Consider the following 72089-nt stretch of genomic DNA (forward strand, 5'->3'; position numbering starts at 1 on the left):
AACAAATCAAAACCCTAGCTTCCAATTTCATACCAATACCAATGGTTTGCAACTCTTCGGCCACTATAGTTCTCCTGGCCCTCCGTCGCCTCTCCAACCTTTGTCAGATTCTACAACAAAGTCCCTAAATATGGCAAAGGAAAAATCAAAGGAGTCCCTAAATCACCACCGGACCAATCAAAGGAAAAATATGGTAATTATGCTTCAGCGTCTTGGTTGTTTTCGAGAATTACTTCATATAACCTGATTTTGCAACGATTGCAGTGTGTATAATTACTTTGTTAAATTGAATATATATTATATTGTCGATTCAGAGGGTTTCTAGAAACTACGGTCAGGAGAAGGCTGTTGAATGTATGTCAGAGCTTTTAATGTTGCAAAATTAGATAAGGTCATAGCTTATTTGATATTTAATTGATTCGCGTTTAAATCTTGTGTTGTAGTTTGAATGTTAACTATTTTCTTTTTTTGTATATTGATGTTCGTGGTTGCAAGCTAGAGTTGAATGTATGTCAGAGCTCTCAAGTCTTTAAGTTTAATGTTAGTTCTTGCTGCAACTAGATAATTAGAATATTCAAGGTTATGCTTTTATGTGTTGAATCATCTCAAACATGTTATTTACTATATAAAAGTTCTATTTATTGCCTTATGATGGGTGTTAATGCTTATATACTTTATGTACTATTGAAGCAAGTTTATTTAATATTATATACATAATCTAACTGGAATATTATGGGTTAAAAAAATTAGTCTTGTCTTGTTAAGAACAGGGTTTGTGTGTGGACGGCTTTTCTACTGATCTTGCTGTCTATTTTGGGTGCTTGCTCAATCATCAATAGATTCACACGAGTAGCTGGTGAACTATTTGGACATTTAGTTACAATTCTCTTCATGCAGCAAGCTATTAAAATGAGTTAGATTGTCTCTAAATTCAGCTTAGTTTAAATTCACTAAACAAATAGTGATTTAACACAATGTTGAATCCATAGGAAGTTGTGGAGGAATTTGGTATACCGAAAAGTGAAAATCCAAATCAACTTGAGTTGCAATCTTCATGGCATTTTGCAAACTAAATGTTTTCACTGGTCTTATCCTTGTATGTGTAGCTCGTTTAGACTTGACGAACCTTATCGTGCTTAGTATACTTTAGGGTTTAAACTATGTATTACTTTTTGAATGATCTAGATGTTCTTTATTAATTGAGTTCTCAAACTATTGAATCGAGCTCGAGCCAAGCCTTGGCTCATTAACAGCCAAAAACGAGCTCGAGTCAAGCTTTAGCTTGTTTTAACTCGCGCCATAGACGCTTAGATCGAGCTTTCGAGCCGAGCTCGAGTTTTAAGTTTTACTAACGAGCTGAGCTCGAGCCCAAAATCCAAGGCTCGAATCGTGTATATGCAATGTATGTTTTCTTTTATTTTGTTTATAAATGTCCACATAACAATTTTTTTTTTTAAAACTCTTTATAAATAGAAAGCTAAGACCCCTTTTACCAATAGTCAACTTTTGATACTTATGAGATATAAAATGACATCTTTTTTTTAATCAATATTGATTTATTTACTATTCTTATAGTCTTTACACAACAAGTCATAATTTTTTCAAACAGTCCATGTTTGTAATATGAAATTGAAAGTTTTGTCTTTCTTTAAACAGCCTCTGAGAGTAAACTTGTATCTACAGCTCGAAGAAGTATACGCCAAAACTCTAACTTGGGTATGTAAGTTCTAATCCTATAAAAATATATATTAAAATTAGTATTTGTTTACATGGAGATCTGGATGTTGATAAACGTATATCAAACTGCCACAAGTCTAAGATATAGCGTGTGATCAATTTAACTCTGTGATGTATCACCTGCTTTAGTAACTACCAATGAACCCAATCGATAGTTGTTATATAGTTGTTTTTTACCCTTTTAAGTGTGTTTTCTAAATACCATTACATGCCAAGTGCTGGAGATAATTTTTGAGCCCACACCTAATTGCATTCATAGTTTTTATGTAATGATTTTGATTACATGTTTTATTGTTAATCAGAAGCACATGCAAGAGATATATGCGCCACAACAAGCTTCAGGGATTTCAGGTTTAATTGAGACCCAAGGAAACATTTGAAGAACATGGTTCTTGGTCTCCCTCAACTCCCAGCTAATGTGACACGAGAAAGCACACGGCTGCGCCCAACAATGTTGTGGAGCGGTGTTAGGCCTTTTAGATCTGGTCTTGTATTTGCAACAGAACCTTGGAGTGGTGTTACGTCTGCAATGGTTTAAACAGTTCCAAAGACGTCACCACAGGTACACTGATTCTTAGCATGCTTACAATTCTTTTATTAGTTTTATATTCATCTCTACGTGATGGTTCTTTGACAACATTCCTATCCTCTCCATCTTCTCCGAGAGAAAGTAATACTTGTACTTTGATCATATAAATTACACTTTTTTTCTTTCCAAATTAGATTCATGAAACTAACATTTTAGTTTGCCTTTCACAACAAGGGAGCTATCACCAGTTCTAGAATCGGGGGAACTAGAATCAGGCAAAGGCAAGAAAGAAATGGAAGCAAAACATGTGAGTTATTCATACACGTTTTTCCATCTGATATTTGCATTGGCGAGCAGATAATCGGACATGCTTTTATTGCGATGGAGCAGTTCAGATAGCTCGGATCTCATTGATGTCGGGTGGTTGGTCAATGATTAAACTGTCCACAACATGAATCTGGTGGCTGGTTATTGATTTTGCTATCAAATATTGGAGCAGTTCACAATGGCAAAACAACTAGATATAAATTTCCAGCACTTTCAAGTCTAAAAGCAGTGAGTATATGGATTTGAAGACAACAACCTAGAATTAGTTCTTAGTTTATGTGTAGAGGCATTCCATGTGCACCTTATGTAGATAGATTTTGAATAGAAGTTTATGTCTTTAATTAGTATTTAAATTGAAAATTTATGTATGGATATCGGTTTATTATTGTTAATATCATTTCGTTTTTAGGTTTTCTCATGTTTATTGTTGTTTTAACTTCATAAAAGTTTGAAAATAAATTGCCTAATGATACAAAAATTTCATGTGGCTATAAATAACTATTAGCCACACCATAGTTACTTTGTTTTTTGTTTGTGTGACGCAATGATAGCAAATGTCATAGGGAAAAAATGTGTGTGACCAAAGGTTAAACAATAACCACACTTAAAATTACAAAATTTCATGTGACTATAGATAACCATTAGCCACACCATAATCATTTTTTTTTGTTTGTGTGACGCAATGATATCAAATGCCATAGGAAAAAAATATTATGCGTGACCAAAGGTTAGACAATAGCCACACTTAAAATTACAAAATTTCATATGGCTATAGATAACCATTAGCTACATCATAGTCACTTTGTTTTTGTTTGTGTGACGAAATGATAACAAACGTGATGGTGAAAAAAAGTTATGTGTGATAGGGGTGTTCAAAAAACTCGTGGCTCGCAGCTCGTTCGAAACTCGCTCGAAAAAAGCTCGTAGAAAGCTCGGCTCGAAATTGGCTCGGTTCTAAACGAGCCAGCTCGGCTCGGCTCGATTTCTAAACGAGCCGAGCTCGAGCTTGGCCTGGCTCGGCTCGTGAGCTGGCTCGATAAGGTTTACATCCTTCATTTTTTGTCCCACATCGCTTAGAAAACAAAAAGTAAGGGAGTATCTCCCCTATAAAAGTAGGTAAAAACAATGGAGAAAGTGAACTAACTATTTATAATTGCATATTTAGCCATATGGTTAAATTAAATGGCAATTATGGCTTTTAGGATATGAAGAAATTCATTTTTAAGGGCTTTTTAAGTAATAAATTTTGCGGTTCTTTGTTAGTTCGAGCTAGATCGAGCCGAGCCGAGCAAGCTCGAATTCTAATCGAGCCAAGCTCGAGCCTCAAATCTCAGCTCGATTTGAAATTCGAGCTGGAGCCAAGCCAGCTCGAATCGAATTCGAGCCGAGCTCGAGCTGGATATAGCTCGGCTCGACTCGGCTCGTTTACAGCCCTAATGTGTGACCAAATGCTACACAATAGTCACACTTAAAATTACAAAATTTCGTGTGGCTATAAATAACCAATAGCTATACCATAGTCACTCTGTTTTTTGTTTGTGTGACAGAATGATAACAAATGTCATAGAAATAACAAATATGTGTGACTAAATGTTAGACATAAGCCACACTTAAAATTGCAATTTTTTTTGTGTCTAGTAGAAGTTTTTAGCCACTCATAAAAAAAATTATGTGACTGTATATTAGAAACGACCACACTTACAATAAATATATGTGGCCGTTGCTATCCTTTAGCCACACGTAATGGACACAATGTTTGATTAGAATGACCCTTTTCGTCACACTTTTCTATAATTGGTATGGCTAAAACAAACATTTTAGTAAATTCATGTGACTATATAATAGAAATGGTCACACTTAGAGTAAATTCATGTGGCTGTTGCAACCCGTTAGCCACACTTAATAGAGGCAATGCTTGATTTCAGCATAAAAACGTTGATACCATTTAGCCACACTTTTATGATGCGGCAGTCACTAAAAAGTGTGTGTGGCCATATGATACATATGATGACTCGACCTTTGGTCACACTTGACCTGAAAAAAATAGGTGTGGCGAAAGGCCTATGGCCACACTTTTCTTGTGTGGCCATAGGCATATTTTGACGTAGTGAACACAGAAATGTATTTGCCTAGTTTTGGTCCTTCAGCTAGTTCTAGTTCTGTTCAGCAACCGAAGCTTGAAATGGCATTTGTATCCAATACAAGCTCTTCTCCGTTTCCACAGTTCAATCAAGCCCAACCACAGTGGGATCAAAGTGCTTATCTTTCACAATCCGTACCTCCACCTCAAGTTACCACTACTCAACCACAGTTCGATGAAAGTGCCTATCTTTCACAATCAATACCCACACCACAAGCCCACGTTTCCACAACACAACCTCAATATGATCCAAGTGTAGATTGTGGTCGCCGATACAGTTGGGAAACGGTGATCAAACAGGAACTGCGTTTCTTGCTGAAATTGTCAAGAATGTCAATGATGGTGAATCTTCAGGAAAAGATGATAGTTCGGGATACAGTGGCAGTACTGATGAAGATGGTTCAGGTGTGAGTGATTGCAGTTCAGAATCGGACGTGAAGGAGGGAATGGATTCTGAAGCTGATAATTTGTCGGATGATGCCAAGGAGACAAAAAGTCAAAAATCTGACTTAATCAAGAAAGCTGATACTACATCGAACGAAATGGAGAAGATTCTCACTGAAGATGGATCTTTCTCTTCTCAGACTGCCTTCATGGCTAATGTCACAGCTTCTACAAGTCAGGTAAAATCTGCAACTCCTAGCATATGTAGTGATTGTGCTGATATCAAACATAAATGTGCTGAATTGAAACGTGAATCGGAAACGGTTCATAGTCACAATCAAAGTTTGGTTATTGAATTGTCTAAGTGCAAAGAGGCAAACATGGCGTTAACTCGAAACGAAAAGGATTTTCAATCTGTAATTGAAACCCTAAAAAAAAGTGTTTCCGAATTGAACAAAGTTGTTTATCATAAACAAGTTAGCATTAACGATTACATTAACATTGTTGAGGAAACCAAAAAGGAGTTAGCCATTGCCAAATGCGAGCATGATGCTGTAAAGCAAAAGTTGGAGAGTTATTCTAACTCCCGATTTGTGCTTGATCACATCATCGATGTTCAACAACTGAAAGGAAACAAGAAAGGTGTAGGGTATGAGAAATGTCTGCCCCCTTTGAGGCATAATTACACCAAAATGCCCGATGAAGAGGATATGACTCGGTATGAACCCAGTGTGCCTCTTGATTATGAGGAAGTTACTACTGGCCTAGGGTTCAAACCGGACAATTCATCGGAGGGCTCATCTGATAACAAAGAAAAGTCATCATGTGCTTCAAATCAAAGTCCTCCAACCATTGAGGACTATGATTCTTCAGATGATGAATCAGATGTAAGTGACCAGGATGAATCACTTGATGAGACGAAAGGAGTAGAAATTCCAATAGAGAATCATATTCTTTGTGATCCTCCTACTCCTGCCGTGCAACCTGTTGCCAAGCAAGTGATAGATCCTGTCAAAGATGTCAAGAATGACAAGGAAAGTGTGTCTGATGTTAAGAGCAATACCTTGTTGTACACTTTAGTTGGTGATAGTAAAATTTATTCGGACAATGATTTTCCAATTAAAATTATCAATCCATCTTTGATTGATAAAGTTTTTGAGGACAACACGAATAAATTTTTGGGAAAGACCATTCCCGGAGTTGTGGTAACACAATGTGATCCTGTTCCAAAATCAGAAATTAGAAAACAATTTGGAAACCAAAAATCACCGACAAAGCAACAACCAATTGCTTTTAAGGGTAAACAACAACAATGAGCTCCAAAGCCAAAGGCTAAGGTTGAATCAAAAGGAGCTCGTTACAAGAAGAAAGCAAAAGATGTTAAATTTGTAGCATCTAATGGTACGGATAAAATTGAGACTTTTGAAAACAAATCAAACACCGATTTTGTACAACAAGTCAAGATTTTGAAACGTAATAGCTATAACAATTACACCCAACACACAAACGGGTGTGATGAAAGAGCAAGTACCTCAGGTTCTACAGGTTCGACATCTGCTAGTCGATCAAATTCTCCTAAGTTTGTTGAAAGGAGAACGTGTTTTAAATGTAGGAAGTTTGGGCACATCATTAAAGACTGCACAAACTCACCCATACCAAATTTTATTGAAAGAGCACCACCTGAAAAGGCTCACCCTCAACGTCGTCTCGTTTCACCAAAACATGATAAAAGAACTGTTAAGGAACAAGAAACGAAACAACGACGTCAAAACATCAAAGCTGTTGAAAAGGCTTTAAAATCTAAAGTCAAATCTGTAAATAGTGTAGGATCGGATTTCGACCTAAACGAGTCGTTCAGAGGCTTTCTCCTTGGTTTCAGGTGCGGAGTAACAAGAAAACAAGGTAGAAACAGCAGGCAAATCACTTTAACTACTTGTTTATTGATTTGACACTGATTACACTTCAAATCTCGCACTGGCAGCACTTCGGCACGATTTCTACTCTCCGTTACATTTGGGGACCTCTCCAAGGGTATTTATAGGATTTCTGGTCCACTTATACGTCACGTCCGTAAAAGCGGTCCAGGTCTGGTCCACTTATTCGTCATGTCCGAATAAGCGGTCCAGGTCTATAATACGCCTAAACTCTCCTGTTTTCTCGTAAAACACGCCCTAATCTATACAATACAATGTAAGACCTGATCCTAGACATCTAGACATAATCAACAGATGTAGTGCACCAACAGACTCCCCCTCAGATGTTGATGGAGTCGCTAACACACCTTGACTTCAAAGTTATATCTTCACATCTTTAATCTAGATCAGTCTCAGGGCTTTCTCTCTCTTTATCATTCTATCATTTTAAGACTCGAACGAAGATGTAGTTGACAGACAACTGCACCAACAGACTCCCCCTTGAATGTTGACAGAATCTTCAGTGAGAGTCTTCAACAAGACATTCTCGAATATAGTTCGGTCTTCTTCAATAATTCTGCCTGGATCTATCTTTCGTTGGCTATAACCTTCATCAGACTCCCCCTATCACCTTGCTAGGATAGTCGTCTGGGATTTTGTTACCACCATAGAAATTATCTCCTGGCTTCCTCTGTTTAAGCTCTTTTCCGGTTCTGATATGTCTCCTGGCTATCCATAGCGACAGGATCAGAAACCTGCACAACTCAAACACACTATCACAAACCAATACAACTTGTAATTTCAACTTAATGAATTAACTAATTGTATAAGAAAAATTATGAATATCAAATTGTAGGTTACCATTCAACTTAGTCCTCAAGTTAATGAACCAATTTTGCATTTCAAATCTTCACAATTAAACACTCTCTCCCAAACCACAAGTTCAACATGTTTCACTCTCGGAATGTCAAATATCAGTTCTTCACACTCTGTTGTCGAAAATCTTTTTGAAGTTTTCAAATATCAATCAAAAATACAATATTTTTGGATTTTTGAATTTAATGAAATACAAAAAGAACACTATTTTTGAGAGATTGTGCAAGAGGATCATATCGGTTTTTTTGAGACATATCACCAACACCGTTGATCTTGATTAATCAGCAAATGTTAAAAACAAATTTACTTCTGATTGTCAGTATTGTTGTCCACTTAAACCTCTACACAAATTTTCAATTGATTCAAGATACGTATTTAATGTTTTAGAACTTAGACTTATTTGAGTGTCCCACCTCTTGAATATACTCCCGTATCCAGATCTCAATATTTTGATCTACAGGTAAATGTACTACAAATGATATCTGTATATAAATTAGGGGAAATATGCGAAGACTAAGGGATCTCAGGTCAGAACTTCCGTTCAGCAGAGAGATATCAGTTTCGACTTAGCAGTGTGTCCCCTTTAGAGGATCTTTTCAGCTACAACAACTGATCATCAATTTTATTGTCTAATCAGCTGAGGGCTTTATGCTATGTTTCAAGCATATGAATAAAGTATTAGCCAGGGACTAGGTCAGAACTACCGTTCAGCAGAAGTCCCGGAATAATACCTCAGACATCATTAGAGTATAAGAACCTAGTATTTCAAAATAAGAAACCTTTCAAACGAGATTTCAGGGGTTACCTATATATCCAAGTAGTGTTCCCCACAAAATAAGTAAGTTTGATTTTAGGTTTATATCTCGAATACAATTTACTAACTGTGCGAAGTCTACTGACACATCATTAGTAATACTTGTTTAAAATATTTTTGAATTTACAAATCTCTAGCATGCTGTGATAGTCCACCAATGTACTATCATCTCCTCTTTTTGCAACAAAACTCATTTTCATTTTTCAATTTTTTTAAATTTTTCAAAATTTTCTTACTCCCCCTAAAATCAAAATATGTTTCAATTTTGATTTTCTGAGGAAAAATTGAAAACAAACTATACAAGAAATTTGACAACATTATGTGAATTACCTCAATTCACCATTCTTGTGCAAAAACAATCAGAACTCCCCCTCACAACAAACTATTTTCCCATAATGATTTCAAAACACTCAAGTTTGTTTTAATCAAAATGGTTTTTCCGGAAAAATTAGTTTGTGTTCCAACCACTTGTAGATTTGGGGTTATCTCATCATCTTGTTTTCTTCAAACATTTTAAAATTTATCATTTCCAGTTTTAACATAAACCATTTGTAGAAAATCAAGTACAACTTAATGTCCCTGATTTACCACATTTTAGGCGAAAAATCACCAAAGTGAAATTTCTCAAGAAATGTGCCGATTCCTGATCCACGATACCATCTTGGGATCTCCGGCAAGTCAGGTTTTTCATTTAAACAGATTCACCCAAGCCTGACGGTCCTTGGGTGATTTCGAATTCTTGTTTAACAATGGTGGAAAATTTGCATCATCCATTGCTAAACCTGAATTCTCCTTTTTTACCTCAACCAAAGGCTCTTCTGGTTTTAACGAACCAGAATCATTGCCTGAAGGTGGCTTGTCCGACTTTGATCTGTCAGATTCATTGCCGACCTTCCCCTTTTTCTTCTTTTCCTCTTTAGTCCTCAGATTTGTATCTGATGAATCTGTCTTGCTAGACTTTGCAATCGAGGAAATTGATTCATCAGAACTTTTACTCTTTCTATTTTGTGAATCCGAGGACAAAATCTTCTCGAGATACTCTCTCGCTTTCTTCCTCTTTTTCCTCAGTCTGTCTTTCTGCCCCTGTGAAAGTTTTACTTTCTTTTCTAGAGTTGACTGTTTTGGAACTTTAGGTTTCAGAACCTTCTGCTCCTGGGGCTTGACTTTGACTGGAATCTTTGCCGTTTTCTGAGAATTAACCCTCAATCTTTCACTAGATTTCCTTGGGCAATCTCTGGCAATGTGACCTTTGATGTTGCAATTAAAGCATCTCCTGGTCTCATAACTCCAGTACTGGCAATTAACAGCAATGTGTCCGTGATAGCCGCAGCTGTAGCACATTCTGTTAGTATACCAGTTACCACCGTTGTTCCAAACATTCAAGTCGTAACACTGTTTGGCCTGATGGTATTCTTTCCTCATATTTGCTGGATTTGACGCTTTAGCACTGTGGTCTGACCTGCACCACTTATTACCAACAAATTTTGAATTTTCATTTTTTATTTGTTGTAATATTTGTTTTTGATTGGATGATCGACTCGATGAACTTTTATTATCTTTTTGTTTCTGTTCTGCTTTCTTCTTCAAAGACTTTTGCTTAGAGCATTCACCTTCTTCAGTTGATTGCAGAACAGTTTTCTGAAATTTTTCTTTCAACTTTACAAACAATTTTTCTTTTTCTTTTTTAACATTTTCATCATCAGGTGTCTCATCACAATCTTCAACTTTGACAGAGTCAAAGTTTGTGACATTGTCACTTATTGGAACTGAATTGATCGGTTTTGGACAAGGAATATTCAACTTGTCAGATTTCATCGCAAAACTGATCAATTTCTTCTCAAGTTCATCTATCTTGGTCCTGGAATTCTTAGCTTCTTCCTCAAGATGAGATATTCTCTCAAGATGAGACTTGATGGAATTTTCATTCTCAATTTTCAAATTTTCAAGAACAGATGTTTTATCTTCCAGAACTTTTATCTGTTCTTGAAATTTTGATTCATTCGCTTTCAAGTTCTTGTTTTCCAACTCGATCCAGAAATCTTCATCTTCTGATGATTTCTGTTTACTTTCAATCTCTTTTTCCAACTCTTTAATTTTCTTTTGAGCGTGTTCACCTTCTTTTTCAAGTTCGATAATTTTCTGAAGATGTGAATTGATCAGTTTTTGCTTCTCAATGTTGTTTTGACTAAAAACATTTCTCCCATCTTCAAGAATTTTCAGTTGATTTTGAAATTCTTTTTCATTTTTTGTTTTTTCAATTTCAAAATCTTTAATCTTCTTTTCAAAACACTTTTCTTTATCTTTTAACTTCGTGTTTTCAAAAGTCAAACTGTTCAAACCAACCAACAGTTTGTCATTTTCAGCTTTTAACTTTTCACAAATTTTCTGAACCATAAGAATCTGTTTTTCATCAGCCTGCTTCTCTTCTTTCAACTTTTTGATTTCCAATGCCAAACTTTCTGCATTTTTGATGAGTTTGTCATTATCAGTCTTGAAGCTGTCACATTTTGAGCATGCTGATGCAGAACTTGAATATCCAACTTCTACAGATTCTTCATTCTTTGGAGTATCCTTTGTTTCCTTCTTGTATGTACCTGCACAAACAATTTTTACAAAATCAAGAGGTTTTAAATTTTCATCAATATAACATCCTCTTTTATAATCATATCTCATGTTATGTTTTGCACCATAACATATACAGATTCTCTTATCAATTTCAGTAATCACATCCAAATTGATTTTATCTAAATTTCCCAAATTCAGGTTTTCTAGATTCTCTTGTACTCTATTCATCAATATCTTCTTTTTATCGAGATTTTTATAATAACGTTTTTGAAGTTTATTGATGAAATCAGATGGATGTAATTTCGAGAATTTAGGTTTTTGTTTTAACTCCTTTAAAACATCATCCCATTCAGCAGATAAAGCAGCCTCCAACTTCAATGTCTGCTCAGTATCTGTCAAATTTATATCAAATGATTTCAACTTCTCTATCATGTAATCGAATCTTTTTTTCATCTCTTTCAAACTCTCATTCTGTTGACAAGCAAAATTTTCAAGTCGAAGTGTCCAAACATGTTTATCATCTTGATTGAACATCCTTGTACGATATCTCCCAAAATCATTTATCTTTCCAACAAAATCATTTTCCTTTTCGTCAAATACCATTGTCATTTTTCACAAATTCAAACACGTGCTAATTGACTAAAAGGCGGATCAACGGTTTTGTCAAATAAGCGGCCTAGATGAAGAATGTCCAAATAAGCGATTCAAATGGATGTTGATTTGGAGCGGACCAGGTTGTTTGATCAATAAGCGATTCAAGATTGTCCGGATAAGCGAATCTACTCAACGTCCGAATAAGCTGACCTACTCAACGTCCGAATAAGCTGACCTGCTAATGTTCAAATAAGCGGACCAGAATTTGTTCGAAAAAGCGGACCAGAATTTGTCACAAAAGCGGACCAGACTTGTCACAAAAGCGGACCAGACTTGTCACAAAAGCGGACCAGACATCAATTTCAATTTTGACCCACTAAAACTTCGAATTTTGATCTGAAACTTTCCAGGGTTTGTCACAATACTATTGTGCACAATCTGTAAGAATTTGAGCGAATTCCGACCGTGAAATCTTCCCGAATCAGAAAAAGAAGGTGTAGAAGTAAGAAAAAGTGACGAAATCCGGCTAATTTCTGCAGAGAACCTCCTGAGCTCTGATACCAAATGTAGGATCGGATTTCGACCTAAACGAGTCGTTCAGAGGCTTTCTCCTTGGTTTCAGGTGCGGAATAACAAGAAAACAAGGTAGAAACAGCAGGCAAATCACTTTAACTACTTGTTTATTGATTTGACACTGATTACACTTCAAATCTCGCACCGGCAGCACTTCGGCACGATTTCTACTCTGCGTTACATTTGGGGACCTCTCCAAGGGTATTTATAGGATTTCTGGTCCACTTATACGTCACGTCCGTAAAAGCGGTCCAGGTCTGGTCCACTTATTCGGCATGTCCGAATAAGCGGTCCAGGTCTGGTCCACTTATTCGGCATGTCCGAATAAGCGGTCCAGAACTATAATACGCCTAAACTCTCCTGTTTTCTCGTAAAACACGCCCTAATCTATACAATACAATGTAAGACCTGATCCTAGACATCTAGACGTAATCAACAGATGTAGTGCACCAACAAATAGGGAACCAAGTTCTTCACAATTTTCAAAACCAGAAGTTTCAAAATTTGTTTACAAAACTCAATCTGGTAAACAAGAACAAACTTGGAAACCTAAATCGGGTGAAAGTTCAGGGGGAGGTGCGGTGTTTGAAAATCTTCAAGAAATTGAAATTACATTTCTTGATTCTCAGGGGCAACCCAAGTCTATGAAGGCTTGGGTCCCCCTCTCCAACTAATCTCTGAGCGAGTGTGCAGGAAGTTCCAGGAGGAACTATCGATAGTCATAGGATTATTGATAGTGGAATGTCCTTGCACAAGATTGGCGACAGAAGAAATTGTTGCCTTTGATGGAGAGAAATGAAAAGGAAAACAGAGTTGTCTGTTGAAAGAGATTGAAAAACTTTGACAAAATGAAAATTCATTCCAAAAGTGTGATTGTTAATGGCTTTGATCGGGTCCCCAGGATAGATTCAATCAAAATGTCCGCACCTGCAGCACGTCTGAAGTTCAAAATCAACAAGATGAACGTGCAGTGTACATTTCTTCGTGGTGTGATTGGAGAAAATGTGTTTGGTGAACAAACCAACCGGGTGTGCGGATGCCTTGGCATGGATTGAACAACCGCACACTACTTTTGAAGGAGAAAGACAAAGACCTTCGCTGGTGCAATGTAGAAGACCAGCCGGACCCAAAGGTTTCTAATCTTGTTGCTGTGAAGAGTTCTCTCGGGTTAATTGAAGTAGCTACAAAATTGACTTTGAAATCCACACCGGGTGGATGTCCAGTTTGGGAGAGCGCTCAGATTTCTGGCAATGCATGAAGCAGTTGCAGAATACGGTTTTAAATTTCTAATCTCTCCTATAACTTGTCGATTTTTAAGCTGCTTTATGAATTGTTATCATCTCGTACAGCAATCTTTGACCAGACACGTTGATCTCGAATATCACCTCACATGTGATTGTTTCACTATGAAACTCGTCAATGTTGTCATGGTCCGCACCGCTTACCGACGTACCAAATGATTTTCCCAAAATTTGATAAATCAATTCTGATTAAAATTAATTTTGGTAAATGGCATTAAGGTAAAACATGAGTTAACCGACATCGGGAAATCGTTTTTGTAAATACTTGTGTTTTTAAAATTTATCTTAGTTTGTTGATTTTAGGGGGAGTAAATCCAAATTTAAAAATCCAAAAACATCGAAAAATTTCAAAAAAAAAAACACAAAAACAATAGAAAATCAAAAATGAGTTTCCTGGCGAGCAAAAGATAATATGATAGTACATCAGTGGTTTGTCGAAATCTCTTTAAACCTTAAATGAAAAACGATAAGCAGCTCTATATAAGATGTATCGGTAGGCTCACAATCATTTTAAAGTGTGCAGGGTGATATTAACCTTAATCGACTGAAGACCAGGTGGGAACCATTCATTGGCATATGGTCTTGGTACCGAAATTTCGTTTGATAGATTGCCGAGGTTCTGAGATATTCGGTCTTTATGCTGCTTATCATCTGGGTATCATGGTTGTATCTTTTACCGAAAAAAAAAGACGGGGACGCAAGTCTAGATCTTCCATGATACCATACATACGTGTACATATTGCATCCGACCTCAATAAGTGATAAACAATCACATGTCCATACAAAATAAGTGATAATATATCACATTTATCCGGGAGTCAAGTTCGTTTCTCTGCTGTACGAAAGTACTGACCTGTTCGCGGACTTGCTCCTGTGTCCTCATGCATATGAAAATCAAGTTCCTCATCAATAAGTGATTCTATCACATAGGGCTTGTTTTCAATCAAAATAAGTGAGAATCTCACATCATATACGGTCAAACAGATGAGAATCGGTATACTCACCGGTAAGATGAACTCTCGTGCATACCTTGATACGGGAATGTGTCATGTGTGGATGAACACCGGTCGGTTAGTATAAATCATACACTAATTGTATCCCCTCGCCATGATTACATATGATAAGTTGAGCTTATGTGGACAACAATACCGATAATTGTTATAGGATGCTTATCTAAATGTTAACTAATTGAACAACAAGAGCGTTTTGACATGACCGTACACTGATATGATTCTCTTACCCTCGAAACTCACAAAAAGAATGTCTGTAAATATTTATTTACTGCTTTTCAGTTTCTGCATCTTTGTATATATTTATTTATTGTTTTCCGTCTTTACATTTGAAAAATGAAAAATACCAAAAAGATTTTAGGTGTGTTTTAATATAAACATTATAAAATCCAAAAAGATTTTGCTTAAGTTTATGTTTGATTGACCGATGTTGGAACTCGAGTCTATCCTACCCCAAAATCCTGATCGAAAGCCGGAAAACAATTGCATCTTCATAATCTGTCGAAGTTAACAAGTTTTGAAAGTTAAAGGATTAAATCTGAACATTTTTAGACTTTCAAACTGTTGTCAGTCGGTAGTTGATTGTAGAATGGTCACATATGTGTCATTAAATGTAAACTATATTCCAAGCAGTTGTTCTCATTATGCGTTTAGATTTCTTGCATGTGCAGATGCTAAAGGCGAGGAGAACATGTTCGATAACAAGCTTCGGAATGAAGACACGACGTGAAGGCACTCAAAGGATAAAGATAATCGAGTTGCCGCTGACCCTTCATCAACACCACAAGGATCTGAAGAATTAAAGATCAAAAGATTCACGAGCATGACTCAATGGAGAGTTCATTCCAAGGGGGAGTTTTTTAACACACTTCCTACATGAAAAGGGGAGTTTGTTGATACACTTTCTTCTTATGACGCGTGAAGACTTTGAAGATCCTCCGACATGAAAGACACAGAAGACGAACCATCACGAGTAGCGTCCAAGGGGGAGTTTGTTGATACACTTTGGTGGACGCGACTCGGCTCGATTCGACTTGGCTCGATACGACTTGGTTTCGACTCGGTTAGGTCCGGCTCAAGCCCGGCGTCACTACATTCCTCCGTCGTGCGCCCCAGAGTTCGACACGCGAAGCACGGATCGCTGCAAGCCTTTCCCGCAAACACATCACCATGACATCACCTTTGTGATGTCATGATGATGTCACATAGTCTTGTCTCATATATTAAATTGATAAAAGTTGTAAGCAGAAAGCATATCCGGCCGTAATTCTCACATGGGCCGAAGACTTGAAGTGGGCTTTTGACTTGGATTGGGCTTCAACTTCAATCGACGAAACATAAATTAGAATATATGTATGTCGACGAAACAGAATGTGTTTCGTCGACTTTAGTGTTTCGTCGAGTGCCTTTATGTGTTTCGTCAAGGTCTGTGTCTGTTTTACTATAAATAGCTCTCATAGTTTCTGTGTGAAACTGGGACTAGTATGAGAGACCTGTGAGACTTAGTGAAACTGTGTAAACATTGTTTGTATATGTTTCGGGTTGTACTCATCCCTAATCAATAGATATTGAATCTTTGGTTACGCGTGTTGTTATTTTACACTTTGTTTGGTTTGCACCGTCACGAGGATTCCGCACCCGTTACCGTGTTTGTGATAAACAAGGATTGATTTTCGTTATCGGTCCACCGGAAAACGGGACCTACAAAAGCTCTAGCTCGAGCTCGAGCTCGATTCGAGCTTTATTTCTGAAGCTCGAGCTCGGCTCGAAGGTAATTTTTCAAGCTCGAGCTCGGCTCGGGCTCGACTCGTTTAGTATTTTTTTAATTAATTTATATTAATTATAATTATTATTATATATAATTTAGTTATTTTTTATATTTGTATTAATGGTAATTATTATTATATAAATATATGTTTAATATATTAATAAAAAAATATATAAATAGAAAGCTCGATTAGGCTCGCAAGCCGGCTCGAGCTCGATAAGCGAAGCTCGGGCTCGAGCTCGTTTACTAAATGAGCTTGTTTTTAGGCTTGGGCTCGAGCTCGAGCTCGTTTAAGCTCGGCTCGTTTGAGCTTTTTTTCGAGCCGAGCTCGAGTAGCTCGCGAGTAGCTCTGCTCGTTTGCACCCTGAAGGGGTATGGTCACAGATCTCGCGTCAGCATAACCGCGAGTGACCATTACCCTTATAAAAAACCCCCACCAGCAAGAACTTATGTGTGTCCGTGCGGGCACGCGCGAACACAACGGTCGAATCCAATCGGCCAAGTGATGAAAGAGGACTTACCTTGTGTATGAAAACGGGTGTACGCATAGCGATGCGGCCTAGCACCGCATCCTATGAACGTTCTCGTCACGGTAAGGGATCTGGACAACAGCAACAGTCACCATAAGCGGCGATGCGGCCTAGCACCGCATCCCTCAGTCTTCGCCAGAATGGGAACGAAGAAACAACAATGGTTACCGCAAGCAGCGATGCAACGCGCCACTGCATCCTCCCCACGAGGCAAGTGGGACTGACACCACAGAGCAAGTGGCACCAATGACAGTCGCCTGTCAGCCCTCACGTAAGCAACAAACTGACACTACAGTAGGACGTGGCTTCACCTCCACAACCGGCAAGCCTGACACACTTACATAAGGGCGACATGTCGTCAGTCTGTCTCAGCAACCACCTCCTTCACTCCTCGGCTATAAATACCCTTCCCAAACCAGGTTTGAGGTATTGCTTCTGAACTCTTTCACTACTACTACTATCACACACTTTGTTTCTCAAGCAAATTACTGATTCTCACGCCGGAGAGTGGTAACAAGAAGCACCCCACCTCTTCCTCCTTGTTACGAGTCACGGTATGTTTTTCTTGTGCAGGATACAACCCAGCTGACGGTCCAGCCACCGATCCTCGGAAAGAAGGGATTAACCCTACTTGACGAGACCAGTGATTAACCTCTCTTGGTTAACCACTGTTTCATCACACCCCTAACACCAATGACGTTTTCTCTTTATAAAACTGATTTATATAAAGAAGCTGTAAATTAATTTCTGTCTTAATTTATAAAATTTGAAACATCTTTCACCTTAACAGAAAAAATAAACTGAGCTGGTGATTTGGATGAAAATTTATAAAAATTATGTGACAAAACTATTAATTTTTTTTTTCTAAAAACTCCATGTATATTCTTTTTTATTATATATCTAACAAAAATAATTAAGTAAAAGAAACTAAAAAAGGTTTGAGTAAAGTGCCAAAATCGTCCCTGTGGTTTTATATTTGCCAGTTTTATCCAAATATCTTTAGCTTAACAGAAAAAATAAACTAAGTTAGTGGTTTGGATGAAAATGGCAAAAAGTTACAAACGTTGGGGGTAATTTGGTACAAAAGTGTCATTTTGGACAAAAATGACAAATGTGCCCAAACCTCAGGGGCGATTTTGGCAATTAACTCCTTATATGATATTATACTATATAACATTTTGGGTAGGTTGTTAACTACAGTGCCAGTATCCAGGTTCTTATAACCTACATCTGCCAGTCGTTACCACCATACAGATAGCCAACCATAAGGTACAAGTCATTTGAGCCCTCTCTCAATCAAAGGTCGCCGGAAACAGGACAACGCAGCTGTCCTCCATCACCACCGCTAGATCTGGCTGTCAGAAACCCGTTGCTGGTCTATGATTGGCGCCAGATTAGTGGTTGTCGCCCCACATTTAAATCTTCTCTTTAATTTAAATTCCGGTACAAAAGAAGCAACATAGGAGTTGAGTGAAACGACCACTATCTTGAAAGAAAAAAATGAGAGGGAGAGAGAGAGGTAGGTTGTAGAGAATGGGGTTGTCGACCGCCGCATCGGGCGGCGACGCGACTGAGCTCCGGCGGCGAAACTAAACACCGGAGTTGAGTGAAACCGGAAACCCTCAACCTGTCGCAACCCTTTACTGAACTGGTCGGAACTGAGACCTGCAACAACTGGTGACCTTTTTAGTTTGAAACTGATCACTAAAAACATTAAAATTGGCTGGATACTGGACTTGCTTTTACCGATTGAACTCATCGCTCTCCACGGCTACCTACTCCTCTTCCGTTTTTTAATCCTTTTGCGTCTTCTTCAATTTCTCTCTCACACACTCACATACAGTAGCCATGGATTTGGGGAATAGTTTATTGAATCTTGCAGCATCTCTTCACCATGTTGCTCTTCCTCCCTCCAAGGATCTTCTTCAAATTCTGCCTTTGAACATAAAAAAGAATCAGATGTGTCTCTCTATCCAGATTTATTTTGTGTGTTTAATGTGAAGAGGAAGAGTGGTTTTAATTTTGATGGTTTTGAATTGGTGTCGGCAGATGGTTTGAGAAAACAAATGGATAGTTAATTTACATAGTTAAAATAATATTGAATTTTAATTTTTGATGGTTTTGAATTGGTATCATGACCTTTTTTATACATTTTTATATTCATTTGTCCATAATTTATTTGGGGTAACTATACCTTTTTATGAAGAGATCTAATCTATTTATTTAAGTAATGCATAACTATGAAAATAATATTATAAGTTCATAAATTCATAAAAGAAAAGCATAGTTGTAGATTAAAAACATGGAATATAAAACCTTTACTTCTTGGTTTGGGTTCGTTTTTTCTATAGATATCCCGTCGTCATGGTTAAATCGTCGTAAGTATGAGGTGCCAACGGTGATATAGTCGTTACCCTGTTGAATACCAACAGAAAATGGTGGTAATTCATCAAACTGGTTGTATTCTTCCTCGTAATGTAACAATTCACGTCGATGCTTGGCTACAGTGCCAAAGGGCAATTTAGGTAATTTCTCCCTGGTCAACGTTGTCTCATCCAGGCAGAGAGGGTTTTTGAGGTTTGAGTTTAGCTACGGTGGGACAAAGCGGAGGGAGTGACGAAGATGGTTTTCTGGAGCAGCGGTTGTGGCGGTCCGACGTGGGGAAGATGAGTTAACAACCAGGGTGTATTTCGGAATCTATGGAGTGTAGGTTTTCCGGTCAATAAAAAGTGAGAGAGAGGTAATAATTTACATCATTTGTATGTGGTTGTGGTGGCGGTGGTCGTGGTGGTTAGGTGGTTGTTCCATAGTGGCGGTATGGTGCTGGAGGCGTTGGTAGTCGGTCGGAGGCGGTGGAGGAGAGTGATGGCGAGGTAGTCCAGTGCGGCGGTAGGGTAGGGGGTGGCAATTGTGTTTGCTGGTAATGATAACGATTTTTGAAAGTTTAGCTTCCAAAATGGATTTTAAGAGGGATCGGAACAATCTTCCTTAATGAATTTAAACAAGCATTCATTTGAAGAACACGATAGGAAAAAAGGTAAACTTATTTTTATCTAAACTGAAGTAATCAAAATTCAAAAAATTGATATACTTGAGACTTGTATATTATTCGGACTTTGTATACTTGAGTGATATCTAGAGGTTTGGTACTGAGTGTTGTTAAATATAGAAATGCATTTAATTATTAACTGAAAAAGCATAACTATAGGTATCTATATTTTTTTCTTTATATATTTATATAGTTATATATATTAGTTCATGTACATTTATATGTTTGCTTTTTTTGGAACTTTTTATGTTACTTTAAACGTTTTGCACACTACATTCTGATAATTGGTCGTGAAAATTATTTTTTCGGAATGAAAAATTATATTTTTTTGATCGGAACGTATTTTAACGTTTTTTTACCTATGTATATGTTTTCACTTAAAACTTAAAATTTATCCGTGACCGCCGCGAAGCGGTGGGTTTATTCCTAGTTACTATCTATTACTAATAGAAGTTGGTGAATAGTAACGGTGGACAGTCCACCATTAGGCTTTTTTTTAAATACTTTCTACACCTTTTATTCATGTTTATAAGCTATTCAATATGACGGGTTTAGAGTAATAATTATGTTGGTCCAGTGGTTGGTTGAGGTTCTAATTGATTAATTTGATGATGCCCCAGTTCGAGTCTGTAAAATGTGTTTTTTTCCTCACTTGCCCCCACCCACCCTCCCTCTCCACGTATCTCCTCAATTTGACGGTGGGTTTTGTTACACCCCACATATCATCTCTTTTCACTCACAGTCACAGAGAGGAGAAACAAAATCATAATCATTTCGTTGAACATGACCTCCGTATTGATTCTATCTTGCTCTTTACCATGTTGTAGTTTTCTAAATTGACTTTTGTGATTTTGGAAGATTATAAACTTTCTTTGCAAGAAACTGAGTTTAGTTGTTACAGCCTTTTGCAGGAACCATTTAGGTCTCAACCCACTAAACCGACACTAAGGAATCCAATGGTGGTGAGGATCGTTTAACAAAAGGGTGCGAGTTGCTTTTTGTATATATACAGATAATAATAGGTAAGTTAATGTATAAGACCACTCGTAGTGGGGTTATTGAGCGTTTTTCCCTCAAAAAACGCCCCCTCTCCCCTAGACCGCCCTCTGGGCGTTTGTTTTGAAAAAAAAACTCTGGAGCGTTCTTTTTTCCACGCCTTTCGTTCAATTCTTTGTCCAATGACATGTATTCTTGTTTTTGTTTGACCAATATCATTTATTTTATGGTTTTTTTATTTAATTCTATTACACCCATTTTAACATAATGCCCCACAATATCCACATCCCCACTACACCCATTTTAGAAAAACGCCTCATAATGCCTCATTGCTGATTGGACTAGCACATGATGCAAAACGCCAAAGGTGGGGGGCATTATTTGTGTCTTCCACTACACATAGTCTAATAATAAAAAAAAGAAACATGTCAAACAAGAGAAATCATAATGAACCCATTAATCAATTATGATTCTTTTTACAATACAAAATTGCGATCCTACTTTTCACTACCTATATATGTTAAGAGGAAAAGGTCGGTAACTCAGTAATAAAATCCTTAGTAATAAAATCCTCCGTGACAAAGGAATCTGTGAAAACGGATTGAGTACTCGTCGAGGCGCCGGTTTCCGTATCGTTTCGTTTATAGTCTGGCCATAATAAGGAAATGTCTATAGGTTGGTCTAAAGGCGGACGCATGCTTCTTCGAAAATCGTTAATGTTTAATTTTCCTTCTAGCATGTTACATGTTTGAGACATGGTTGGTCTAATGGCAGACACCTCTAAGCATAAAACGGCCACATTTAGTACTGTTAATGCTTTTTCTGAAGAATAGTCGGAACCTAAGTCTTTATCAACCATTTTAAGTAGATCTCTTCCTTTCAGCATAAGTGCCTATAGAACAACCAACCAACCAAACGAACAAACAAATGTTATGGTTTGACCTTTTCCGTCAAAGATGTTGGGTTCGAATCAATACAATCGTGTAGTTGTTAATGCAATGCGATTGCTTCTATCATATGTAAAAAAACAACTCGTTCATGGTACCTAAAACTCAAAGTATACTAAGGTGATGTTTGGATATTCTTTAAAAAGTGATATATAGTTGTGGTAAACTCTGATTTATCAAGAAAGCAATAGATAAAAAGACTAAATGTTGCGAACAAACCCACAATAATCAAATCCAAACATCCATAAAAGTTGATGAACCAGAATGATTTATGCAGATTTTGCTCACCTTATCTATAATGCAATAGCCTTTCACGTCACTCATCAACTCCGTGTAGACGCTTATTCCACTAACAATTTCTAGTGCCACAATTCCAAAACCATAAACATCGGCCTTAGGAGTCAAGTAACCACGAGTGGCATACTCTGGAGCCATATAAAACCTTGAGAACGAAAAAAAAAGAAAAAAGATAAACATGAAAGCAAAGCATAGATATCGATGTGGACCCATTTACTTATAAATAAGTCGATTTGGGTCGTGTTTTTATCTAGAACAGGTAAAACTAAGGCCTGCTAAATTGTTTTTTGTTCGATAGTTATCAGGAAAAAAATTGTAATCATAATTGTAGGTCCGGCTAGGAGGATCTAGTCGCCTAGTCCTTGTATACTAACCAACCCGGTTGTGCGGAATCCAACCGGAAAGGCAAACCGAGATAGAACACGCAAATACACGACACGCAATATTCACCAATTAACACCACTGTATTAATACGTATGAAAGGTTCGGTTACAAGCTCAATGTTTACAGATGTATTCTATAAACTCTCTCAAACTCTCGTGTGTGTGTGTTTGCTCTCTGTGTGCTCTGTTTTGTTTTCAGACTAATGACAGTCTATTTATACACACAGACACAACGAAACTGATCTTGGCTTGGCGAATCACAACCTCAGTCGACGAATCACAAGAACATTTGACGAAATGGAGAACATGCTCGACGAAATGGAACATGTCGACGAAACAGGACTTGTTTCGTCGACCACTTCACTTGTTTCGCCAATTTGGGTTAAAGCCCAACAGTTGAGGCCCAACATGCATTCTGTGTTGAAGTTGATTGGCCCGGGAAACATTCTACACGTACAAGAATTCTCAACATCAAATTGAAATGATTAGTCAAACTTGGTGACATCATCATGACATCATCATGATGATGTCATGGTGATGTGGCGCCTCGGGAATGCTCGCGGCTCTCCGTGCTTCGCGTGCCGAACTCTGGGACGCACGACGAAGGAATGTCGTGACATCGGGCTTGAGCCGAACCTAACCGTGTCAAAACCAAGTTGAACCGAACCGAGTCGCGACCACATAATATGTATCAACAAACTCCCCCTTGGACGCTACTCGTGAGGTTCATCTTCCATGTCTTCCATGTCGGAGGATCTTCAAAGTCTTCATGTCTTGAAAGCAGAGAGTGTATCAACCAACTCCCCGTTTCATGTAGGAAGTGGGTTGACAAACTCCCCCTTAACATAAGCTCCCCCTTGAGTTATGCTGGTGAAAGACTTGATCTTTATGAATTGAGATACTTGTGGTGTTGATGATGGTCAGCGGCAACTCGATCATCTTCATCATTTGAGTGCCTTCACGTCGTGTCTTCATTCCGAAGCTTTTCATCGACCATGTTCTCCTTGCCTTTAGAATCTGCACATGCAAGAAATCTAAACGCGTAATGAGAACAACTGCTTGGAATATAGTTAATATAAACAAATGACACACGAATGACCGTGTCACAATTAAACACCGTCCGACAGTTTGAAAGTTTAACAAATTTATCAATTTTAGTTTCCAACTTTCAAAACGTGCAAATTTCGACCGTTTATGAAGATTTAGTCAATTCGGTTTTCGTTCAGGTTTCAGGTAACGAAGACTCGAGATCCAATATCGTACGATCAAAGATAAATTAGAAACAAAATCTTTTTGGCTTTCATAAAGTTTATATTAAAACACACCTAAAATCTTTTTGGAATTTTTGAATTTTTCAAAAGTAAAGACTGAAAGCAGTAAATAAATATATACAAACATTCTTTTTGCGAGTTTCGAGGGTAAGAGAATCATATCAGTGTAGTGTACGGTCATGCCATAACGCTCTTGTTGTTCAGTTAGTTAACATTAAGATAAGCATCCTATAACAATTATCGGTATTGTTGTCCACTTAAGCTCAACTTATTAGATGTACTCATGGCGAGGGGATACGTTAAGGTATGATTAATACTTACCGACCGGTGTTCATCCACATCACGACACATTCCCGTATCAAGGTATGCACGAGGGTTCATCTTACCGGTGAGTATACCGATTATCATCTGTTTGACCGTATATGATGTGAGATTCTCACTTATTTTGATTTGAAAACAAGCCCTATGTGATATAATCACTTATTGATGAGGAACTTGATTTTCATATGCATGAGGGCACAGGAGCAAGTCCGTGAATAGGTCAGTACTTTCGTACAGTAGAGAGACGAACTTGACTCCCGGATAAATGTGATATATTATCACTTATTTGAGGGACATGTGATTGTTGATCACTTATTGAGGTCGTATGCAGTATGTACACGTATGTATAGTATCATGGAAGATCTAGACTTGCGTCCCCGTTATTTTTCGGTAAAAGATACAACCATAAAACCCAGATGATAAGCAGCATAAAGACCGAATATCTCAGAACCTCGGCAATCTATCAAACGAAATTTCGGTACTAAGACCATATGCCAATGAATGGTTCCCACCTGGTCTTCAGTCGGTTTAAGATTTATATCACCCTGCACACTTTAAAATGATTGTGAGCCTACCGATACATCTTATATAGTGCTGCTTATCGTTTTTCATTTAAGGTTTAAAGAGGTTTGGATAGACCACTGATGTACTATCATATTCTCTTTTGCTCGCCAGGAAACTCATTTTTGTTTTTCTATTGTTTTTGTGTTTTTGAAATTTTTCGATGTTTTTGGATTTTTCAAATTTTGGATTTACTCCCCCTAAAATCAATAAACTAAGACAAATTTAAAACACAAAGGTATTTACAAAAATGATTTTCCGATGTTGGTTTTACTCTTGCTTGACCTTAATGCCGTTTACCAATAATAAAAAGTCAAATCTTGATTTGTCAAATGCTTTGGTAAAAAGGTCGGCACGTTGGTCATCGGTGTGGACCTTAACAACGTCGATTAGTCTTTTCTCAAAGCAATCACGTATGAAGTGATATTTGATTTCGATGTGTTTGGGTTTTGAGTGCTGCACAGGATTTCTAGTGATCTGTAATGCAGCAGAATTATCAATGTAAATAGGAGTAGTTAGGAATTCAAAACCGTAGTCGCGCAATTGTTGTTGGATCTAAAGAACTTGGGAGCAACAACTTGAGGCAGCAATGTATTCAGCTTTGCATGTTGAAGTAGCGACACAGGTCTGCTTCTTGCACTGCCATGTGACTAGGCGATTTCCCCAAAACTGACATCCAGCCGTTGTGGATTTGCCGTCGATTTTGCATCCGCCAAAATCAGAATCACTGAAAGCGATCAACTCAAAGTTATTATCCCTAGGGTACCATAGACCGGTGTCAGGGCAACCCTTCAAATAGCGAAAAATCCTTTTTACAGCTGCAAGATGTGAGGCCTTCGGATTGACTTGATATCTGGCAAGCAGGCACGTTGGGTACATTATATCTGGCCTTGATGCTGTGAGGTACATAAGAGATCCGATCATCGCGCGGTAATATGAGGGGCTAACAGCTTCACCCTTTAAGTCCGGAGTAATTCCGTGATTTTGTTGCAATGGGGTACCAATGGGCGTTGCATCGGACATCTGGAACCGGCTCAAGATGTCACCAACATATTTAGTCTGATGGATGAATATCCCAGACTCAGTTTGTTGCACTTGTAGGCCCAAAAAGAAGGTCATTTCTCCCATAGCACTCATCTCGAATTTATCCTGCATAATGCGCTCGAAATTCCTACACAAGACATCATTAGTAGAACCAAAAATAATATCATCAACGTATACCTGTACCAGAAGAAGATCTCCATCTTGTTCTTTGATGAAAAGAGTACAGTCGATAAGACCTCTACGAAAACCATTCTCCAGCAGATAATTAGATAAGGTTGCGTACCAAGCTCGCGGTGCTTGATGAAGACCATAGAGGGCTTTGTTGAGCAACCAAACCCGATCGGGATGGATAGGATCTTCAAAACCTGGAGGCTGTTCGACATACACCTCTTCTTCAACCACACCATGTAAGAATGCACTTTTCACGTCCATCTGGTAAACCTTGAATCCTTTGAATGAGGCATAAGCCAGAAAGATCTGAATTGCTTCCAGACGTGCAACAGGTGCATACACTTCGTTGTAGTCGATCCCTTCTATCTGACGAAAACCTTGAACGACTAAACGTGCTTTGTTCCGGATAACAATACCACGGTCATCCTTTTTGCATTTAAACACCCAACGGGTACCAATCTTCTTGTAACCAGCAGGTTTCTCTACGAGTTTCCAGACACCAAGCTTCTGGAATTGTTGCAATTCTTCCTGCATTGCTTCCACCCAAGAGTTATCTTTCATGGCTTCTTTCCAAGTTCTTGGTTCTTCCTGTGAAACATAACACGCGAAAGACCAATCATTTTGTTGCCCGGATTCTCGAATCGCTGCATACAAGCCTGCATTGTTGTTGTTCCGCAACATGTTTCTCGTTTGAATGCCACTTTGCACATTTCCGATGATGTTTTGTTGAGGATGGGTATTATGAATCCTTGTTTCAGGATTATCTCGAACTGGAATGTTTGTACCCAGATTGTTGAGATTGAGATCAACAACCAAATCAATGCCCGGAATTGACGAAGAGGATGATGCAGTAGCTTCAGCTGTTCTATGGGCATCCACTAGAGGAGTACCCTCTGAAGTACCATGAACTGCTGTTGTAGGGACTTCTTGATCTGCATCTAGAAATTCATCATCCTCTTAAGATTCGTTCAATTCGGCAGCATCGTGAAAATCCTCATTGTCGAGAGCATTGTTGTTCACCAAAGATGGTTCTTGATTGACAAGAATTGGACGAACCACCGGTGAAACTGTTGCATTGTCACTCTCGAAAAACATCCTTGCCGCAGCATTTTCTTCAACGGCTTCAACATTGATCGAATTGAAAAAGTCATCGTACTCGAACATCCATGGCTGACCAGGACATTTGACTGGCAAAGTGTGCCTTTGTACTCTGACCTCAGACCATTCCTCGACCCTTTTAGTCTATAGATTCCAGACTCGTAAGTTCGGGGTGGCATACCCAAGAAAGTATCCCTCAATTGCTTTTGCCCCAAACTTTCCATCAGGATCGATCATTGTGCATGGAGCTCCAAACGGTTCAAGATAAGACAGATCTGGTTTCCGTTTGTGAAGAAGCTCAAAGCAGGTCTTGTTGTGCCTTTTGACTGTAAGGACTCGGTTCAACGTATAACATGCAGAGGCCACAGCTTCACTCCAGAATGGAATGGGCAACTGCGACTCTACCAACATAGTCCTAGCAGTCTCGATCAATGTGCGGTTCTTACGTTCAGCGACGCCATTCTGTTGAGGAGTATAAGCTGCACTAAATTCATGAAGAATACCTTTTGAAGTGCAAAACTCCGCCATGGCATGATTTTTAAATTCAGTACCATTGTCGCTACGTATCCGCCTAACCTTCAACTTATACAAATTCTCAATCTGAATGATCAAGTTTTTGATAATACCAAAGGTTTCACTCTTGTGTGCCATGAACGCAACCCAAGAAAATCTTGAATAATCATCAGTAATCACAAGGCAGTATTGATCATTCCGAATACTTTTGTGCTTGACAGGACCGAACAAATCCATGTGCAAACGTTCAAGAGGAACTGCCACCGTGTTGATCTTCTTTGTAGGGTGTTTCTTCTTTGTTTGTTTTCCTTTCTGGCACGAAACACAGACGTCTTGAAGATGGAAGTTTTTAAGAGGAACACCATTCACTAATTCATTTGACACCAAATGATTCATTTTGCGTAAGTGAATGTGACCCATTCGTCTGCGCCAAGAGATTGAGTCTTTTTCTGTGGCTTTGGAAACGAAACATGTTGCTTGTGCAGACGTAGTGATAGCCTGGCTCATATCAAGGACATACAAACCATTTATCCTTGGAGCAGACAAGAGAATCCATTCTTTTGGAATCTTGAAGCCGGGTTTCAGCACATAACATCCATTAGCATCAAAGTGTACTGAGAACTGCTTGTCACAGATTTGAGAAACGCTAAGAAGATTGTGATCAAGTTGTTGCACGAAATTGATCTTGTCAAAGCTGACAATCCCGTTGGATATCATTCCTTCACCCGTAATATATCCTCCCTTATCTCCAGCAAAAGCAACATAACCTCCTCTAATAGATTTGACGTCGTAGAGAAGCTTCATGTCGCCTGTCATGTGCCTGGATGCCCCATTATCAACAATCCAATGACTACTGATAGTTCCTCCTGGAACACCCTGCACATGAACTCAATTGATTAGTTGGAGATGGGACCCAAGCCATTGTGGTCTTGGGTCTTCCATTTTCATCAACAACAATTACTTCTTTCCTCTGATGATTTGTAAATTGTGATGCCCCCCCTGATTCAGTAACCGTTTTTGGTTTCCAGGTCTGTTTTGTTTTACCAGTATTATTCTTTGAAATTTTAACTTCATGGTTGTCTGAAGTTTTTGAATTGTCTGGTTTTACAGAAACAGATGTTTTGTTAACCGCATTGGTTTTAATCGCCTTTTCAATTTTCTTGACCTGTTGGCGTCTCTGTTTCATTTCCCTTTCTTTTACAAGTCGGGGATCTTGTTTTACAGAAACAGATCGCTTACGGTCAGTTTGGTCACGGGGAACATCAACCTTCTCTTTTTGTTTATGAAGATATGGATAATTTCGAATTATATGTCCAATTGTACCACACTCAAAACATGATCTTCGTTCAACAAACCCCGAAGTATCATGTGATCGTCTTGCCGATGATGATGAACTTTGTGATCCCGAGGTACTAAGTTTTGAACTACTTGGTTCATTTCTTTTCTGAACAGTTGCTTTCTTAACAAAATCTAAGTTAGATTTGTTTTCAAACGTTTCGATTTTGTCCGTTCCCATCGATTTCACAAAGTTCACATTCTTGTTCTTCTTTTGATTCGGCTTCTTTTGTGCTTGAGCCGGTGATTTTCCTTTTGGCTTGGTGTGATTTTGCTGTTTTTGCACTGTTGGTAGTTTCTTATTGCCAAATTGTTTTCGAACTTCGGCCTTTGGAATAGGAGGACATTGTGTTACTGTAACACGTGATCCTGTCTTTCCCAAAAACTTACTTGTCGAATTTTCAAAGACTTTACTTATTAAAGATTGATTAACATTCTTAATAGGAAAATCTTTATCTGAGTAGATTTTATCATCACCAACAAGAGTGTACAGCAAGTTCACACTCTCCGACTCTTGTGCAGACGAAGACTCTACTACAATAGTCTTAGTGGGTTTTGCAGGAGGATCACATAGAATGTAATTCTCAAGAGGTATGTCCTCATCTTTGATTATCCGCATCAGACTTTGCTTGGACAGTATCATCGGATTCATCATCAGAAGAAACAACATCCTCAATAATGACTGGAGGATCCTGATTCAGTTCAGCAGAAGACACACACACATCTGCTGATACATCTGAATCTGATGATACTTCTTTCTTATAACCGAGTCCTGTTGCAAATTCTTTAACATTTAGAGGAACAGATGGTTCAAAGAACGTTCTATCCTCCTCGTCAGGCATTGCATCATAATTGTGTCTCACAGGTGGTGGACATTTCTTGTATCCTATGCATGTGACATCCCGTTTTTCTTTCTGAACGTCAATGATGTGATCCAACACATAGCTAGAGCTCAAATAACTGTCTAGCTTAAGTTGGCTCGCCTCACTTTCTGTTTTGACACAAGCCATCTCCTTTTGCATTATCTCAAGGCGAGATATATACAAATTAATGTCAGTTTGTTTTCTGGAAACCATTTTAGTTAGCTCGGTTTTATCTTTCTTTAACTTTTCAATTACCGATTTAAACTCTTTTTCATGGTTTTCTTAAAACATATTGGCTTCAGTGCATTTTGAAAGATCCACGGTCAACTTTTGATTGTGGATGAATGTCACATCATACTTCTCTTGCAAAGCCTCGTGTTTGCTTTGCAATTCACACCACTTATCCTTCAATGAAACATGTTTGTCTTGCAAGTCAAACAAACTAGCTTGTAAAGCATCATGTTTGCCTTGCAACTCAGACATGTTTGCTTCTAACTCAGCACATTTAACAGTCAAACTATCACAATTATCACAAACAACAGCAGTGGGTTCATCGACACATACCTGACTTGATGAACTGTCGACATTAGCCATAAAGGCTGAATGGAGAGAAGACGAAGAATAAGCAGCTTGATCCACCAAAATTGATCTTCTATCAGTTCCTGTTGCAGCTTCCTCCAAAAGCTCATCAATATCTGCATCGACTGACGCACTTGATGTCTCACCCACATGATCATCGCCTGAACTCGAGGGTTCTTCATCTGAACTCCTGCTGTAACCCGAAGAGTCTTCATCCTCAGAGGATTCACCACCATTGGCGGAAGATTCTCCACCACTGGTGTGAACTAAATCTCTCACAACCTCGGCAAAACACGCTGTTCCATCTGGAGCATCACCACTCAACTGGATTGACCAATCACAACCTTCATCAACTTGAACCACAAGTGCCTGGTTGGCATTTGATGGTCCCGCTTGGCTCTGGTTGTTAACAGGTACAAATGTGCACTCGTTGTTCCTCACTTGATTCTGATTTGTCCTGTTGCCTTGACCTCTGAAAGGATTCTGGTTCCCATGTTGAGATGGCCTCGTACATTCACGTTTGAAATGACCACGTTCACCACAATTAAAGCACTTAACAGCCTGCTTATCGAACCCATACTTGGTTTCTTTCTTGCTTTCCAAGCTGGTTCTGCCCGTTCTCTCCATGAAATCCTTTGCTCGCCTAACAGCACTGGCGAAGGCCCACTTGATGTCCATCATCTCCATCTCCTTCTTATCGATCTGCTGATAGTGTTCTTGTGTCAGATTAATGTTGCCAATCTAACCTTCCACTAACCCACAGTACCTGCTCACTAAAGTGTTAAGCAGCTCCATGTGTTCCTTTGCTACTTCCACACTGACCTTTGAAAAGCTTGAAGTGTCGAGCCGTACTGTATTTGGCTTTGATTGCTGACCAGCTGATGATGTACTTCCATAACACGCTTGTTGTTGAGCAGGAGGAGGTGGTTGTAGTGGATTTCCATACAAGTCTGTGGTGGGAGCTGGCTTAACAGGGACTTGTATCTGATTGCCATACAAATCGGTGCTTGTGACAAACGCCGTTTGAAGTGGAGCATGTGAACCGGGTCTTGCAGACGAAGTACCAGAAGTTCCATAGTACATATTAGGATTGCTTGGCACGATGGATCTTGTAGAAGAAGTACTGGAAGTTCCATAATACATTTCAAGATTTTGCGGCACTGGAACTCTTTTTGCCTTTAAGGTTTCCTCCTGATCTTTGTTTTCCAAGAGCTGAACAAAGTCATTGATGTGTGTCGTAGCCAAAACCCCGTTGTATTTCAGAATTTCCAGGAAGCTATTCCATTGAGGTGGCAACGCATCTGCAAACTTTTTCACTACCTCTGCTGGAGTTGTCACTACTCCAAAATTGCCCAATTCGGTAAGCAAATGATAAAACCGACTTGTCATATCTCCCAAAGACTCCTTATCCATACACGTGAAGCCGTCGAATTCTTTCTTGAGAAGATCATGACGCAATTGACATGTTGCTTCATTCCCTACCCCTCTGGTCTTCAACGCGTCCCACAGCTTTTTCGTTGTCTTGAAACTGACAAACTGATGGTAAATATCTTTGCTTAACGCCTGAGTGAGAATGGCGTATGCTTTCTTTTCCAAATCATACGTCTTCTTTTGATCTTCAGGAAGATCGGCAAACGTAGCAGTAGATGAAGCTGCAACCTCTATAGCTTGATCGAAATCTGTGGTGAAACGTATCCACAATTCTGTATTTTGACCAAGAACGTATGTACGAAATCTATCAACCCAACCCGGATATTCGTTCAAGTGCATCAACTTTGGAGGTTGATTCAAACTTCCGGTTTCGCTTTCGCTTAATAGAATACTTTGAATACTCGGAGTTTGATTCGATACGAATGCCCATTGACCGGTTGATACAACATTTGCTTGAGAAGATGTCGACACGGGAGATTCGGCCCATGAGGGAGATAAACTTGTATTTGTATACTTTCCCCCATCCGGAGCCGGAGTACCCCACCAACTCGGATTCATTGTTGATATAGAAAAAAAATGATTACCTGAAAATCACAACTCAAACAAACAGTTAAGTCACACTAGTAAACCTTCTGTTTAAAATCAAAGTGTTTCGACGAAAATGTTTCATGGAACATAATATTTTAATTTTTGACGGAACAGGAATTTGTTATGTGTGTGTGTTGGCCTTTTAAAAGACGAAAAAGAATTTTTTTTTTTGTTTGGGCTTGACCTACGAATCACAATGAGACTCAATACTTATCCACGAAACACAATCACAAAAAAAAGTTGTTTACGAAACGGAAGTCACAACTAATGTTTGACGAAACTGGATTGTATTTTATTTTGTTTGGTTTTTTTTTTTGGACTGCGAGTCAACGAACAAAGAAACAAGTTCCTTTATGGGCTTTTAAAATAAGCCCACTTCACCACTATTATGTGAAATAAAATGACAAGCCCACAAGTTGACCAAACATGTAACACCCCAACCCGGAAGGGCTGACGTGTCACAATAACGGTAACATAAACAAAAGTCATAATTCCATTTATTTATTTCATAAGGATACAACCACACGACTATTAAAATTAAGATTAATATACAAGCGGAGACATTCATCTTAATTAACTAATATCTTCAGATTTATTCCTAGGCTTTATTCTTCTCTCTTTTCCCCTCCCAAAGTAACCTGTGGACCTGTAGATACAAAAAGTTTACGGAATGAGCCGAATGCTCAGTACGGAATTTTAGGCTCAAATAACAAATAAGTGCTTCATATGAAATCTTATCCGGATGGAACTTTAGGCGAAAATGATACGATGCAAGAACAAAATTTCATAATCATATCTTACGGATGTACCCATGAGCAAACTTAAAACGTGACAATACACAGGTAGCTACTCCTGCATAATGATCACATGAGATGGCGAATTGGCATACCCGTTATCCACCTCCTTATACTTAAATCCTAGGATCGATCCATACGCCTCCTAATAGCCTTATGTACCACACTTGTATTTAAGAGACGCCGTGAACTGATCTCTCCGTCACGGATGGAGCACATGATGTTGATGCCACAACAACATGCTCGTGGGACACTCCACGAGAAGCGATACTCAGGGTATCAAATGGTCTTATTCACATAACTTGTAAAACTTATTTTCATAACAAAACGAAACATATATTGGAACATGCGATAATGAGTATAACAACATAATACTATCGCATGACGTGAAAGTTAAATCAAATGACAGGAATTGAACGGACTGTCAAATGAATCGATAATCAAAGACGTGAGGAGTTTTTAACCGATATAGTAATTTAGTGGTTTTATAACAATTTGAATATGAAGCAATAAAGAGTGGGGTAAGGATCCGTACCTTAATAACTTCAAAGTGAAGCTACCTTGTGCTAATATTTTAGATTTATATGGGCAGAATTTAGATTAATGATTAATCTTTTAACCTAATTTAAATAACATGCACACAAGCTAGGTTAGTAACTTAATACAACATTTACGATAACTCACGAGATCAAATTCTCACAACGAATGACAAAGTGCGATACTTAAACTCATTTATCGAATTAACGACAAACGACAAAGTATAATACTTAAACTCATTCATCGATTTAACGACAAACGACAAAGTATAACCCTAATGTGGGCGGCACTTAAACATCCATTGGATATATTGATCAGTCGGAAAATGAATCGTAATAGCGATCGAGCTATTACCCTGATTGCGGCGGCGTTTCGAGGTATGTGTGTGTTAATTGTGGTATTATAGCTATAACTCGACGTACAGGCAGAGTTTGTGCGTCGTTTTAAGTTCCCAAATTCAGTCCCAATGTTCTGCTATTTATACTCGATTTTGCTCTTGCTTACGGACCGTAAGCCTGGTCCCTTACGGTCCGTAAGGGACACCGAAAATTCTTTTGCTTGCTCCTCACGGGACAAGCCTTGATTGGTCAGAATTTTGGTCCAATTATATTTAGACAACGTTTTAAGTAGATAATCGTCAACTAGGGTTTAACCCCCCTTGAGTTTTAGGGGTCCTGATCCTGATTCTGATTACTCTGAAATTTTCAGGGGTTGTGCAGAATTACTTGGGTGTCTTAATTAGGGTTTTCTAGTGGTCTATTATTCTTTTTATTTCTAAAATAATGATTTTAAATTTATGGGCATTACAACTATTACCCCCTTATAAGAAATTTCGTCCTCGAAATTTTTAAATAAGAATATGACCTATCGTATAAGTAACAGAAACGAAATTTTATAGCAGAGTTACTAACTTATATAACCAGAATCTCCTAACCACACATGTGTATCTGAAATTCATAACTAAAGTCATGACTATACTTGTCAATTTCCTTATATATGTGCCCTAATGGTCTTTCTATAACGTATTTTCATAAAATATCTTACCGTACGAAAAGTGAATAGAGACTTACAGATATTTAGAGTGGCTATTAGTACTGATATTTTCTACATAAACATGCTTAGTCATAGCTAAAATATATTCACATAAGGTAAAGCATAAATGACCGAAAACAGAAACAAATGAACATATACCAAAGAGCAAGATTTACCGTTACTTGACTAAAATTCTATTGTGAGAATAGATTAGGGTATAGAGAACGAATTGATTCTTCTGATTCCCATGTTGCTTCGTGTTCAGAGTGATTTTTCCAAAGGACTTTAACAAACGGAATTACTTTCCTACGCAAAACCCTTTCTTGTCGATCTAAGATGGCTTCTGGTTCTTCTTCGCAGGACAAATCTTCGTGAATTGTAACTAATGACATGGAGTGGATGATAATTATATCCTCTTAAAGAGGATACATGAAAAACGTTATGAACGTGAGAGAGTTGAGGCGGCAAAGCTAGTCGATATGACACTTCTCCAACTCTTTCAAGGATTTCAAACGGACCGATGAAACGGGGACTAAGTTTCCCTTTAATTCCAAATCTACGAACGCCACGCCAAGGTGATACTTTTAAGAATACGTGATCACCAATTTTAAATTCGAGGGGTCGTCTATCTTGATCTGCATAGCTCTTTTGTCTACTCTTAGCTTCTTTCAGTTTTTCTCGGGCTATAGTGACTTTTTCATTTGTAATCTGAACTAATTCTGGCCCTTCAATAATCTTTTCTCTGACTTCATCCCAGCATAATGGTGCGCGACATTTCCTACCGTACAAAAGTTCAAAAGGTGCCATGCCAATACTTGCTTGCCAACTATTGTTGTAAGCGAACTCGACAAGACATAGATATTCATCCCAGTTTCCAGACCATTCAAGTGCGCATGCTCGGAGCATGTCTTCCAAGGTCTGAATCGTGCGTTCTGACTGCCCATCTGTTTGTGGATGGAAAGCTGTACTAAATTTTAGTCGTGTCCCCCAAGCTGCCTGAAAACCTTTCCAAAATCGTGAGGTGAAACGTGGGTCTCTATCGGAAACAATGGAAGATGGTGTGCCATGGAGTCGAATAATTTCTTGAAGAAATATTTCGGATAACTTATTAACCGAAAATCCTTGCTGAATTGGTAGAAAATGTGCTGACTTTGATAATCTATCAACAATAACCCATACAACATCATTCTTCTTGAATGTCTTAGGTAAACCAGTAACAAAATCCATTGTGATCTCATCCCACTTCCATATGGGAATATCCAATGGCTGCAATAGACCGCTTGCTCGTTTGTGTTCAATTTTCACTTGTTGGCAAGTGAGGCATTTACTTACGTATCGAGCAACGTCTTCCTTCATGCCATTCCACCAGAAGTTCTGTCGTAAATCTCTATACATCTTGGTAGACCCTGGGTGAATTGAAAATGGTGAGCTGTGAGCTTCGGCTAACAATGACTCACGAAGGGTGGAGTCATCAGGTACACAAAGTCTTTTGCCGCACCAAATCACCCCCTGATGGTCTATACTAAATTCAGATTGCTTACCCACCTCGAGATTTTGCACAATTGCCCAAAGTTCTCCATCTTGCTTTTGTGCATCTTTGATCCGGGATATGAGGTCGGGTTCAATCTGTATTCTTGCTAGATATCCATCAGATTTACTAACCTGAAGCCAAATGTCCATCCTTTCGAGATCCATCTTAATATGAGGTTGAATTTGTAGGCAAGATATAGTCCCGGAATTCTTTCGGCTTAATGCGTCAGCTGCAACATTGGCTTTGCCTGGATGGTATTGAATATTTGCGTCATAATCTTTTAAAAGTTCTAACCACCTTCTTTGCCTCATATTTAGCTCCTTCTACGTAGATATATACTTGAGGCTCTTGTGGTCGGTAAAGATGTCACAACTTTCACCGTACAGATAATGTCGCCAAATCTTAAGTGCAAAGACGACTGCGGCTAGTTCTAAATCATGTGTAGGATAGTTAACTTCATAAGGCTTCAACTGACGGGAGGCATAAGCGATAACCTTCCCATGTTGCATTAGCACACAACCTAATCCTTTCTTTGAGGCATCACTGTAGACTTGGTAACCTCCTGATCCCGAAGGGAGAGCAAGTATCGGAGAGGATACGAGTCGTTTCTTTAATTCTTCAAAGCTTTTCTCTTGTTCCTCATTCCATGAGTACTTCACCCCTTTCCTTAGGAGTTTTGTGAGTGGTAAAGCAATTACCGAGAATCTTTCAACAAATCTTCGGTAATAGACAGCAAGACCCCAGAAACTTCGTATTGCGGTAACAGAAGTGGGTCTTGGCCATTTTGTAATAGCTTCAACCTTTGTTGGGTCTACCATAATTCCCTCTGCTGATATGACATGACCTAGAAATGACACTTGGCTAAGCCAAAAGTCACATTTGGAAAACTTCGCGTACAACTTCTCATGCCGCAAGGTTCCAAGTACTATATGTAGATGTGCTTCATGCTCTTCGCGACTCTTAGAATACACCAGAATGTCATCGATAAAGACAATAACGAATTTGTCTAGGAATTGGTGAAATACGTGATTCATCAAATCCATAAAGACTGCGGGTGCATTAGTTAGCCCAAAGGGCATAACCAAAAATTCGTAATGACCATATCGAGTACGAAAAGCGGTCTTGGGAACATCATCATTCTTGACCTTTAGCTGATGGTACCCAGACCTCAGGTCGATTTTTGAGAAGAATTGAGCCCCCTGAAGTTGATCAAAGAGATCATCAATGCGAGGCAGAGGATACTGATTACGAATAGTAATTTTGTTCAGCTCTCGGTAGTCAATACATAAACGCATACTACCGTCTTTCTTCTTCACAAATAAGAACGGAGCACCCCAAGGTGAAACACTGGGTCTTATGAATCCTAAATCTAACAATTCTTGCAATTGTTCCTTCAACTCCTTCAGTTCCATCGGGGCCATACGGTATGGAGCTTTAGAAATAGGTTCGGCACCAGGGATCAAGTCGATGGTGAAATCTAACTGACGGTCGGGTGGTAATCCCGGGAGTTCATCCGGAAATACATCAGGATATTCATGAACAACGAAGTGGCTATCGATACTCTTAACACTAGCAGAAGTATCCTTAATCTATGCTAGGAATCCAGCACAGCCGTTTGATATGGATTTTCGAGCCTTAAGCACAGAAATAATTTTAAGAGATTTATGAGCTTGAATTCCCTGATATATAATATCAGGATGATGAAGATCACCGAAAATAACACAGCGAGAATGACAATCTATAGTTACACGATGTCTAGACAACCAATCTATTCCTAGAATAACATCAAAGTCACACATATGTATTGGAAATAGGTCTGCCTTACACACAATAGATTCAATACGGATCGGACAATCCTTATATACGTAAGTGATTACGGATGAATTTTCCATGGGGGTAGAAATGGTTAAGGTATGATTTAAGGGAGTTGGTCTTATCGGAAGGTACTTGGTAAACGAGTGGGATACTAAAGAATGAGTCGCTCCTGTATCGAATAACACATAGATACTACGTTCACCAATCTGAAGGGTTCCAGATACGGTACCTGGAGCATTAGCAGCGTCAGTAGCAGAAAGTGCGAAAACTCTTCCTCCAACATTGGGTTGATGATTCTTCTTAGTATCTTTCTTAGGACATTCCTTGATCATGTGTCCAGTTTGGCCACATCTAAAGCATGCTCCTGTACTTCGGTGACATATGCCCTGATGTCTCTTACCACAAGTATTACATAATGGATATGTAATCTGATTCAGTGGTTGAGTTCTAATAGGTTCTGCATACAACTGAATCTGGTTTTGAGCAGGCCTCGGGTTTTGAAGTCTAGGTTGCCATGGACTTGCTTGATTTCCAAAGTTTTGATTTCCTTGCGCTTTGCGATCTTGATGTTGTGGTGTAGTGGATGATTGGCCGATTTCCTGCTTAAATTGGCCTTCCCTATTTCTCTTCTTATTATCCCCAGTTCGGGATAAAAATTCTTTCCTTTCGAACTCAAAAGTTTTGATTGCATCAGCAACTTCGGTGACATCCTTAAATTTCATGTACATGATCGACTTCCGAATTCGATCATTAACTGCCCACTTGCATTTTTCTGCCTGGACTTCTGCTGATCCTGCAACATCTCCTACAATACTAGCTAACCTTGAAAATCGAGTAATGAACTCAGAGGCTGGTTCATCACTTCCCTGTCGAATCACTGCATACTCCCTGATATAAGCTTCTTTATCAGCGGTCGAAAAATACTTGTCGTAAAAGATATTACGAAAATCGACCCATGAAAGATTAGCGTCAAAATCATCCCCTCCTTTGACTTGCTTATATCCTTCCCACCAAGTTTGTGCATCATCTTCAAATTTGTAGGTAGCCAGTCTAACTTTGTATTGCTCCGGAACTCCAAGAACTCCGAAGATCTTTTCAACGTGAGCTATCCAGTTTCTTGCTTCGACTGGATTAGTAGCGTGACTAAAGGATTTCGGCTTTTGTTTTTGGAATTTACTAATCCATATGTCTATACTATAAGTAATATTGTTCGTTGTATTCTCACGAGTTTCACCACCAGAGGTTGGATTAGTGTTAGTGCGTTCTGGATGACGAGTTTGTTGAATAACAGCCTCAGCTGTTTGGGCAACAAGATTTGGAAGCAACCCAGCAACAGCCTGGTTGATAGCATTAATTATGTTTGGATCAACTGGAGTCTCATTCGAAGAAGTGTTGTTACGTTCATGTTAGTACGAGTACTCCTACGTGGCGGACGACGAGGAGGCATCTATAAGAATAGACATAGGAGTTAAATCAAATAAGAGATCAAGTTGAATCCTATCATAGATATCTACCCATTCCTCACAGGTCTTAATTACTATCTTCAAGTTTTCTACAGGAAAGAGCCTTTGCTCTGATACCATAGCTGTAACACCCCAACCCGGAAGGGCTGACGTGTCACAATAACGGTAACATAAACAAAAGTCATAATTCCATTTATTTATTTGATAAGGATACAACCACACGACTATTAAAATTAAGATTAATATACAAGCGGAGACATTCATCTTAATTAACTAATAACTTCAGATTTATTCCTAGGCTTTTTTCTTCTCTCTTTTCCCCTCCCAAAGTAACCTGTGGACCTGTAGATACAAAAAGTTTACGGAATGAGCCGAATGCTCAGTACGGAATTTTAGGCTCAAATAACAAATAAGTGCTTCATATGAAATCTTATCCGGATGGAACTTTAGGCGAAAATGATACGATGCAAGAACAAAATTTCATAATCATATCTTACGGATGTACCCATGAGCAAACTTAAAACGTGACAATACACAGGTAGCTACTCCTGCATAATGATCACATGAGATGGCGAATTGGCATACCCGTTATCCACCTCCTTATACTTAAATCCTAGGATCGATCCATACGCCTCCTAATAGCCTTATGTACCACACTTGTATTTAAGAGACGCCGTGAACTGATCTCTCCGTCACGGATGGAGCACATGATGTTGATGCCACAACAACATGCTCGTGGGACACTCCACGAGAAGCGATACTCAGGGTATCAAATGGTCTTATTCACATAACTTGTAAAACTTATTTTCATAACAAAACGAAACATATATTGGAACATGCGATAATGAGTATAACAACATAATACTATCGCATGACGTGAAAGTTAAATCAAATGATAGGAATTGAACGGACTGTCAAATGAATCGATAATCAAAGACGTGAGGAGTTTTTAACCGATATAGTAATTTAGTGGTTTTATAACAATTTGAATATGAAGCAATAAAGAGTGGGGTAAGGATCCGTACCTTAATAACTTCAAAGTGAAGCTACCTTGTGCTAATATTTTAGATTTATATGGGCAGAATTTAGACTACTGATTAATCTTTTAACCTAATTTAAATAACATGCACACAAGCTAGGTTAGTAACTTAATACAGCATTTACGATAACTCACGAGATCAAATTCTCACAACGAATGACAAAGTGCGATACTTAAACTCATTTATCGAATTAACGACAAACAACAAAGTATAATACTTAAACTCATTCATCGATTTAACAACAAACGACAAAGTATAACCCTAATGTGGGCGGCACTTAAACATCCATTGGATATATTGATCAGTCGGAAAATGAATCGTAATAGCGATCGAGTTATTACCCTGATTGCGGCAGCGTTTCGAGGTGTGTGTGTGTTAATTGTGGTATTATCGCTATAACTCGACGTACAGGCAGAGTTTGTGCGTCGTTTTAAGTTCCCAACTTCAGTCCCAATGTTCTGCTATTTATACTCGATTTTGCTCTTGCTTACGGACCGTAAGCCTGGTCCCTTACGGTCCGTAAGGGACACCGAAAATTCTTTTGCTTGCTCCTCACGGGACAAGCCTTGATTGGTCAGAATTTTGGTCCAATTATATTTAGACAACGTTTTAAGTAGATAATCGTCAACTAGGGTTTACCCCCCCCCCCCTTGAGTTTTAGGGGTTCTGATCTTGATTCTGATTACTCTGAAATTTTCAGGGGTTGTGCAGAATTACTTGGGTGTCTTAATTAGGGTTTTCTAGTGGTCTATTATTCTTTTTATTTCTAAAATAATGATTTTAAATTTATGGGCATTACAAAACAAAACAGTAAGAATTTTTCCTATTAATTTTGACGAAACAAACTTCTTGGGTATGATTATCTCGACGAAACAGTGGCCAACTTGGATTCGGCGAAATGAATTTTGGGCTTTCAAACAGGCCCAAGCAAACTTTGTTTCGTCAAAGACTTAGCCCACTATTCAGTTTCTTCAATTTTTGTTTTGGCGAAATGGAAGGTGTGTTTCGTTGAACGTATGTTTCGTCGAAAAAGCCGCAGTGGGTTGGTAAACTTTTCACCCTTATCCTGTTCTGACACAACAGAGACTACTTTCGGCTAAGGACACACATGTTTCACCAAACATGTAAGGTTGTAATATTTTAATCCCTTAACACTTTCCCAACAACAAACAACTTTCACAAATTACTTTCAAAGATCAAAAGGTGCACAATTTTGAAGAACACTTTGGATGTGAACAAGAACACCATGAGTTTTCCGGTGAACTATGAGTTTTCCGGGAAACCCACAACCTTCCGAATCCCGTTTTTGCTTGAAACTTCACTAAAAATCAACTTCTAATATGTGAACATGAAAGAAAAAGTGATTTTTATAAGAACTTCCAGCAAAACAACAAGATTTAAACCAAAATAACAATGTTTTTTTTTTAGAAAAATATAAACTTTTCAATCCCGAAAAACAAACCAAGAACACACTCGGTTTTAACAAGGAGAAGAGCCAAGGCTCTGATACCACTTGTAGGTCCGGCTAGGAGGATCTAGTCGCCTAGTCCTTGTATACTAACCTACCCGGTTGTGCGGAATCCAACCGGAAAGGCAAACCGAGATAGAACACGCAAATACACGACACGCAATATTCACCGATTAACACCACTGTATTAATACGTATGAAAGGTTCGGTTACAAGCTCAATGTTTACAGATGTATTCTATAAACTCTCTCAAACTCTCGTGTGTGTGTGTTTGCTCTCTGTGTGCTCTGTTTTGTTCTCAGACTAATGACAGTCTATTTATACACACAGACACAACGAAACTGATCTTGGCTTGGCGAATCACAACCTCAGTCGATGAATCACAAGAACATTTGACGAAATGGAGAACATGCTCGACGAAATGGAACATGTCGACGAAACAGGACTTGTTTCGTCGACCACTTCACTTGTTTCGCCAATTTGGGTTAAAGCCCAACAGTTGAGGCCCAACATGCATTCTGTGTTGAAGTTGATTGGCCCGGGAAACATTCTACACGTACAAGAATTCTCAACATCAAATTGAAATGATTAGTCAAACTTGGTGACATCATCATGACATCATCATGATGATGTCATGGTGATGTGGCGCCTCGGGAATGCTCGCGGCTCTCCGTGCTTCGCGTGCCGAACTCTGGGACGCACGACGGAGGAATGTCGTGACGTCGGGGCTTGAGCCGAACCTAACCGTGTCAAAACCAAGTTGAACCGAACCGAGTCGCGACCACATAATATGTATCAACAATTATGAACTCATTAACTACTTAAAAAAAGCTTCACGAGTAACCCCAACCCGTTCCCAAACCAGTTTTACCTGTAGTACAATAAGGCTATAAGAGCAATTAGAGAACGTACATTGTTCCTACAACACGAGTCGTGACATGGGTGTTTTGGTCATCATGAAGCTTTGCTAAGCCAAAATCAGATATTTTGGCGTTGAAATCTTCATCTAGCAAAACATTGCTAGCCTTTATGTCTCTGTGAATTATTTTCAATTGTGATTCTTCATGAAGATAAACCAAGCCTCGAGCTATCCCCAGGCATATTTTAAACCTCACGGGCCAAGTGAGCTTCGCTTTTAATCTCTTTTCATTCCCTGCAGAATGTAATCACAACCATTGCACTTTCTAGATCAGCGTCAAAATATGTTGCTGTTTCCAAAAAAAAGTTAATGATTAAAAGTGGTGGAAACTTCAACTCAAGGGTTGTGTTTTTATATAAAACGGGTTAACGTCATCCAAACTCTTCACCCAAGATGGTGTTTGATAATATTTTTATTGTAACAAAATTGGACAAAGTATTTGCAGGTTCACCATGCCTGGCGCATATACATAGCGATTAATGTCGTACCTAAAAGGGCATGTGATAAGCTGTTATTTTCCATGTACTCATATATCAATAACAGTTGGCTCCCTTCAGCACAACATCCATAAATTCTGATCAGATTTGGGTGTCTCGCTGCTGAAAGGATGCCAATCTCATTGACAAACTCGCGGGCTCCTTGCTTGGACACGTCTGATAGTTGTTTTACTGCGATTATTGTCCCATCCAACAATACGCCCTACATGACACATCATCATTTATTAGTAGTAACACAGGATGATAAAATTTTGATGTTTTGATTAATGGCACCACCTTAAACACAGACCCGAATCCCCCTTTTCCAAGCTTGTTTAATGGATCAAAGTTCTTTGTTGCAGCTTGTATCTGCTTGTACGTGAAAATATTTTTCTTTTCCAGATCCGAAGCTCTCAGCTCTGCTAAACAGAAAACGCCGACTTGCACTTAGTAGTCACAATATGAAATTGTTAGCAATCAAAACTAGAGGTCTTTTTTTATAGATATATGGACAAACCAATGAAAGATTTACCAGAATCTGCAGTTTTCCCTCCCATAATGTAGCCTTTTCTCCACAATATGGAAATTATCAAAACTACAAAAAAGAGCACACCACCAATAGTCCCAGCTATTAAACCAACTTTAGTCTTTTTTCCGAAATTTGGTGGCTTAAAATCTGGACAAAACAAGGCAACATTAAGTGACGTTAGAACCTTATACTCTCTTTAGAGTTTAGATCAAATATGGTTAGAAACTTATCGTCTTCATTTACGTAGTGTTGGTGAGAAATGAATAATGTGGTTCAAACGCTATGCAGTTAATGCAGTAAAATATCGGGGATATCCGATATTTGAGATATAGGTTATCTCGGTGAGATATCAGTAATTTTAATATAATGCAGAATTTATATATATAGCAATTTAACACTAATAATTCAATGATATGTCGGTTAAATGGGGGGTTATACCTGTCAATATCGCCGATATTGGATATCGGTACCCATATTCTGACCGTATTTGACCCCACTATTTTCCTAGGGGACACATATGATCAATATATCACCAAAATATTAACTGCATAGTTCAAACGCCTAGTAAATTTGATCTTTAAAGTCAGAAAACCTCCCTCTTCTAGTTTTAAGATTAGAGATATGAAACTGGTGTGTGATAAACGAAGAATTTCTTACTTGGCTCAACTGATATGGCGGATATAATCGGACCATAACTTCCTCTTTTAGGAATGCAAGTAGTGCCTTTTCCAGCCCAGTAAAGTTGAATCTTCAATGTATTTTTTTGCACATTAACCGTATATTTCTTTAGAACTGCCCTACCGGTACCTCCAGCCTCTTTTACTATATCAAAATCTTTTATTTTTAACTCTCCCTGCAATAAATAATCTTAAAATAGGTTAGAGCTAATCTCATGAAATAGTAACCAACTCAGGTTTAATTTCCGGTTTAGGTAATCGCCTCCTTTTTAGCCAGAAAGAAAACATTAGATATTTTTTTTAAGGTAACCAACTTTCAAAAATTTTGATCGAGTTACCAGTCAGCTGATATATCATTTTTTTTTTCTAACTTGGTTACCCTGAACAGATATCAGACCAAAGTTGGTTGCGTTCTTATGCGATTACTCAATCATAATATTTAAAAGTTGAATCACCTGCACATAAACATCAAATACACGCTTCCCGAGGCTGTTGTATGATTTATCTTGGGAGAAAACAATCTCCGCAAAGTAAAGGGTAAGGTTATAATTCCCATTCAAAAGACACAATCCGTAATACGTAAGAGAGATAGCGGCTGTTCGTGCATTTATGAATAATTTCGTATCCGATGTGGATATGTTGTGGAGATTAGACGTGTTGGAAATAATATAGACATCATCACCGCTATCATCTAAGAAGTTTCCTGTGCTGCTAAACGCCCAATTTCCACCATCGTAATAAGGCGTAAGTTTTGATTCTAAATCTTCTTTATATTTCAGAGTGTTGTTGATATATACTTCTTCTCCCCCGCAGTTGATAAACATTGAATACGCTACTGAAAGAAAATTTGTTTAGGACATAAGATGAGATTGTTAGACTAATTTTGTCATAATTCAATAGTTAACAGGGCTTAATTAGTAAGTTTTATTTATGGGGTGGTACTTTAGGTTAAGATATTGAGACTTCCTATTAGAGTGGTTTAAGTTTCTTGTTTTCCAAGATGTTGGTTTAGTACATATAAATGACTGGAGGTGTGTGTGTGTGTTTGGGGACTACAGAGGTTAATTAATGTGCAACAGTATGTAATGATGTAAACGTTTTACTTACATTGGTCGTTTGATTTATTACATGGGAAATCTTTTCGTAGACATGGAAGAATATTAGTTCTGCATAAGAAATGGAAGACAGATGAGTCAATGTCTAGTCTTGATGCTTACACAACACTCGATCTCGTTTGTGTGAGCCCTAGCTAGGCATGGCTGGAAAGCTTGGTTGTAGGCCTAAATCGCGTTGCCCACATAAATAGTATATGTGATTTCATGATTCTTGGGAGTTAAATTATTTTATATCTTCTATATATAACGTAAAAATGTAAAACTCAATGCTTAATAAAACTAATTTGAGAAATTAACAGATATGCATTATTATTCTTCTTCATGTTAAAAAACTTAAATGCCGGCCTTTTTAATTAAAATGTGTTAGTAGTTGTGTATATATATTTCAATTAAAGGGAAAAAATTGGTTATCTAAATGAATGAACAAGCTTTAGCAGCTAGTTTAGGAGCTAGCCTAGGCTCTTGTTTGGCAATACTAAATGTGGATGGTGTGACCTTACTTAAATAAAGTTAGCTTAATTCATGTGCCTTACCCATCATTGATTGCGGAAGAATGGCTTTGAACCATATTCCTGAGTCAAGTCATGAAAAGTTAGTTTATATTTAGCATAAACAATAAACATAAAACCAAACCCAAATCTAGAATAAATATGACTCTGGAATTAAAAAAAAAGAGCTTACACAAACCCTTGTGCACACATGTGCGGATGAGAAGCATCCCATATGAATTGGTTATATGAAACGTCCCTGCAACGGCATAAATACATATAAACACAAGGCGCCACTAAAGATTTATTAGACTATTAATATCAAGATTTGTATTAAAATTAGTTTCCTTGTATAAGTGCACTTACTTTGAAGCCAAGTTATCTAGGCTAATAAGATTCTATAAGGTTCATTTTTTTAGATCATGTGATGATGTAAATAATGTAGTGAAGTGATAAATTAATATAGGGGAAATAGTATCCTTACACATCCTTGGTGCTTGTAAAGACCCATTCAGGGATCGTTCCACTAAGATTATTTTGTGTCAAATAACTATAAAATAGAAGCCATCCTTAGTGAATTGATCATAATTAGTATTAATTAGAAAATATTGTTGAAGGTAGGTAGGTAGTTCACATACATATACTTTGCATTTCGTAGTTGGGAAAAAGATTGCGGGATGCGACCACTAAAATTGTTGAAACTGAGATCTCTGCATCAATAAAAGCTATGAACATGTATGTTTAAGAGACGTTGAACCAATAAATGTCCAAACATGATCTTTCATGCATGTTTAAGCATTTTTAATTAATCAAGATTGAAGGATATGGTCTACATCAATAAAAGCTATGAATATGTATGTTTAAGCATTATCTAAGTTATACTTCAAATTTAACTTGCAGCAATCAAATAATCAGTTTCTAAATTAATGCAGATCTAAACAGCCCTGGTTATTTTGATCCAATAATTATCATTATGAAATTACTGTCATGCTAGCTAGTACGTAGCATACAAGTTATGTGTTCTTAATTTCAAGAAGTGCAAACTTTCAAATCATTTTGTATCTGCAAAAGGTAACTTGATCTAGTGACAATCCACAAAAGAAGCAACCACAACTTGTGCATGACTTACAAAGCTTCCAGTTTCATATTCCCTATGTACTCAGGAATGGTTCCATGGATCAAACAATTCCTAAGTAGCCTACATAATTCCAAAGGATTGTAATTAATTAATTATCTTCACTTGATTATTATGAAAAAGAGGAAATCAATATACAAAATCAAAAGCTCACAATTTTTTCAGATTTGTCATTTTCTCTAGTTGTGGGAACTTAGAATAAGCTCCACCTTTCAAGTCACTGATTCTCCTGTATCACCGGATAAAGGAATTAATCACTTGGAATATTTAGCGAACAAACACACATGCAATAAAAAAGAGTGTTAATTAATCGACATACAAATCAACTAGTTGTGTTAAGGCTGAGATGCTGCTATAAGGAAAGGGCCCCTCAAGAGAACAACCTTGTATATACCTTCATCATAAACCAAATGTTGACATGTTAATTAATTAAGATTAACAGGCCAGGCCGGTAATTGAAATTTCCAATGACATATATAATATAGTTGGTGAAATTGCATTAATTAAAAAGATAAGATGCCCTGCAGATCGACGACGTCGTAAATGGTTCCATTTGAAGTAACCAACTTTGTTTTGTTTCCACCCATAAAAACCATTCAACTTTAAAAATATGAAACTCAAAAGTAATCTTGTAAGTTAACTGTCTCCGAGTACCACGTAAAGGTCAATTTCCCTACAAGGTTCTTACAATTTTTCAATTTTTGTCCACTGGCCAATGAAGTTAGGTATCTTTCCAGTGAAATTGTTGTCGTTAATCCTCCTAAAAATGTGACAAACTCACAACAGTTAAGAAAAGTCTTAATATTTATGGATGGGAGACAACCAAATATATATATATATATATATATATATGGTGTACACGCACACCAACTCCCACGGTCATCCAGGTTCACAAGAATATTTATACTCACATGTCCGTTAAGTTGGTAAGATTTGCAAGTGTAACAGGTAGTTGTCCAGTGAAATCATTCGAGGATATTACACTGAGATGCAACGTTTTACATCAATATGGTACCTTCCTTCTATTCTATAGCTGGCAAACTTGTCAACTTTAATAGTATATTAATGGCTTGTCAGGTTGATAACTAAGAACAGACTAATATGTTGAAAGTTAAAAAAGTATAGTACAGCTTGGTCAAATTTTTCAAGTTTGCAATCTCTCCGGGTATGGGTCCAGAAAAGCGATTTCCTTCTATGCTCCTACCAAAAAAAAAAAAAAAAACAAATTTAAGCACATATACATGGTGTTTATAAATCTACTTCATTATCCAAAGAGGTGGTGATGTGGCTTACAAATCTACAAGTGTAGTCATTCTAGTAAGAGTTTTTGGAAATGGCCCAGATAACCTATTTCCCATGAGTGAGCTGAATACATACATACATAATCAGAAGTAGCAAGCAAGCATACATGTCATTAGAAATAAAAATAAATAAATAACGACTGAAAATCTGGTAATGAGAGTGATATATGGCCTACATGTTTCTTAGTCGCATGTTAGCCCATTCGGATGGTACACTTCCACTGAGGTAGTTACGACTGAGATCCCTACAATAGTGAAACAATATGATTATCATTTCACTATGAACATTAAATAAAGAAAATGTATATCGACTAGCTAATGGAGCGAGCAGAGAGATTTTTCTTACAGGATTCGAAGGCTTGGTAAATTCTAACGGAAGGCCAGAAGAGAGATTTTGATTTTTTATATTCCTGGATGGATTGTAAAAGAAATCTTTGTTTGATGACTTCAAATCAAAAGTACTCCATTAATACTAGAAGCCAACCAGCAGCTATGTGATATTACTTCCTCGATCATGAGGTTGCAACTACACCTTAGCCAGCCACATCAGCACTCTAGTCATCATCAGTGGGTCAATTGAGAATTAAGTCTTTTTTTTTTTTTTTTTTTTTATACATCCAGATTCAACATATAATATTTCCCAGAAGAAGACGTACATGTTGATAATATGACACGTGGTATTATTTTTAAAAGGGCAAAGGCACTCCATATAGACATAGACTTTGTCATCTTTTGGATTCACTCTGCTGCTGCAAGGATCCTTGCCAAAACTCCATTCTCCCATCCCTAACTTTTCCAAAATTTCTTTGAGGACCTCCCCTGCACGCATGCATGCATGCATCAGTCAGTTCACACCATCAATGCCTCCTTCGGTAAAATGAAAACAGAACAGACATACCTTCTTGCGTATCAAGCTTTGCGAACACAAAACTTGAGTACAAAATCAATATGATTGCCAGCATTTCCATTAAAAACAACAACGGATGGGCTACCATTTCAACACAAGAATTAAGAAGAATACACAGGTGTCGATCTTAACCTCCGATGCATGCAGAAACTTGATTTATAGGCGCCCAACTGATCAAACCGAACTTCAATTTCATTACATGTGCCTTCCGCCAAACTCTTCAATTTCATTTCAAAAACTTAACACGTTCTTCCGCCAAACTCTAACCGAACGCGTCAATTTCAATTTCCGCCAAACCTAAATTTCGAACTAACTTCTACCGAAAATTAGGTGGGTTCGGCTGTTGAAGGTGAGGCCAATTTCTGTTCGCCTTTTTTGGAGGATACGAAATTGAGAAAAAAGTGGGGGAGGAGACGCATGAATGGATTAATAAGTTAAAGAAAAAAAAAACAACTTGATTGTTTTTAATTATAATATTTTCTTCAAACCTTTTGGGGAGGAATACGAATTCTTTTTTGCAATCTGACTTTTCGTTTATAAATTAAATATCATATATACTTCATATGATTAAAATATACAATTTACAACCCCTTAACTTTCTAAAAACTTTATAATCGAGTTTTACATATTTATTTTATATACGTGTTGATATAAATTCAAATTGAATTACATTTAGAGGTAAATTTTATTTTTTCCATAATCAAGTTGGGTATAATATAAATACGTTTTTATAAATTCGAGCCACTTTACATTTCGACACTACTGCAACGCGTCATAACTTTTTTCTTATGTTCTTATATTTTTCGTTTACAATTCGACGTAAATTTTCTTTGGAAATATGCAGGGCCAAATATAATCCGTTTTCCTACTTATTTTTATCTACAATTTCAGTTGGTCTATGTTTTGAGGTAAATTACTATTAGCAAATTGTGTGAATAGTGTTTTCATCCTATTGACTATTTTTTATTTCTTTCTTGATTTTTTTTTCTGGACTTTATTATTATTATTTTTTTTACTTTTCTTTATGTTTAGTGTTTTAAGTTTAGGTTTCCTTTTTTCATTAAAGTTATATTTAAGATAACGTTTACGTTTTCATTTACAATTAATTTAAAATCAGTCTGTCCTGCTATCCATTTTCAATTTATTTTTATGGTTTTCGCTTGATCTAAAACATGTGTCGATATTCTTTTAAACGTGCAGCTAATTTTACTAGTTTAAAATACTAAAAAATAACACAAATACATATCATCCTACCAATACATGTATTTTTTTATTCTAATAAACTCAACATGGATGTGGATAGACCCACACGCAAATCTCTTCAACCATACATGTGTTAGGCTACGAAATATCGATTATAAATAATGCTATATCTCCACTAAGGCATTATACTTTTATCATTTCAATGACTCGTGATACAATGGCAAATGTTAAAGAATCTCATGTTATCATATTATTTATCAGTTTTCTTGTGCTTTTAATGTCTTTTCAGTGTAAGTTCTGTTGTCCCAACCATTCTATTATATCCCAATTCAGAATAAAAAAAAAACATCTTTATCAATATTTATTTTGTGATGTTTCAGGTGCAAAAAATGAACACACTGATGTGAGTCCCTTAGCAGATTATTCAATAAAGGACTATGAGAAAGCAGGTTGTGTTTACGATGACTTCGATAATCAACATTGTTGGTGCGGTATTACCAAGATTCCTGAATGCTGTTACGTACATCATGAAGATTGTGACTGGGCTCTTAAAAATCGACAACTTCGTCCCAAATGTAAAAAACCGGCCTCTTAAAAAGCGAAAGCTCAATCCCCTCTATATAAAGGATTAAAACTATGCGCTACAATTATATGATAAATAAAACTATATCTTCACTCTACATAAGAGTTTGATTAATAACTCTACATCTTTGAGGATCATTGAGTGTGTATATATAAATCAACTTTCCGTGAGATTTTTTCAACCAAATTTTTCAAAAACGTAGTTCAACATTTAACTAAGACATATGTAAAAAAAATAGCCTAGTGTTCATTTACGCCAGAACATCTATTTTATAAATTTCTAAAAAAAACTTAAACATAAGGTTCTACTTAATAAAATGCCATTTAATTTAATAATTAAATAAACCAAATTTAATAGGACCTATCATATGAGCATCAGAATATAAAAATAAAACTAATAGCAAAACAAACCGTTTTGTTTGGAACGTTTGGCCATAGTCGAGGGGGTTATATGAAAAAGTGAAATGAAATTGAAGACCATCACTCCCGTTTTCTCACTTTCTTCGAAGATTTGATTCATTTGATTTGAAACCCTCACTGTTCTTCGCTCAAACCATAGCCCGGAAACCACCACCTCCCCTAACATGCAAAACCCCACCACCTACAGTTCCGACGGTTCAAAAATCTTTCCCCCACGCCCCTAACGACGCCCTCCTGTGGTGGTGTTAGCGCCGGAGGCGCGGCCGACGCGCAACCCAACCATTGACGCCCCAGATTGATGCGAAACCATCGATCACTCAGAAATGATTGCAAATAATGGCAGGGGTAAGTATTTATAGTTTTTTCGTCCTCCTTCGAAGAGTCTCGACCGTTTCAAAACCATCGATTAAAAAAAATAATCCACGCGTTTCAAAAGGCAAAAGAAGTCGACGCCATTTTTGAAGTTCAAAATCCTTACGATTATAAAAAAAAACACTCAACTATTACGTTGGTTATGTTAATGCACTTTTGGGTGATAAGTGCAAGGCTTCCAACATCTAGGGTCTTTATTGAACATTGTCCAAAGTCTAGAAAGAGTTTATGGAAAGAGTTTATTCTAGAAAGAGTTTATGGAAAGAGTTTCTTCTAGAAAGAGTTTATGGAAAGAGTTTATTTGGAAAGAGTTTATTGGAAAGAGTTTATTGGAAAGAGTTTATTGGAAAGAGTTTATTGGAAAGAGTTTATTTTGGAAAGAGTTTATTTGGAAAGAGTTTAATTTTAGACAGAGTTTATTTAGACTAGCTTTGTCTGAGTTTTTGTATAGTCTAGTTCTTGTCTGAGTTTTGTAGCAAAAACTCTGTGCTTGCTTTGTGCTTTGTCCGAGCTTTCTTTTTGGTGTGGAAAGTCCGAGATTCACCTTGTATATATACTTTAATAAGGAATAGACAAGGGAACGATTTCTGTGTGAATTTCTGTGCCCTAATCATTGTGCTCTTTGTCTGGCGGCGCTTTGTGTGAGTGACGTCATTCATCTTCATCAAGAATACTCTGTGTATTCTTGATTTCTCTCTCAAATCCTTGCATTCTTGTGTTCATCTACAGTGGTTGATCATCAGGTGCATTCCGCACACCTTTTGGTTGCTTGAGCTGAGTGAGATCTTGGATTAGGAGGCCTTACAAGTGGTATCAGAGCAGTATGCTCATACTACTGTAGGTGTTTCTTAGTTTGAAGGTTTTGGTGAGATTAGTTCATACTTTGATTGGGTTTAGTGAGATATTAGTGTGTTTTTGTGTGTTATTCATGATTCTTCATTCATTTCTAGTGTGTGGATGATGGATTTTGAGTAGTTTAGTGAGTTTTTAGTGTTTTCTTCATCTGGGTTTTTACAGGGTTTTTGTTCTTGTTCATACAGAGCTTTGAAGGAGATAAAAATTCTGAGTTTTGATCTTTGGAAGCTTGGTCTGAGGTTTACACTTTGTGTTTGTGTCTCCGGGGTATTATTGAACCAGTGTGTAGTCACATTGGGGAGATACTCTGAAGATTGGTTCATTCTGAGTTTTGAGACTTGTCTGAGTTTCAATTCTTTCAGTCTGAGCTTTCACCTAGTCTGAGCTTTCCTTTTAAGAGATTATTAAGGTCTGAGTTTCTTGTTAGTTGGTCCGAATTTTTCTATTTTAGGTAAATTGTGTCTGAGTTTTTATCTTGTCTGAGTTTATTTTCTAGGTGTCTGAGTTTATTTTGTTTTTACTAGGTGTCCGAATTTGTTTTATTTAGTTAACTTGGAGTCAGAGTTTGTTTTAAAGTGTTAGTCAGAGTTTCATTTTATTATAATTTAGTCCGAGTTTTATTTTTGTTTTTTTTAGTCCGAATTTAATTTTCTAGGGTCGTCCGACTTTTATTGACTTTGTCTGAATGTTTGACTTTTGTTAAATTGAGTCCGACTTTTATGCCACTTACTAATAGTAGTTCTTTTTTATTATTATTTGTCTCTTTTGTCCAACTTTTTAATTATTTAGGTTAGTTATTAAGTTATTTAGGTTAGTTTAGTTATTTACTTGTCTTAGTAGGTCTGACTTTTTTGTCCGAGGTTGTCATAAACAAACCTCCGAATTTATTGTTTCATTTATAAATATATAGTTATAGTCCGAATTTATATCTTCTTTTGGTCCTTGTGTCCGAGTTTATATGATATATGTTATTTATGAGTCCGAGGTTATTATCAATATTTTGAGTCCGAGTTTATTTTGAATATCAATTGGTCCGAGTTTGTTTTTAATTTGTCTTAGTCCGAGTTTGTTTAACTTTGAGTCCGATTTTCTTTAAAAATTGTTAGTCCGAGTTCCAGTCTTATCATTTGTAGTCTTTGAGTCCGAGTTTAAATTCTAGTTTCTTGTCTTTGTCTGAGTATTATATTAGTCCGAGTTTGTTATTTTAGAGTCCGAATTTTAGTAATTTCTCTTGATACAGTCTAGTCTGAGGCATAAGTGCAGTGTGTCCGAAGTTCTTATAGGTTCCTTAGTTGCTCTGAGGATAAATTCCTAACAGTCTAGTCCGAGTTTCTCTGTTGTTTGTGTTTGTTTCAGGTTTCTGTGATCCGGGATTCACACTCTGTTTGAAGCTCACTTCACTGTTTGGAAGTTCTCTGTTGTTTCCTAAAAATGGCAAACAACAATCTGACTACAATGGTGCAAAACCTCAAGCACAATGCTGAGGTAGGAAGTAACGACAAACCTCCTTTGTTGATCAACGAACTTGATTTTCCTGAGTGGAAGGAGCGTTTCGAAAGATATGTTCGAGCAAAAGACATCAAAATCTGGTTGTGCATCGTTAAAGGATGTGGAGCTACTCCAGTACGTACGTTGACGATTGATACGTACTTGGCGCTTACTGACGACCAGAAAAAGTTTTATGACTGTGAAGAGAAAGCTATGTCAATGATAACGATGGCAATGACACAATCTATACTTCACACGTTCCGTAAGAGAAATAGCTCAAAGGAATTGTGGGATAGTATGATCCAGCGATATGAAGGAAACGAAATGTACAAGAAACGACGTCTCGAACGTTTGAAGACTCAATTCGTTGTGTTCAAGGCTTTAAAGAATGAATCGTTCGATGACACGGTGAATCGATTTTATCATCTGCTGAGCGAACTTGATAGAAGTAAAGAGGGTATCTACACTGAATTCGAGAAGGTTGAGAAGTTTCTGAATTGTCTTTCGAGAGAATGGAATATGTACACCGCTTTGATCAGAGAGGGTGTTCTCTACGAAGAGCTTACATTGGAAGAAGTTGTTCAGAAGCTGAGGGGTTACGCTTGGAATATGGAAGATCAAGCATCTGAATTCGAGAAGATCCAAGATCCTCAGTTGTATAAGGCTTCGAAACCAACGGATAAGGGTAGTAATGGTGGAGTCGGTGTTGCTTTGTATTCGGAAAATGAAGGTCCTGCAAGTGAACACGCCTTCATAAGCAACAATGTCAGTTCAAGTGGAACAACCAATTCAAATCAAGGGATGTACTCTTCTAGTGGCGCTCATAAATCTCAAGGAACAAGTGTGAACATTCCTAAGATAGATGCAAGCTGTTTAAAGATGATTGAAGAAAACATGAGTCTGTTGGCGTCCTTCATGACTGCATACGAGAATTTCTGTCTTGGGAAACTCGTTGAACCGTCAAGTCTCGATGAAGACTTTGATCAGATAGATCAAGACGAGATGGAAGAACTTGATCTACAACTCAATATGGCACTGCTGGTGCGTAGAGCGAAGAAGTTTCTGCTGAAGACGGGTAGGAAGTTCATAGGGGGACAGACAAAGACTCGAATGGGGGTTGACATGTCAAAGGTAAAGTGTTACAACTGCGGGATCTACGGGCATTTCGCACGTGATTGTCGAAAGCCGAAGATGGAAAGACCTGACAGAGACAACAACTCCCGAGGAAACAACTCAAGACCTCAATTCAATGCATCAAATACTAACTCCAACTCAAGTGCTCGTTCAAGTGGGTCTGAAAATACCACATCTTCGACAAACAATGCTATGGTGGCTCAACCTTTGCAGAGTGTGACTGAGCCTTATGACTGGGGTTGTGCTTTGGAAGACATCTCAGGAGCTATCGTGTCACAAGCCTTTATAGCTGAAATTGTGAACGAAGAAGTGTATGAAGAGGTTGTTGAAGAGACAAGCATTGAGGAGCTTGCAGTTGTAGCTGAAGTTCTTGGGGAAGAGTTGGATTCGGGGAATGTTACTGAAAATGAAAGTCTTTCAATCGAAGAGACTGTTGAGAAGCCTAGCAAGACAGAAGATGGAGAAAAGGGAGAACGCTTTGAATTCAACATCTCCACAGCTGAAATGCAGCAATTTGCGGATGCAGAAGCTAAAAGGTTGGAAGAAAATTCCGTAGAAAACGAGGCTTGTGCATTCATGGCTGGCATTGAGGTAAAATCATCTTCTGTAGACAAGCGATGTGCTAGATGTGTTGAGTTTGTGACTAAGATTGATAGATATGCACTTCATAACACAAACTTAATTGCAGATTTAGAAAAATCCAGAGAACTCATTGCGGTTTTATCTAATTCGGATAAAGAACACCGAATTAAGATAAAAGCGCTAAAGAATGATATCTCTGAATTTGAGAGACTTGTGGCTAAGGGTAATCTTAAAAATCAGGAATTAAAATCTGAATTGGAAACAAGTCAAAATTCTGTTTTGGAAAAGAACAAAATCATATTGGAAAAAGATAATTTGATTTTGGAATTGCAACGAAAGATTGAAAAGTTCAAGGATTCATCTGAAGTGATGAACTTCTGTATTAGCAGCCAACGTCTCAAAGAATCTGAGGAAGAAATGTTTGGCATTGGTTATACCAAGGTGCCTCCTCCGGTAAACCATAACTATACATCAATGCCAAGCATTGATCCTGAATTGGCAAACTTTGTGCCAATGACTCCTCTGACAGTTGAACCACAAAGTGAGTCAGAATCTGAGCCAGATGAAGTTACAGACTCAGATCAGTCAAAGAAGAGTGGCATTTCTAAGAAAAATGAAGTGAACCTTGAAAACATTGAAAATTTGATAAGCAACAAGATTTTGGAAATTTTCAATCAAGTTCAAAATGAAAAATCAAAACCTATGTCACGTGGGAGAAACAAAAAGACTTTGAAAAATGTCCCTAAAACAGAGTTTGTTAAAGGGGAGGATTTTATCAAAGAAGAAGTAAAAATTGAAACAGGTTCCAACTCACAGTTTGTGAACCAAATTTTGAAAAATCCCACCAATGCCTCTTCATCTTCGACCGATCATGAGGAACGTCCGAAGAATGCTGCGAAAATTCGCAAGTGCTACAAGTGTCGTGGGAAAGGACACTTAGCAGCAGACTGTCCAGATGACAGGGGTAAATCACTTGTTGATCCTGATCAAAGGAAACCTTTTGTTGACAAACCACAAAATGAATCAGTTCATGTTGAAAAGAAAAATGGTAAAAATCAAAAGGTTGAGAAAAACAAAGTGATTAAACAAGAAGTAAAACCAGTTGTTAAACCAAATGTTAAGTCACAACAAAATCAGGATCAAGAGGAGAAACCCGCTGTTATTAACCGTGGGGACAGATCAGAAAATGTACCTCAAAGACATGATACACGTGAGAAAACCCCTCACAGACGACAAAATCATGTCACCTTTCAAGGCATTGAGAATGACAATCGTTCTGGAGGTTCGAACAACAACTATGCTAGACCTCATGCACAGAACAGATTCGTGAATGATCGAAATGCGTCACCCCCCCGATTTCCAAATCAAAGACCGCATTCTGATAATCGTCCACGATCATTCTCAAGACAAGTAGATGCTCCTAGATTTGGTAGGAATTTTGAGCCTCCCAGGAATCAAAATTACAATTACCAAAACTATGGAAGCCGAGGGTATGGAAACTCTGGTTATACCAACAGATCGTCAACTCCGTACAATCCACGATTTGCGGGGACTCATTCCAACAATTTCCGAAATGGAAATGGTGGACACAGAGGCGATGATGGTTATTTCAAAGAGTTTTCTTATGTTGACGAATCAGGACGACCCAAGACCATCATGGCTTGGGTCCCACACTCTAACTAAATTTTTGTTGGGGGGTGTAGGAGCAGCTGAAGAGGGCTATCTATATTTGGTATATCGATAGTGGCTGTTCCAGACACATGACAGGAAATAAAGAATTATTGAACAATTTTAAACAATTACGTGGTGGTTATGTGAATTTTGCCGGTGAAAAGGGTGGTTATATCACCGGTGAAGGCTCCGTGTCGAATGGAAAAATCACGATGCATAAAGTGAACTACGTTGAAGAACTGAAGCATAACTTGATGTCGGTTTCTCAAATCTGTGATAACAAGTACACGATGCTGTTCACTGATAAAGCTTGCTTCGTATTGCGTCCGGGATTTGTTGTTCCTGAAGATTGGATTGTTATGAGGGCTCCAAGGGTGAATAACACATATGTCATGGACATGCGCCCGTTGGTTAACTCATCTGCTCCAGTGACTTGTCTACTTTCAAAGGCGACTGAAGATCAATCGTATCTCTGGCATAGGAGAATGGGCCATGTGCATCTGCGAAAGATGAACCACTTAGTGAAAAACAACTTGGTGTTGGGGGTTCCTTTACGTAGTTTTAATATGCATAACAAATGTGAATCATGTGAAAAAGGAAAAATCAAACGAAAGCCTCATAAACCGAAAACAGTTAACTCAATCCAAAAGCCACTTGAACTGCTTCACATGGATCTTTTCGGCCCGATCCATGTTGCTAGCATTGGTGGTATGTCTTATTGCTTAGTTGTCACTGACGATTTCTCACGTTACTCATGGGTATTTTTCTTAAAAACAAAGGATCAAACCGCTGGTATTTTAAGAGATTTATTCAAACAACTTGAGAAAAATTATTCACTTCCTATTAAGAAAATCCGAAGTGACAACTGCACTGAGTTTAAGAATCAGTATATGGATGAGTTATGTCGGGAAATGGGAATCATTCATCAGTTCAGCGCTCCATATGTTCCTCAACAGAACGGAGTTGCAGAACGGAAGAATCGTACCCTAATTGAGGCGGCCCGCACTATGCTTTCTGAATCAAAATTGCCAATTTTCTTCTGGGCCGAGGCGGTGAACACTGCATGTTATGTGTTAAATCATGTGCTTACTGTCAAAAGAGAAGATAAAACTTGTTATGAATTGCTTGAAGGCAGGAAACCGAACCTATCTGGTTTTCAACCTTTTGGGATTAAGTGTGTTATCAAACGCACCAAAGATACTCCGAAAATGGGAGAAGTTGGTGAAATTGGGTTCTTCTTGGGTTATGCCAATGGAACTCCAAACAAACGCGTTTATAACATCAAGAAACGAACAGTGGAGATCGTGTTTGATATAACTCCTTTGAGTTTCGATCCTCCACCGTCCGAATTCGGTCCCAAAAGTGGTTATGATTATGATAAATTGTTTGATTCATTTGATCTTCCTGATGTTTCAGAAGAAGATTCGGAGGTTGTATACACACATCTTGTGAACAAAGATGAAGTGGATGCGAGCTGGAGAGCAAGTATTCCTACTAATGTGTCTTCGAGTGTTCCAGTCGCTGATTCTTCGACCGTAAATGATGTTGTTGCTGAGCAGAGCCCCAATGCAGCTACTCAAACTACAAGTGGAGATCTATACGTTGACTTTTCAGCATATCCAAATGTTGATGCGTCTTCTGGTAATGGTGGAGCTTCCAGTAGTAATGCACATGCTGAGGGGGAGATTCAATCGAATTTGGGAAACAATCTTCAAGCTCCGGCAATCCCAGTTCCAAGAACAAATATTCATCATCCTGTTGATAATATTATTGGGAATCCAACTGCGGGAGTGCAAACGCGAAGGAGTATTTCAGAAATGCAATGTCTGTTCTCTGCTATCAAGAAAGAAGAAATCTACAATCTTAGTCTGCACGAATGTTTTATCTCTCAGATAGAGCCGAAGAACTATCAAATGGCTCTGAAGGATAATTCTTGGTGTGAGGCTATGCAAGAGGAGTTAGCTCAGTTCGACAAGTTAAAGGTGTGGAATTTGGTCGATCTTCCTAAAGGCCAACATGCAATCAACACGAAGTGGGTCTTCAAGTGCAAGAAAGACGATAGGGGTGTCGTTGTCAGAAACAAAGCACGTTTGGTTGTTCAAGGCTTCAATCAGGAAGAAGGGATTGATTATACAGAAGTTTATGCACCGGTGGCAAGACTGGAAGCTATTCGTTTGTTTCTAGCCTTTGCTGCTCACATGCGTATCAAAGTCTATCAGTTGGATGTGAAAAGCGCCTTCCTTTATGGGAAATTGCATGAAACTGTGTATGTGTCCCAACCGCCGGGTTTCGAAGCTCCGGGGTCAGACAACAAGGTCTATTTGTTGGACAAGGCTCTCTACGAGCTTCATCAGGCCCCTCGAGCTTGGTACGAGACGTTGTCAAAGCATCTTTTGGAGCATGGGTTCTCGCGTGGTGCCATCGACTCCACATTGTTCATTTTGAAGAAAGGGGGAGATTTTCTGATCGTGCAAATTTACGTTGATGACATAATCTTTGGTTCTTCAAATGAAGAGTTGTGTCGTGAGTTTGAGAAGGTGATGAAGTCAAAGTTTGAAATGAGCGCAATGGGCGAGTTATCATTCTTTCTAGGTCTTCAAGTGAGTCAAGAAAAAACCGGGACGTACGTGCACCAGACAAAGTATGTCCACGAGATTCTCAAAAGATTTGGATTGGAAGATAGCTTACCCTATGACACGCCTCTACCGACAAATCTCAAGCTTTCACCCGATGATGAGAAAGATCCTGAAGTGGATCCGACTCTGTATCGAGCAATGATAGGTTCATTGATGTATCTAACTGCTTCACGACCAGATATTATGTTCTCTGTTTGTTTGTGTGCTAGGTACCAATCAACTCCGAAGGAGTCGCACTTGAAAGCTGTCAAGCGTATTTTCAGATATCTGAAAGGAACGCCTAAGCTTGGATTGTGGTATCCAGCTCAAGGTGGTCTGGATTTGATGGCGTATGCTGACGCAGATTTCGGAGGGTGCCGGATGAACAGAAAGTCAACCTCTGGCGGCGCACAACTTCTTGGAAACCGTCTTGTCTCTTGGCAATGCAAAAAGCAAGTTGCCGTTTCTCTATCCACGTGCGAGGCCGAGTACATTGCTGCTTCAAGCTGTTGTGCTCAGGTTTTGTGGATTCAGCAGCAAATGAGGGACTACGGTTTGAATTTTACTCGAACTCATATCCTTGTTGATAATAACTCTGCCATTTCCATAACAAACAATCCGGTAAATCACTCACGCACTAAGCACATAGATGTTAGGCATCACTTTATTCGCGACTGTGCTGAGAAGGGTTTAATTGAAGTGGTTAGGGTAGACACCTTGGATAATCTTGCCGACCTGTTTACGAAAACATTCGATCGGGCTAGATTTGAAAATCTTGTCCGAATGATTGGCATGATTAACCCAGAGTAAAATGCTTTCAAAACTCGCATAGAAACTTTGTTTTATCTTTTCTGTATAGTTCTTACCGCTTTCGAAAAACTTGAAAAACTTCAAAAATATTTTACTTAGTTGTAGGATAAATTTCAGAAAAATACAAAAACATTTGAAAAATCTAAAATGAAGTCGTGTTGAGGTATAAGGGAAATGATTGTACATCGGTTAGTCGTATCTGGTGCAGGACTATGGCTATATATATATGAGATTAACTATTAAATGTGACAGCTTCATTATACGTTGCTTGGGTAGGTTTTACGCGTAAATAAGAACCTGTCTTTGGTATATAAACATAATGAACTGCGTAACTCGTGTGGCGCATCTCTCGGATATATGGTCTTGGTACCGTAATTTCGTTTGATAGATTGCCGAGGTTCTGAGATACGTGGTCTTTATGCTGTTTATCATCTGGGTATCATGGTTGCTTCTTTTACCGAAAATAACGGGGACGCAAGTCTAGATCTTCCATGACACCATACATACGTGTAAATATCTTCAAAACATGATGCATCCGACCCGAATAAGTGATAAACAATCACATGTCCCTCAAAATCTTGCGGGAGTCAAGTCTATCCTCAATAAGTGATTCTATCACAAATGACTTGCTCCTGTGCCCTTTGCATCTGAAAATCAAATAAGTGAGTATCTCACATAAGCTTATACGTCAAAAACAGATGATAAATGGTATACTCACCAGTAAGATGATCTCTCGCGCATACCTTGATACGGGAGTATATTCTGAGGTGGGTAAACATAGTTACTGTCAGCCTAATACACTTAATTCCATATCTCAAAAACAGTGTTCGAAAGCGTGCTAAAACTTAAGTGGACCACAATACCGTTGAACGTCTTGAACTGTCAACATTATTCTAAAACATTAAAGCTAAATGCTATGGTTTTGTGTTGGATACCGACAAAAAACCGATATGATTCCTTTGCTCCGATTTCACAAAAAGAAATTTAGTGTAAATACGTTCTAGGTTTAATTTCCATTTCAGTCAAAAATTGAAAAACCTCAAAAAGATTTTGCTTTCTTGTTTCTATGTGCGAGTTATCATTCTGAAAAATACTCTAGGGTTGTGAAAGTTTATTTAAATAAGTTATTAAATGTTGATTGTTTAATATTTCAATTGTTTATTCTGGGGTATTGGAATTTATTTTTGGGATCCAGGTTTGGGCCGATATCTTCGGGGTCAAGTTTCTTAATCCTGGGTTAAGTGTTTCAGGTCTGGATCGTTCATCTCAAGATGGAAGATTGGAGGAGCTGTGTGCATCTGGATCGTTCATCTCAAGATGGAATATTTGGAGAAGCTGTGTGGATCTGGCTCGTGCATCTCAAGACTGGGGAATCAGTGATTTCTAAAACGAAGGTGACGGAGGAGATTGCTAAGGTGCTGGATCTGATTTGGCTTGCAAACTTAAGGGGAGCACATCTGAAAAAGCTTCGGCGACTGCCTCTAAAATACAATGAAGAAGATCGTGTTCTAGCTGACCAGTCCATCAAGGTGGTTCAGTTCTGTGTGAAGAACAAGGTCTGGGCAGGAAGCAGCTCTCGAAGAAAGGATGAAGATCTCAAGTCCAATAAAGACCATGCACTGATCAAGGGGGAGTTTGTTAATGCACTTTAGGTGATAAGTGCATGACTCCTATGTTACCAAGAGGAATTGAAGATCTCAAGTTCAATGAAGACCATGCACTGATCAAGGGGGAGTTTGTTAATGCACTTTTGGGTGATAAGTGCAAGGCTTCCAACATCTAGGGTCTTTATTGAACATTGTCCAAAGTCTAGAAAGAGTTTATGGAAAGAGTTTATTCTAGAAAGAGTTTATGGAAAGAGTTTCTTCTAGAAAGAGTTTATGGAAAGAGTTTATTTGGAAAGAGTTTATTGGAAAGAGTTTATTGGAAAGAGTTTATTGGAAAGAGTTTATTGGAAAGAGTTTATTTTGGAAAGAGTTTATTTGGAAAGAGTTTAATTTTAGACAGAGTTTATTTAGACTAGCTTTGTCTGAGTTTTTGTATAGTCTAGTTCTTGTCTGAGTTTTGTAGCAAAAACTCTGTGCTTGCTTTGTGCTTTGTCCGAGCTTTCTTTTTGGTGTGGAAAGTCCGAGATTCACCTTGTATATATACTTTAATAAGGAATAGACAAGGGAACGATTTCTGTGTGAATTTCTGTGCCCTAATCATTGTGCTCTTTGTCTGGCGGCGCTTTGTGTGAGTGACGTCATTCATCTTCATCAAGAATACTCTGTGTATTCTTGATTTCTCTCTCAAATCCTTGCATTCTTGTGTTCATCTACAGTGGTTGATCATCAGGTGCATTCCGCACACCTTTTGGTTGCTTGAGCTGAGTGAGATCTTGGATTAGGAGGCCTTACAGGTTAATGTGAACCATCAATTATATGTCGTTTAAAATTTCATAATTGTTACATCGGAACGAACACACGTGTGGTTAACAAAAGAGACGCGTTGGTTAATTGAGTTTCAATTGGTTTGTTTTATAGATGGAACTAGGATTACGACCCGCCGCAATGCGGCGGGGAATCTTAGTTATAACTAAGTCAATCTAGGACCCGCACCTTATGTTAAACTTGTCAAACGGGGAAAAATAGATGATGTAAAAACGTTCACTCACTCACACACGCACGTTGCGTCGTGTTAACTCGCAAAATTAGAACGAAACGTAAAAACGTTAAACCAAAGACGCACCTTGCGATGTGTTAAGTCACAAAATTTAGAACCAAGCATAAAGCGAAAAATTTGCGGAAAATGAAAACTATAAAGGACCAAGTTGAAAGTAAAAAAAGTTATGAGGATAGATTGCAAAAGATAAAAAGTTTTGGGTTACAAGTAATAAAACAAATAGTTTTGGGTTAAAAGTAATTTATGAAATACTTTTGGGTGAAAAGTAAAAAAAAATCATTTTTTTTGGAAAACACCCAAAGCCAACGTTACGACAACCATATGCATAACTATCTTTTCTTTGAAAAACCCCAAAGCACACCCCGCGTTGCGGCGGGACGTAAAACATTGTCAAATAGTACTAATGTCACACAACCGTCATCGGCAACCAACACTGACTCGACCTAGGGTATGCGTGTTGCGACGAACTTGTCAAACATGGGAAACAGAGGTAAAAACGTTGAACCACACATGCACGTTGCGTCGTATTAACTCGAAAAAATTTTAACTATACGTAAAACGAAAATTTGCGAAAGATGAAAAGTATAAGTGACAAAAGTTGCGAAGTTAAAATACAAATAATAAAAAGTTTTGGGTTAAAGTTAAAAAAATATGTAGGGTTAAAAGTGAAAAAGCTAAAAACCTTTGGATTAAAGTAAAAAAATCAAATTTGTTTTTTTGAAAAACTCCCAAAGCTCAATGTACAACTAATGATGCACAAAAAACTTGCAAACTTATATATGGAATAATTGGAGTACGCTTGTACGGTGACAGAACTGGTGTATGCCTATGCGGTTAGAATGTCGGCTGGATATTATAATGGTAATGGTCGTGTCGGTTTTATCGATGGAGCGGTGGACGTTGTTGCTTTGATTAAGTTCGGTTAATCAATGGAATTGGTGTGCAGTGACGGATTTCGTATACGCAGTGCGGTTAGAATGTCGGTTGGATTTTATAAATGTAATGGCCGCGCCTGTTTATTAATGTAGTGGTGTCCCTTGTTTTGTGAATCTTTTGATAGGCGTGCGGGCTATACTGAGATATCATAGAAACAGTCCACAACACACACAAATTCACGAAGTGCTTCCGCAATCAGGGTAATAACTTGTAGGTCCCTCTCGGAGGATCGAGAACAAACCTAAACCTTGTTATACTAACCCACTAGCGAGTGCGGAATCCAAGCTAGCAAGCAAACCGGGATGAGACAAGCATAAACACAAACACACAAGGGTTCACCGATTAACACAACTTGTATTAATGCAAATGAAGGTTACGGTTACAAGCACAATGTTTACAAATCTAACTTGCAAACTCTCAAAGTGTGTGTGTGAGTTTCGGACAGAATGCTCTCAACAGCTTATCTCTCGGGTGTGTGTGTTCTGTCTAAGTGTCTACTAAACTCATCACACTGCATGGGTATTTATACCCATACACAACAGTTCTGATCGAAGGATCCGATAGATGGTCCGAAGGATCATCTATCGATGACAAGTCAAACGAAGGATCAGCATGGACCTCGAAAGATCAACTTTCGAGGTCTATCATTCGAAGCCTATCTTTCGATTCCATCGAAGGATCTACAATATCCTTCGATTGGCTATCCTTCGACACAGAACATCTTTCAATATCTATCAACTGTTGTCCAAGTCAAACCGGAGGATGGTTGACTTGGTCAACTTACAACACTAATCAGGACATCGTTTACATCGTGACCGAATACAGACAAAGTACAGACACAAGTGCACCAACAAACTCCCCCTTGGCTGTAGCTTTGTCTTGATCTTCTATAATTGTGGACTCGTCTCGAACTTCGACGGTCCTTGGTCTTCGAGTTCCCAAAACTCTGATGTCCTTTCATGTCTTCATTGTCGGAGGATCTTCAAAGTCTTCACGTCTTGAAAGCAGAGAGTGTATTAACAAACTACCCGTATCATGTAGAAAGTGTGTTAACAAACTCCCCCTTAACATAAGCTCCCCCTTGAGTTATGCTCGTGAAATACTTTAACTTTATGAAGTGAGATCCTTGTGGTGTTGATGATGGCCAGCGGCAACTCGATCATCTTCATCATTTGAGTGCCTTCATGTCGTGTCTTCATTCCAAAGCTTTGTCATCGACCATGTTCTCCTAGCCTTTAGAATCTGCACATGCAAGAAATCTAAAAGCATAATGAGAACAACTGCTTGGAATATAGTTAAACATAAACAAGTGACACACTCATGGCCATGTCACAAATCAAACACCGTCCGACAGTTTGAAAGTTTTACAAATTTATCAATTTAAGTTTTCAACTTTCAAAACTTGCAAATTTCGACCGATTATGAAGATTTAGTCAATTCGGTTTTCGTTCAGGTTTCAGGCGACGAAGACTCGAGTTCCAACATCGTACGATCGAAAATAAAGTAGAAATAAAATCTTTTTGGCTTTTTGAATTTTTCAAATGTAAAGACTGAAAGCAGTAAATAAATATATACAGACAATCTTTTTGCGAGTTTCGAGGGTAAGAGAATCATATCAGTGTACGGTCATGGCAAAACACTCTTGTTGTTTAGTTAGTTAACATTTAGATAAGCATTCTATAACAATTATCGGTATTGTTGTCCACTTAAGCTCAACTTATCAGATGTAATCATGTTTAGAGGATACGTTAAGGTATGATTTATACTTATGGACCGGTGTTCATCCACATCACGACACATTCCCGTATCAAGGTATGCACGAGGGTTCATCTTACCGGTGAGTATACCGATTATCATATGTTTGACCGTATATTGATGTGAGATTCTCACTTATTTTGTTTTGAAAACAAGCCCTATGTGATAGAATCACTTATTGATGAGGAACTTGATTTTCATATGCATGAGGGCACAGGAGCAAGTCCGTGAACAGGTCAGTACTTCCGTACAGCAGAGAGACGAACTTGACTCCCGGATAAATGTGATATTTTATCACTTATTTGATGGACATGTGATTGTTTATCACTTATTGAGGTCGAATGCAGTATGCAATATGTACACGTATGTATAGTATCATGGAAGATCTTAGACTTAGTCTATTTATAGAAGCAACCATGATACCCAGATGATAAGCAGCATAAAGACCGAATATCTCAGAACCTCGGCAGTCTATCAAACGAAATTTCGGTACTAAGACCATATGCCAATGAATGGTTCCCACCTGGTCTTCAGTCGATTAAGATTTACATCACCCTGCACACTTTAAAATGATTGTGAGCCTACCGATACATCTTATATAGAGCTGCTTATCGTTTTTCATTTAAGGTTTAAAGAGGCTTGAATAGACCACTGATGTACTATCATTTTCTCTTTTTCTCGCCAGGAAACTCATTTTTGATTTTCTATTGTTTTTGTGTTTTTGAAATTTTTCGATGTTTTTGGATTTTCAGATTTTTTGGATTTACTCCCCCTAAAATCAACAAACTAAGACAAATTTAAAAACACAAAGTATTTACAAAAATGATTTTCCGATGTTGGTTTTACTCTTGCTTGACCTTAATGCCGTTTACCAATAATAAAAAGTCAAATCTTGATTTGTCAAACGCTTTGGTAAATAAGTCGGCACGTTGGTCATCGGTGTGGACCTTAACAACATCGATTAGTCTTTTCTCAAAGCAATCACGTATGAAGTGATATTTGATTTCGATGTGTTTGGTCTTTGAATGCTGCACAGGATTTCTAGTGATATCTAAAGCAGCAGAATTATCGACGTAAATGGGAGTAGTTAGGAATTCAAAACCGTAGTCCCGCAATTGTTGTTGGATCCAAAGAACTTGGGAACAGCAACTTGAGGCAGCAATGTATTCAGCTTCGCATGTTGATGTTGCGACACACGTCTGCTTCTTGCACTGCCATGTGACTAGGCGATTCCCTAAAAACTGACATCCAGCCGTTGTGGATTTGCCGTCGATTTTGCATCCGCCAAAATCAGAATCACTGAATGCTACCAATTCAAAGTTATTATCCCTAGGGTACCACAGACTGGTGTCCGGGTAAGCCTTCAAATAACGAAAAATCCTTTTAACAGCTGCAAGATGTGAGGCCTTCGGATTAACTTGATATCTGGCAAGCAGGCACGTTGGGAACATTATGTCTGGTCTTGATGCTGTGAGGTACATAAGAGATCCGATCATAGCGCGATAATTTGAGGGGCTAACAGCGTCACCCTTCACGTCTGGAGTAATTCCGTGATTTGTTGGCAATGGGGTACCAATGGGCGTTGCATCAGACATCTGAAACCGGTTCAAGATGTCACCAACATATTTAGTCTGATGGATGAATATCCCAGACTCCGTTTGTTGAACTTGAAGGCCCAAGAAGAAGGTCATTTCCCCCATAGCACTCATCTCGAATTTCTCCTGCATAATGCGCTCGAATTCCCTGCACAAGACGTCATTAGTAGAACCAAAAATAATATCATCAACATATACCTGTACCAGTAGAAGATCTCCATCTTGTTCTTTGATGAAAAGAGTACAGTTGATAAGACCCCGTCGAAAACCGTTCTCCAGCAGATAGTGTGATAAGGTTGCATACCAAGCTCGCGGTGCTTGATGTAGACCATAGAGAGCTTTGTTGAGCAACCAAACCCGATCGGGATGGATAGGATCTTCAAAACCTGGAGGCTGTTCGACATATACCTCTTCTTCTACCACACCATGTAAAAATGCACTTTTCACGTCCATTTGATAAACCTTGAATCCTTTGAAGGACGCATAGGCTAGAAAAATTCGAATTGCTTCGAGACGTGCCACTGGTGCATACACTTCGTTGTAGTCGATGCCTTCAATCTGACGAAAACCTTGAACGACTAAACGTGCTTTGTTTCGGATAACAACTCCGCGGTCATCCTTTTTGCATTTGAAAACCCAACGGGTACCAATCTTCTTGTATCCAGGAGGTTTCTCTACCAGTTTCCAGACACCCAGCTTCTGGAATTGTTGCAATTCTTCCTGCATGGCTTCCACCCAGGAGTTATCTTTCAAGGCTTCTTTCCAGGTTCTTGGTTCTTCCTGTGAGACATAACACGCGAAAGACCAATCGTTTTGTTGCCCGGATTCTCGGATTGCTGCATACAGGCCTGCATTGTTGTTGTTTCGCAACATGTTTCTTGTTTGAATGCCACTCTGCACATTTCCAATGATGTTTTCTTGAGGATGGGTATTATGAATCCTTGTTTCAGGATTATCACGAACTGGAATATTGATACCCAGGTTGTTGAGATTAAGATCAACAACCAAATCAAGGCCCGAAATTGACGAAGAGGATGAAGCAGTAGCTTCAGCTGTTCTGTGGGCATCCACTGGAGGAGTACCCTCTGAAGTACCATGAACTGCTGTTGTAGGAGCTTCTTGATCTGCATCTAGAAATTCATCATCCTCTGAAGATTCGTTCAACTCGGTTGCATCATGAAAATCCTCATTGTTGAGAGTATTGTTGTTCACCGAAGAAGATGGTTCTTGATTAACAAGAATTGGACGAACCACCGGTGAAACTGTTGCATTGTCACTCTCGAAAAACATCCTAGACGCAGCATTTTCTTCAACGGCTTCAACATTGATCGAATTGAAAAAGTCATCGTACTCAAACATCCAAGGTTGACCAGGACATTTGACTGGCAAGGTGTGCCTTTGTACTCTGACCTCAGACCATTCTTCAACCCTTTTTGTCTCTAGATTCCAGACACGTAAGTTAGGGGTGGCATACCCAAGAAAGTATCCGTCAATTGCTCTTGCCCCAAACTTTCCATTAGGATCGATCATCGTGCAAGGAGCTCCAAACGGTTCAAGATAAGATAAGTCTGGTTTCCGTTTGTTGATAAGCTCAAAGCAGGTCTTGTTGTGCCTTTTGACTGTAAGGACTCTGTTCAATGTATAGCATGCAGAGGCGACAGCTTCAGTCCAGAATGGAATGGGTAACTGCGACTCTACCAACATTGTCCTAGCAGTCTCGATCAATGTGCGGTTCTTACGTTCAGCGACGCCATTTTGTTGAGGAGTGTAAGCTGCACTAAACTCATGAAGAATACCCTTTTCAGTGCAAAACTCCGCCATGGCATGATTTTTGAATTCAGTACCATTGTCGCTACGTATCCGCCTAACCTTTAGTTTGAACAAATTCTCAATCTGAACGATCAAGTTTTTGATAATTCCAAAGGTTTCACTCTTGTGTGCCATGAACGCAACCCAAGAAAATCTTGAATAATCATCAGTAATGACGAGACAGTATTGATCACCCCGAATACTTTTGTGCTTGACAGGACCGAACAAATCCATGTGCAAACGTTCGAGGGGAACTGCCACCGTGTTGATCTTCTTTGTAGGGTGCTTCTTCCTCGTTTGTTTACCCTTTTGGCACGAAACACAGACGTCTTGAAGATGGAAATTTTTGAGGGGAACACCATTCACCAATTCATTTGAAACCAAATGATTCATTTTGCGCAAGTGAATGTGACCCATACGTCTATGCCAAGAGATTGTGTCTTTTTCTGTGGCTTTTGAAACGAAACATGTTGCTTGTGCAGACGTAGTAATAGCCTGGCTCATATCAAGGACGTACAAATCATTTATCCTTGGAGCCGACAAGAGAATCCATTCTTTTGGAATTTTGAAGCCGGGCTTCAGCACATAACATCCATTAGCATCAAAGTGTACTGAGAATTGCTTGTCACAAATTTGAGAAACACTAAGAAGATTGTGATCAAGTTGTTGCACGAAATTGATCTTGTCAAAGCTGACAACCCCGTTGGATATCATTCCTTCACCCGTAATATATCCACCTTTATCTCCAGCAAAAGCAACATAACCGCCTCTAATAGATCTGACGTCGTAGAGAAGCTTCATGTCGCCTGTCATGTGCCTGGATGCCCCACTATCAACAATCCAGTGACTACTGATAGTTCCTCCTGGAACACCCTGCACATGAACTCAAATTATTAGTTGGAGATGGGGACCCAAGCCATTGTGGTCTTGGGTCTTCCATTTTCATCAATAACAATAACCTCTTGTCTTTGATGATTGGTGAATTGTGATGGTCCCCCTGATTTAACAACCGTTTTTGGTTTCCAAGTCTGTTTGGTTTCACCAGTGTTTTTCTTCAAAATTTTAACTTCTTGATTATTTGAAGTTTTAGAATTGTCTGGTTTTACAACAACAGATTGTTTGTGAACCACATCGGTTTTAATCGCTTTTTCAATTCTTTTGACCTGTTGGCTTTTCTGTTTCTTTTCCCTTTCTTTTACAAGGCGGGGATCTTGTTTCACAGAAACAGATCGCTTACGGTCATTGTGGTCACGGGGATCATCAACCTTTTCCTTTTGTTTATGAAGATATGGGCAATTTCTAATAATATGCCCAATGGTTCCACACTCAAAACATGATCTTCGTTCAACAAACACCGAAGTATCATGTGATCGTCTAGCCGATGATGTTGAACTTTGTGAACCCGAGGTACCAGGTTTTGAACTGCTTGGTTCATTTCTTTTCTCGACAATAGCTTTCTTGACAAAATCTAAGTTAGATTGATTTTCAAACTTTTCAATTTTGTCTGTTCCCGTCGATTTCACAAAGTTAACATTTTTCTTCTTTTTCTGATTCGGCTTCTTTTGGGCTTGAGCCGGTGATTTACCTTTGGGCTTGGTGTGATTTTGCTGTTTTGGCATTGTTGGTAATTTCTTGTTGCCAAATTGCTTTCGGATTTCGGCTTTTGGGATAGGAGGACACTGTGTAACTGTAACTTTAGGTCCTGCCTTTTCCAAGAACTTACTCGTCGAATTTTCAAAAACTTTACTGATTAAAGATTGATTAACATTTTTAATCGGAAAGTCTTTGTCTGAATAAATCTTATTATCACCAACCAGAGTGTACAGCAAATTCACACTCTCCGACTCTTTCTCAGACACGGGC

The 72089-nt window shown here is 38.3% G+C and overlaps 1 protein-coding gene and 1 long non-coding RNA gene across 17 annotated transcripts in view; one reads left to right on the forward strand and one right to left on the reverse strand.

The window, feature by feature from the left end:
- Positions 1-2875, forward strand: part of LOC118479371 — a 2998-nt gene extending 123 nt beyond the window's left edge. Inside the window, exons 1-4 of one of the 2 annotated variants that reach the window (XR_004881377.1) lie at positions 1-193; positions 2040-2299; positions 2501-2573; positions 2657-2875. The exon at positions 1-193 is cut by the window's left edge and continues 123 nt beyond it. This is a non-coding gene — a long non-coding RNA (uncharacterized LOC118479371). Of the gene's footprint in view, positions 194-1655; positions 1717-2039; positions 2300-2500; positions 2574-2656 lie in introns of those variants that run through there. The other variant, XR_004881378.1, reaches the window with a different exon arrangement.
- An 18617-nt stretch (positions 2876-21492) lies between these two features.
- Positions 21493-50042, reverse strand: LOC118479414 (probable LRR receptor-like serine/threonine-protein kinase At1g07650). 15 transcript variants are annotated; one of them, XM_035984051.1, is made up of 24 exons: positions 49727-49827; positions 49485-49647; positions 49175-49238; positions 49005-49073; positions 48821-48892; positions 48656-48727; positions 48439-48510; positions 48216-48287; positions 47847-47921; positions 47682-47756; positions 47522-47590; positions 47031-47102; positions 46877-46942; positions 46586-46651; positions 46438-46476; positions 45897-45955; positions 45245-45624; positions 44770-44965; positions 44116-44259; positions 43881-44005; positions 43596-43806; positions 43101-43341; positions 22342-22495; positions 21493-21998 (listed from the first exon to the last, which is right to left on the reverse strand). In XM_035984051.1, exons 4-24 carry the CDS (start codon positions 49019-49021, stop codon positions 21627-21629), a joined length of 2649 nt encoding a protein of 882 aa, XP_035839944.1. In that variant the 5' UTR covers positions 49022-49073; positions 49175-49238; positions 49485-49647; positions 49727-49827; the 3' UTR covers positions 21493-21626. The 15 variants fall into 15 exon arrangements, with proteins under 15 accessions (XP_035839944.1, XP_035839943.1, XP_035839942.1 ...); XM_035984050.1 differs by having other exon boundaries at positions 49175-49360; XM_035984049.1 differs by having other exon boundaries at positions 49175-49382.
- Positions 50043-72089: the final 22047 nt, after the last annotated feature.

This window comes from Helianthus annuus, chromosome 15 (assembly GCF_002127325.2).
Source record: "Helianthus annuus cultivar XRQ/B chromosome 15, HanXRQr2.0-SUNRISE, whole genome shotgun sequence".
NCBI classification, from domain to species: Eukaryota; Viridiplantae; Streptophyta; class Magnoliopsida; order Asterales; family Asteraceae; genus Helianthus; species Helianthus annuus.

What these genes read in the sequence shown, in the direction of transcription:
- LOC118479414 (XM_035984051.1), bottom strand. An exon ending in ATGACTACACTTGTAGATTT is followed by an intron (nt 48,728 to 48,820) that starts GTAAGCCACATC and finishes TTTTTTTGGTAG; the next exon opens with GAGCATAGAAGGAAATCGCT. An exon ending in ACTCGTGTTGTAGGAACAAT is followed by an intron (nt 22,496 to 43,100) that starts GTACGTTCTCTA and finishes TTCGTTCTCAAG; the next exon opens with GTTTTATATGGCTCCAGAGT.